This window comes from Gobio gobio, assembly GCF_949357685.1.
Source record: "Gobio gobio genome assembly, chromosome: 8".
Taxonomy (NCBI): Eukaryota; Metazoa; Chordata; class Actinopteri; order Cypriniformes; family Gobionidae; genus Gobio; species Gobio gobio.
The window spans coordinates 50,256,097-50,328,185 of record NC_137114.1 but is presented as its reverse complement, the minus strand read 5'-3'; the positions used below and the strand labels follow the sequence as shown (position 1 = coordinate 50,328,185).

Genomic DNA, 72,089 nt, shown 5'->3' with positions numbered 1-72,089 from the left:
GATATAGGTGTCTTCGTTTCTTCAGTAGAACACAAATGAAGATTTTTAACTCCAACCGTTGCTGTGTCACTCATATAATGCTTGTCAATGGAGACGAATTCTATTAGAGTAAAAAAAACATGGACAGACAACTTCAAATTAAACCCCGCGGCTCATGACGACACATTGATGTCTTAAGACACGAAACGATCGGTTTCTGAGAGAAACCGAACGGTATTTAAGCCAATATATCAATTTGTTTAATTTGAAGTTGTCTGTCCATGTTTTTTTTTACTCTAATAGAATTTGTCTCCATTGACAAGCATTATATGAGTGACACACAGCAACGGTTGGAGTTAAAAATCTTCATTTGTGTTCTACTGAAAAAACAAAGACACCTACATCTTGGATGCCTTAGGGGTAAGCAGCAAAACATCAAATTTTCGTTTTTGGGTGAACTATCCCTTTAAAGCATTTGCAGTACATTCGCAGCAGATAGATACAAGTGCCATTAAGTACTGAAGCTTTAGAAAAAAACCCAACCGGTTCAAAAACAAAAATATAAAAGTGAGGTGAGCAACGCTATGCATTTTGCCGCCTTCACGCTCACTGTCGTTACTAAGCAACCGAGTAAACAGCTGCTGCTTTGATGACGCAAACGCACCCCGGCTCGGACCCAAATGATATAATATGAACACAGTCCAGCGGGCCCTTAAATGAAAAGGTGATTAAACTTACTTGGAGCTACCTGTGCATTAAATTATTTTATTGCACACCTTCCAGCCAATCAGAATAGAGTATTCAGACAGAACATGGCAAAGGTTGTAACCATTTAAATGCATTTCTCTCTATCATTTATCATCCATATACTGCACAATAATTCACATCCACCAAAGCAGTCAACAATGAAGAATCAAGAATGGACACCAACCTGTTTGTTCCTCGGTATCTTCATGTTTTATTCTGGATGGATCTGGATAACTCATGTCTTCAATCTCCTCTTTAATAAACTCCATCTTTAACACTCACACAGATTTCAGCTGCCACACCTGGAGTTTGTCCTTCTCTTGTAGGATGATGTGGATATTCCCAGTATTTATTGGTGAATTGTTGTGGGAGGGGCTTCACTGCAGGTGTGAACTGTGATCACTGTGATTTGATTCAATCTGCATTTAAAAAGTACAGGCCATAATGTTTAACTGAGCTGCTGAAAAGCCAAAAGTTCCCTGTTTTCACCTCATTCATTATGGTGATGTCAGAGATCTGCTGTAAATTGGCACATTAAGCACATTTTATTGGTGTCGACAGGCTGAAACAAACTACAGGATCATCACCTTTGAAATTTCACTCCAGTTCTTGTATTTGCTCTTTCACTTCCATCGGGTCTGAAATAAACATTAAGTAGTTATAATCAGTTCAAGGAGGATAAATATGAAGATTCAAGTGAACCCTGATTTAATAACTGAAAACAAGAGATTGCGTGTCTGCCTTTCAAATATCAGATTTATGATGAGCCAAAGGTTCTGTCATTCTCTCAAAATGTGAATAAGAACTGCTGTACAAGATGATGATCTAACTGCATTTATGTCATATATCCCTAGATGATTTGCTCATTTTCCACAGCTCTTATGATTGGTATCTCACGACTCATTTCATAACCTTTGAAAAAAAAATTTTAACCGTCAACTAAACTACCCGATCCCATGAGACAGTCTGTGTATGCGATCCATTTGATCCACTTAATCTATGAAGAGTCAAATCCCATAATGAACGGCACTAAAAATAGATCACATACATGTGTAGGATTGAAAATAATCAAAGATATTTGAAATTGAACAAAGACATTTGCTTTATTGTTTTTAATTGTGTTTAACGGTTGCTCTGTCTCTTGATTATCTGGCTCTCTCTTCTTGGGGCTTTCTCTTCTTTGCTCTCTTCTTCTCTTTGTCTCTCTCTCTCTCAGGTAACATTCTATTCATGCTGGGTACGATTAACGATATAAGTTTTTATCATCTCATACATCTACTTTGTAACTATTTTAACCATAACCATATTTTGTCATTAAATCCTGTCTATTACAAATACTGTGCTAACTAGTTTTGATTCGGTATTGACTTTGAATTTTTACCTGTTGCAATTCAATATAGTCACATTATAGCAACGCTCTCCCACATATTTTGCTATTGTAAATGCGCTTATTTCCATCTTTGGTATAAGTTGCAGTGGGTGGTAAAGACGAGAAATGTACAGTCTTGCTTATAATGTTTCTTTAGTCATTCGGCAACTCTGCAGCCTGAACCACTGTAGGCGACCCACCCATACAGTGCACATTTGGAAAAAATCAGTTTCTGCGAGAAACCGAGCAGTATTTATGCTATTATTTTACCTCTTAACAGACGAACGCGATCATCTCTGAGCTTCGCCATAACTTCCGGCAAGTGAGGTCAAATTAGATCGTGGTCAGAGATATATCGATAGCAGATGCCTCATTCTACTGATACGTGCAGTCGCTAATGAGGCATCTACGTATACATCTATGACCACGATCTAATTTGACCTCACTTGCCGGAAGTTATGACGGAGTGTTTCGCTAGATAAGACCCGTATTCATCGTCTGGTATCGTTTAAAGCCCTTTGAAGCTGCACTGAAACTGTCATTTGGACCTTGAACCGTTTGGAGCCCCATTTAAGTCCATTATATGGAGAAAAACCCTGGACTGTTTTCATCCAAAACCTTAAAGGGTTAGTTCACCCAAAAATGAAAATTCTGTCATTAATCACTCACCCTCATGTCGTTCGACACCCGTAAGACCTCCGTTCATATGCGGAACACAAATGAAGATATTTAGTTGAAAGCTGATGGCTGAGAAAGGCTTCAGATAGGCCTCCATTGGCATTCAGTACATTTATACTCCCAAGACCCATAAAAGGCACTTAAAACGTCGTTACAAAGTCCATCTCACCACAGTGGCTCTACAATAATTTTACGATGCGACGACAATAGTTTTTGTGTGCAAAAAAAAAATCAAAATAACACCTTTATCCAACTTGTTCTCCTCTTCCGTGTGTGCCTCCACGACGCATGCGCGAGAATATGACGTAGCGCCAGCATTCGGGAATCCATGAAATGCACACTTAAGCCCCATTTTGAGAACTACGCCGAGACCTAAAGCACGATCAATGTAGAATTCAACAGCTTAGATACGCGCGTCTTCCTCTGCTCGTAAACAAATCGCTTCTGGGTCATGTGTCTGAACGCCGGATCTACGTCATATTCTCGCGCATGCGTCGTGGAGGCACACACGGAAGACAAGAACAAGTTGGATAAAGGTGTTATTTTGATTTTTTTTGCGCACAAAAACTATTGTCGTCGCATTGTAAAATTATTGTAGAGTCACTGTGGTGAGATGGACTTTGTAACAACGTTTTAAGTGCCTTTTATGCGTCTTGGGAGTGTAAATGTACTGAATGCTACTGAATGCTGAATGTACTTTGCCGCCAAGCCAAGATGAAATGAGTTGAGTACAAAGTAGGAAATCATTAAAATCCAAGTGATTTTATTCTGGCAGCTGTCTCATCGCACATGCTCGAAATACAGTTCAAATTAAACAAAAAGAAATAATCAAAATAAACAGTACACTATTTATATGCAAACTTTCCGCCAAACATTAGCGGATCATCCGAACAATAGGGGTCGATTAACAACCCATAACAAAGAAAAAACATTTAGTTCAGCACCAGTGCTATAATAATAATCATGATCACAAATATTATCATTGATGAAATGTGAACAATACCCCTCCTAAATAAGACAATTACCATTTCAAGGCATTCATATCAATCTTGGTCCTAGTAAAAGGTATAACCTCTAACAATCAGGGAAATCTGGGAGTTTTACGTCATCAAGACACTCCCTACCAAACACTTGACCAGACAGGTAAGATATAGTATATAATGTCTTAAACAAACATATAAGCAAAATAAAAGAAATATGAAATATTCAAAGTCTCGGTTCCATTCTTTTACTCAGCTACAAAACACAGACATTGTCTCCATACACATTTGAAATAATAATCATGACAAACAATAAATCATTATACACAACTGATGTTCACAGCCAGGAACCTTGGGGTTGTGATTGATGATCAGCTAAAATTCACTGACCACATCACCGCAACAACCCGGTCCTGCAGATTTGCACTATTCAACATTAGGAAGATTAGACCCTTCCTATCAGATCATGCCACACAACTACTGGTACAAGCTCTTGTTCTCTCCAGACTGGACTACTGCAATGCTCTTCTAGCGGGCCTTCCGGCATGCACTACCAAACCCTTGCAAATGATCCAGAATGCAGCGGCGAGGTTGGTCTTTAGTGAGCCGAAGAGAGCACACGTCAAGCCTCTCTTCATCAGTCTGCACTGTCTACCAATAGCCGCTCGCATTAAATTCAAGGCACTGGTGCTCGCATTCAAAACATCCACTAGCTCTGCACCAACATACCTAAACTCGCTCGTTCAGACTTACACACCCTCCACGAACTTGCGTTCTGCCAGTGAACGACGCCTTGTGGTGCCATACCAGAGAGGCATGAAATCGCTGTCACGGACCTTTTCCTGGACCGCCCCCACCTGGTGGAATGACCTGCCTATCTCAATTCGTGCGGCCGAGTCTGTAGCCATTTTCAAAAAACGTCTAAAGACACATCTTTTCCAGCAACACCTGACCGATCGAGAATAGCACTTATCATTCTATTCATTGTCTGTCTGTCTAATTTATTTATAAAATAAAAAAATAAAAAAAAAATAAAAAAAATCTGTTCTCTGCTAGATTAACTGAGAATTGTTACTGCACTTGCATATTGTTGATATTGTTGCCCTTGGACTGCTCTAGCTGCTTCTATTTCCCTCATTTGTAAGTTGCTTTGGATAAAAGCGTCTGCTAAATGACTAAATGTAAAATGTAAATGTAAATGATGATAACCTGTGTGTTCATCATCACAGCTCCATTTTTCGGACTGATAGGGTGCCCTGGTGGCCTGTATGCATTAGCCAGCACACATTTCAAGCAGGATTTACTTACACTAGATAGTGTTACATAAAGCACCATCACTTCAAAAGAGTTATATTTGAAACTAAACTTCTGAGTAAAACTAGAGATATTACTATAAATTACAGCAACCTTTCATACTAGGCTCGTGTTTATAACATCTAGTCGTATCCAAAACAGTATCTAAAGCCCTTACATTAGTACTGTCCTCGATTAAAGTTTGGATGGATTTCTCTAATTCTAAAATCTTCTTCGTCAGTCTGACTATCTCCCTGATTTACATGAACATTTTGGATCTGAAGAAAACATTTGCTCACTGTGACACTGTGAAACAAGTTTTGATATGTTTCACTAGATGACCTGATTGGGTGAAACTCATCCCACACTGAGTACAGTGGTACGGCTTCTCTCCAGTATGAACTCGCTCATGTGATTTCAGGATTCCAGACTGAGTGAAACTCTTATCACAATATGAGCACTTGTAAGGTCTTTCTCCAGTATGAACTCGCTCATGTGATTTCAGGCTTCCAGAATAATAGAAACTCTTGTCACAATATGAGCACTGGTACGGTTTATCTCCAGTATGAATGGTTTGGTGCTGTTTCAGTTGGGCAGGTGTAATAAAGCTCTTCCCACAGTCACAGCACACATGATCGCTCACTTCATTATGTTTTTGCTGGTGCTGTTTAAAACTGTTCGGCCATGAAAAACCCTTTCCACAGTGAGAACACACATAAGGCTTCTCAACTGAATGAACATTCAGGTGTTTTTTTAGCTGTGTTGACGAAAAAAACTCTTTACCACACTGATCACAGTTAAATGGTTTTTCTCCAGAGTGACGGAGCAGATGATGATTGAGCTCAGTTGAATATGTGAAACTCTTTCCACACTGAGTGCATGTATACGGTTTCTCTCCAGTGTGAATTCTTAAGTGTGCTTTTAAGCTTCCTTTTTGTATGAAACTCTTTTCACACTGAGGGCATGTATACGGTTTTTCTCCAGAGTGAATTCTCATGTGTTGGTTAAGGCTTCCTTTTCGTTGGAAACTCTTTCCACACTGAGTGCAGGTGTTAAGATTGGCTTCTGTTCTTTGAGTTGTAAAGGTATGATGTTCCTCCTCCTCTTCATTCAGTTTCACTTCCTCCTGGTCTAAAATACACATCAAGTTAGAATCAGTTCAAGTGAACCCTGATTTAACAGCAGAAAGCAACAGAGATCAGGTATCAGATCTTATATTTAATCTGAAAGGTTTGTTCTGTCATGCACATGTTAATATAGTTAAAATAGGTTTGACAATTGCTATGGGACATTCTACAGAATTGGTGCAAACCGCTAACAATTTGCAAACAACTTTTTTGGGTGTTATTCAAACAAAGTATAGAATATGTCACACGTATGTCTGCTATAAGTGCTGGCTGTGGATAATTTTTCATATTTTTGGTACAAAATGCGTTCAATGACTACATCTTTCAAATTAAATTATTTTCTCACTTTGACACAACAACAGTCAAAACTCTGTGTACCTCCAGGCCATTTTGCACAAACTTTTCAAACTGTTAAACTTAAGTTCAAAACAATAACCTAGTACAAAACTGAATAAGACAGAAATTGGCTACATTTCTACAGTAATATTGTAATGAAATATATTATGAATATATATTATATATTATGATTTGCCACTGTGTATGAAATGTGCTATACAAATAAACTTGCCTTGCCTATAAAAAAATGAAATACTGTCAAAGCAATTAGATGAATTATAAGCTGTGGAGAGTGTCATTCTTGTTGATTCTGTAAGAATTAGTTGATTTGAGACTTGAATTAAGTGTTCTGGGGTCGTATTAACAAAACATCTTAAGCCTAAAAGTAGCTCCTAACTTGCCGATTTAGGCAAAAAAATAATGGGTGTGTCAGTTCTCATTTTAGGACTCCTACATTTTTGCTCTAAGAGTATTTCACAAAGCATTTTAGCACTAAAACTAGCTCCTAAATCCATGAAACGCTAGGAGCAGTCAAGAGGACTCCTAAGACACTAAGACCAAATCACTAAACAATCATAATGCCTGTTGCTGCAATCCGCAAAGACACTGTACACCATTGAGACAATAGTGAAAAAATATAAGCATATGGTGCACTGTCCGGGGGAATCGAGTAGGGCTGAACGATTAATTGCATTTGCGATAATATTGCGATATGATAAAACACGATTTCCTAACCGCAAAGGCTGCGATTACAGTCTGGTCACGTGACACGCGAGAGTAAAGTTTGCAGAAGGAGCAACTTGGCACATTACACATATATGCCTGGCCTAAAAGGGGAAAAAAACTGTTTGTGTTTGATCTATCTAATATTGTGTTGTTCATACTATAGGCTACAATAGAGGTGGGAGAAAAGATTCTTCTCCAATGATTCTGGATCGATTCTAAGCTTAGATTTTAAGTGCAGGTGCGTGGTTGCGCTGCGTGTGTTTTAGAAACACCCGTATTCTGATTGCTTCCATTATCTCCCTCTTTCTCTCTCTCTCTCACACATACACACACACACAAACCATAAAATAATATTTCATAACGTCCGGAACGGTTGACGGCGCGAATCGCAATGACATTCGCGGGCTTCTTTGCACAGGATAAGCGCTGTGAGAAACTTAGCTTTGATGTCACGCTTACAGTGTGTTCTCGCCCGCCGGTATTTTCCTTACAAACGCTCAACGAAGGCTTCATTCATGTCGTTAGGAATGCAGTGTGCTTGTATATTAAAAAATAAGTAACTCACTGACAGAAGGTTTTCCATTTCAAATGCTCACGCGGCGCTTTGTGAAGAGTGCTCGCGAGCACGCGTCTGCGTGTGTGTGAGTCTCAAAATGCTTTTATGACGCAAAATTAATGTAAACACCGTCAGTAATGTCTTAATGAATTAAACAGACAGGGCAAAAACATCTTATATTTCAAAAGAGATCTCTCCCGCTGTCTATGATGATGTCATGATTAATAATCAAACAACAGTAAAGCTGAGAGAGAAAAATCACTCACAGTTCACACTCTTAAATACTGAAAGCACTCTTTGTTCATTGCTTGTAATATGTTTTTTGTTCCTCTTTATGATTTACTAGCTTATGTTTTGCAGCTATATTAGTTTATATATTTAAAATTATTAACATGCAATTGTTTTAACTAAAATGTTCTAATGTCCTAGTTATTTTAAAAAGCTTATAATTACATATATCATAATAAAAAACATTTTAAGTTTTTAATAAATTAATAAGATTAATTAATAAGGAAAAAGTTCAGGAATTGTTTTGGAATCGGATCGTGACTCCCAGAATCGTAATCGGATCGTGAGGTACCAATTCAAGATTTCCACCATTACTATACAATGATGTATTGTTGAATAATACAGAAGATAAAGAGTTTAAAAAATAATCGCATATTAAATCGCAATCGCAATATTGGTTAAAAAAAAAAATCGCAATTCGATTTTTTTCCAAAATCGTTCAGCCCTAGAATCGAGGGCTCTGAGCTTGGAATTTATCCCAAACCCAGAGTTCTGCCCCGCATTGCAGACCATGAGTGAGGAACGGGGTGGCAGAGGATGCAGAAAACTGTGGAGGCAACTTGGTAAGTCGGCTCTCAGATGTGTATATACCTCTTCTCACGCTGATTAGATAGGCAGTTTGAACATGCTCCTCGCGAACTTTGTTATAAAACTTAATTTTCACTTGAATTCTGCAATCTCTCGAGATGAAGACGTGTAAGAGGCTGACAATTAGATGAACATATACTAGTAGTTTAATTAGTGACACTTGGCCTAAAATCTTTATTTAAATATGGAAACATTTTTATTTTAAAGATTTTATTTGACTATAGCAACATGAAACCTCGTTCAACAAAATATTTCTATAATTAAATCACTGGCAGAGACCCCTCCCCGATCAACCAATCACTGTGGTCATAGTTAGTGAGCCTGATGACATCCTCCATAGCAACAAGGTCAACCCCGCCCTTACTCCTAGCTTAAGACTTCTTTTTATTCCTTAGTAAAAGTTGGTTTGGTTGGTAACTAAGAACTATTACTGCCATTTAGAAGAACTTTTAGTGGTAAGATACAATGTTTTGTGAATCTGGACCCAGATATTTTGGGCTGCTTTGCAAATGAGGGTCAGTAAAACACAGGATTTGCGCAAAAGTTGCTTCTCAAAGATGGATCAATACCAATTGCCCAACTTCATATCCAAAACATGCAAGTACTGCATGTTATATTTTATGAATGTACACAAATCTGCTGATTCAGTTCTACTCGGCTGTCATTGAGTCTGTCTTATGCACTTCCATCACTGTCTGGTTTGGTTCAGCTACCAAATCTGACATCAAGAGACTACAACGCACAATCCGGACTGCAGAAAGGATTATTGGTGCCTCCCTGCCAACCCTCCAGGACCCCTGTACTCTTCCAGAGTGAGGAAGAGAGCAGGGAAAATCATCACAGACTCCGCTCACCCTGGACACCGCCTGTTTGAACTGTTACCATCAGGACGGCGACTCCGATCACTGGCCACTAGAACATCTAGGCACAGGAACAGTTTCTTCCCACAGGCCATTTCCCTCTTAGTGCAATCTTCTAAACTCAGGAGATTATTTATATTTATAAGTGTACAGTTACTAGAAATGTTGTGTACCATGGATATTTTACAATTTAAATTGTAAAAATACTTTTTTTCCCCTAAGATGTTTCCAACTCTGCCTTTGAACCAATTCTGTAGACAGGCCCATATACACGGTAATTTATAATTTATCATCCATATACTGCTTATTAATCCACATATACCAAAGCAGTCAACAATGAGGAATCAAGAATGGACACCAACCTGTTTGTTCCTCACTATCTTCATGTTTTATTCTGGATGGTTCTGGATCACTCATGTCTTCAATCTCCTCTTTAATAAACTCCATCTTTAACAGTCACACAGATTTCAGCTGCTACACCTGGAGTTTGTCCTTCTCTTGTAGGATGATGTGGATATTCCCAGTATTTATTGGTGAATTGTTGTGGGAGGGGCTTCACTGCAGGTGTGAACTTTGATCACTGTGATTTGATTCAATCTGCATTTAAAAAGTACAGGCCATAATGTTTAACTGAGCTGCTGAAAAGCCAAAAGTTCCCTGTTTTCACCTCATTCATTATGGTGATGTCAGAGATCTTCTGTAAATTGGCACATTAAGCACATTTTATTGGTGTCGAAAGGCTGAAACAAACTACAGGATCATCACCTTTGACATTTCATTAAAACATATTAAGTAGTTAGAATCAGTTCAAGGAGGTGAACGCTGTAGGGTTGTAACCGTATGAGATTTTCATGCTATGATCGTCTACAACACGACATCACAGTAAACAATATTAATCAATTATTAAATAAATAAACAGTTTTACATTATGGTTATTTTTTGCTTCAGTTAAAATGAATGAAAACAGTTTTTTTGGTTAAACAAATGCTTTATTATAACAAACTTGATTTGTTTGTTTTGTTCTGTTTATTAAAATGTCAATAAAACATGTCTCATCAACTAAATTCAATAATTGATTATAAATTAGATTAACAACTTTTTATTATTAATTTATTAAAATGTTTAAGAGTAATAAGTCCTATGAAATGTATTTTACTCTGAAAATTCATTTTTCTTTTTATGATTTAATACAAATATAAAAAACGGTGGTAATTATATACACACATTATATATATATATATATATATATATATATATATATATATATATATATATATATATATATATATATATATATATATATATATATATATATATATATATATATATATATATATATATATATAGTAGGCCTACAATGGTAATATAATATATTTCTATCAAACCAATCTTTTATTTTGATGGGTTGTAGTGAAGAATCTTTTTCAGAATATCTGTTTTTGTATTTGACAATGTTTTTTTCTCAAATAAAATGATGAAAATGCTCATTATGTGTTCTCTCAGAGCAGCTCTGGAAATGTTTATGTATTCATGTCCTCATACAGTTGTGGTCAGAATTATTGGCTACCCTGGCAAATATGATCAAAGATGGCTGTAAAAATAAATATGCATCGTGCATCGAGTTGACACTAGAGGCTGCTGTCTTTAGCCTCCTTGTTAACGTGTCCTAGATGTGTAAAGTTTGTAAACAAACTTTGAAGTTGGCTTGAGAAGTGAGTGAGTAGACAGACAGACAGACACACACTAAATTACATAAACCCCAGTTTACCCCGCTCTAGTATGATCCCAGTTTACCCCGCGCTAGTATGATTTACCCCAGTTTACCCCGCTCTAGTATGATTTGCCCCAGTTTACACCGCTCTAGTATGATTTACCCCAGTTTACCCCGTGCTAGTATGATTTACCCCAGTTTACCCCGCTCTAGTATGATTTGCCCCAGTTTACCCCACGCTAGTATGATTTGCCCCAGTTTACCCCGCTCTAGTATGATTTGCCCCAGTTTACCCCGCTCTAGCATGATTTACCCCAGTTTACCCCGCTCTAGTATGATTTGCCCCAGTTTACCCCGCTCTAGTATGATTTACCCCAGTTTACCCCGCTCTAGTATGATTTGCCCCAGTTTACCCCGCTCTAGTATGATTTGCCCCAGTTTACCCCGCTCTAGTATGATTTGCCCCAGTTTACCCCGCTCTAGTATGATTTACCCCAGTTTACCCCGCTCTAGTATGATTTGCCCCAGTTTACCCCGCTCTTGTATGATTTGCCCCAGTTTACCCCGCTCTAGTATGATTTGCCCCAGTTTACCCCGCTCTAGTATGATTTACCCCAGTTTACCCCACTCTAGTATGATTTGCCCCAGTTTACCCCGCTCTAGTATGATTTACCCCAGTTTACCCCGTGCTAGTATGATTTACCCCAGTTTACCCCGCTCTAGTATGATTTGCCCCAGTTTACCCCACGCTAGTATGATTTGCCCCAGTTTACCCCGCTCTAGTATGATTTGCCCCAGTTTACCCCGCTCTAGTATGATTTACCCCAGTTTACCCCGCTCTAGTATGATTTGCCCCAGTTTACCCCGCTCTAGTATGATTTGCCCCAGTTTACCCCGCTCTAGTATGATTTACCCCAGTTTACCCCGCTCTAGTATGATTTGCCCCAGTTTACCCCGCTCTTGTATGATTTGCCCCAGTTTACCCCGCTCTAGTATGATTTGCCCCAGTTTACCCCGCTCTAGTATGATTTACCCCAGTTTACCCCACTCTAGTATGATTTGCCCCAGTTTACCCCGCTCTAGTATGATTTACCCCAGTTTACCCCGCGCTAGTATGATTTACCCCGCGCTAGTATGATTTGCCCCAGTTTACCCCACGCTAGTATTATTTACCCCAGTTTACCCCGCTCTAGTATGATTTACCCCGTGCTAGTATGATTTACCTCAGTTTACCCCCTTCTAGTATGATTGATAGATAGATAGATAAATAGATAGAGTGATAGAGTGATAGATAGAGTTATAGATGAGTTTAATGAGTCTCTATGGTTTAGATGTATTTCACAGAATGTCAGTTGGAGTGAGTCTGGGCTTCAGTGTTTAGATTTGAATTTTTGACAGTTGGACAGTTTGAAAATCTGAACATTCCGTCAATGAAAGTCTATGGGAGTTTTTCCGAGTTTTGATCATCGTTTTTAGGAAAACTGAGTCCGATCAGTTAGAAAAGATATAGAAACGCGAGTCAGACTAGTTTGAAGGTCTGAGCCGAGTTTTGAGTATGTGGAGTTAACGCTCTATGAGGAGTAGCGTTTGGAAATTTAGCGCTCATAAGAAGAATAATAATACGTTTAATAGCAATATCAGTAAGTTGGCTCGGAAATTTCAAAAATATTAAAATTTAAATCTCAATTCAAGTCCTGCATGGAGTGGGGCGGATCAGTGTGGCTACATATGCACACATATTTAATCACTTCTTCTTCTAATTAAATATATGTGCAAATAAGGACACTGATACAGTTGTTTGTCAAGTCACCTTTATTTATAAAACGCTTTTTACAATACAGACGTTTCAAAGCAGCTTTACAGTGATAACAGGAAAATAATGCAACAAGTTTGTTTCGGAAGTACAGCAGATCTAGAAGAAAATAGTTTTATTGTCCATCTTAAGTAAGTTCAGTGATGGTTCAATTCTGTTGTAAAAAAATTATTAAGTTAATTTATCTATACAGCCGCTCTGGAGAAAAGAGTGATGTCATCATTCAGCTCAATTCAATTGTGTCAATGCAGGCAGATCAATAAAGTTGCCCAACTAAGAAAGCTGTGTTTTGGATCAGCTGGAGCTTGTTTATTAAGACTACAGGGCAACCACCCAGTAGAACATTACAATAATCTAGCCTTGAGGTCATGAATTCATGAATTAACAGTACCACATTAGCAGAAGTGGAAAGTAATTAGTTACAAATGCTTTTGTTACAGTACTTGACTACATTTTTCAATGGTTCTACTTTCTTGAGTATAATTAAATTGTGGTACTTGTATTCTTACTTGAGTTACTCTTATATCATCATTTACTTCTACAAACTGATAATGGTCAGGCAAATATGATTTAAAACTATGCCAATGCAATTCCACTAATGCCAACATAATTTTCAAGTCTATTCAGAAGATTGTTGTGAACAATAGAATCAAATGCAGCACTAAGATCGAGTAACACTAATAGAGAGATACAACAACGATCAGATGATAAGAGTAAATCATTTGTAACTCTAATGAGAGCAGTCTCAGAACTATGATACGGTCTAAATCCTGAATGGAAATCCTAGCAGATAGCATATCTTTCTAAAGAGAGCATAGTTGTGAGGACACTGCCTTTTCTAATATTTTTGACAGAAGCCTATAATTGACTAATTCTCTAGGATCAAGTTGCATTTTTTTTTTAATAGCCAACTTTAAAGTTTTTGGTATGTATCCTAATGACAAAAGATGCATTAATAGCCTGGATGCCAGCCAAATTTAGCCCCGCCAACAACATTTTAACTCGGCAGTTCGGTATGGTCTTGATCCATAGATAAGTAATTAAGCCCGAACAGAAACTGTTCGGACCAATGAAATTGTCAGGGCGGGCTTTAGACAATGATGGACAGATGATGAACAGTAATGTAATCATCCACGTCATCAAAGGCGCTTGGGTTGAATTTGTTCTAATCCTAAACGGAGAACATGTTCTCCGAAAAAAAAAAGGCATTTGGGGGGTAAAATATGTGTTATTTTGGCAGGGCTGCTTGCTAAAATTCACATTCCTGAGTCTGTATATCACATAATTGGGGTCGCTTCAACCCGCGGACTTGGCAACACAGTGCAGTTGAGTTCTGTTGACATTTGACAACTAACGTTATGCGTCGCTCCGTTGCTCTGATTGGTTGTAGGTCTATCCAATTCAGGTCTTTCCTTGTTCGGTTGAAACACGCCCCATAATCACAGCCCAACGGAGCAGATCAGACTCAAATTCTGACTAGAATTGAGTATGACGTCGTCAGCAAATTAATTTATGCTATTAAGAAGAAAATATATGATGTCTGGAAGCATCTCTTTCAGTAGATTAGTTGGTATAGGTATATAACATACATGTTGTGGGTTTAGACAAGTCTCCCTCTCCTATAGCAATGAATGAAAGGATTGTTTCCTCAGGAACACTAAAATGCACTGTCTGATGTGATACTGTAGACGGTTACATGGTCAAAATGTTCTCTCTAATATTATTGCATGTAAAGAAGTTCATTAAGTCATTAATGCTGTGCTGTTTGGAATCATCAGAAGTTGAAGCTTTATTTCTCAATAAATTTAGCCACTGTATCAAATAAATAATCTAGGGTTGTGTTTGTTTTCTTATAAGAGAGTCAAAAAATAAGCAGATCAAGCCATTTTTTAGGCCTTTCTGTATGCAATAATTTGCATTTTTCTAAAATAATCTCTTGAGGGCCATCTAATGTGCTGGAAAAGAGAGAGTCAATAGGTTCTGTTGCAATATTGAGTTTTTCTAAGCTATCTGGGATGCTGAGGAGATGAAACTGATAAGGAAGTTTATTTATGAAACAATCTTTACTGGTAGAAGTGATAGTTCTACCATATCTGTAACAGGGAGTCGGTTCTGCAGCCTTGGCTAAATGAGACTAGATAATGATCTGAGATGTCCATGCGACAATATTAGATCTAAAGTATGATTACAACAATGAGTGGGTCCTGATAACTGTTAAATGTTTTCATTATCTGTTAAATGTTTACATGAATATTAAAATCACCAACAATTAGGATTTATTGTAGCCAGTACTAACTCTGATAGAAAATCAGCAAATTATTTTAAAAAGTAGTTTGATGGCCTCATAGAAAAAGAGAGATTCAAAACAACATGCACCATAGATTCACCTTGTAATGTGAGGGGCATATTGTAACATGAACAAATGACAGCTTAAAATGTTATCTGATACAATAAAAAAAAAATTCAAGACAAACTAAAATACAGGTGCTGGTCATATAATTAGAATATCATCAAAACGTTTATTTATTTAGTTATTCAAAAAGTGAAACTTGTATATTATATTCAGTCATTACACATAGACTGATATATTTCAAATGTTTATTTCTTTTAATTTTGATGATTATAACTGACAACTAATGCCAAGTTCACACTGCCCGACAGGTTTTGGGAAATCGCTGACAAATGCCTGAAATCATAGGCAAATTGGTGCTCGTGAACGTGAGTGACAATCACGCTGAGTGAATGATCAAAGACACGATCAGAGAGAATCGCAGATGAGTCGCCAACGCCCCGAGATATTTGGCATGCTAAATATCTGGGCCTGTCTGCGATTTAAACTCCTGCTGTGTGAAATGAGTTCTGACTGAAAAATACATCTGCGATGACTCACAGCCAATGAGAGAGCAAGATACAGGGCAGCCGGAGGTTCAGGGAGGAGTTATAGACCAGAATATACATATTTTTAATATATATATTTACAGTTATATCAAGCACAAACAAAGCACAAACATTTGCTTTACCAGCCGCAGCAGCACACTGCAAAATTATTTATTTACCTCAAACTCTCTTTGCAAAACACAATCCTTGCTCCCTGTGTCTCCCCAACCATTTCCTCCACCATAATCTTTTTTCTTTTTCTCCTTTTTGCTGCAAATCAGCGCACAGACAATTTGGATAGCAAGTTTCTGAACAGCAGTCTATATTTTTAATAACAATTCCAGTCTTGCGCGAGAACGCCGGTCTGACACACACGTGATCTTGCGTTGTGTCCTTCTCACTTCTTGCATGTGTTTGCTTGTGAAACGTAGTTTGCGGACGGGACAGAGCTGTTGGCGATTTTTCCTCTTGTACAGTCATGCAGTGTTTATTTGTTTATTTATTTGAAAATCGTGCAGTCTGAACTAGGCTTTAGGAAAATCCCAAATTCAGTATGTCAGAAAATTAGAATATTGTGAAAAGGTTCAATATTGGAGACACCTGGTGCCACACTCTAATCAGCTAATTAACTCAAAAAAACCTGCAAAGACCTTTAAATTGTCTCTCAGTCTAGTTCTGTAGGCTACACAATCATAGGGAAGACTGCGTCACACTGGGGTTTATTCTGCGATAACAACCGGATAGATGTACATTATCCCTTACTTGTCTCTTGCAATTTTGGTATTTCTTTGAGTAAGCTTCAATCAAATAATAAACAAATAAAAATAACATATAAAATACAACTCTTGTGGTAATTCACAGAAATGCATTAGTTAACTACCTTCACATTTACTTTATGTGAATCTCACATGATTTACTTGAATTTTTTTGATCTGAAGAAAATATTTGCTCACTGTGACACAGAACAACACTTTTTAATATGAGTCACTAGATGACTTGATTGGCTGAAACTCTTCTCACACTGAGTACAGCGGTACGGCTTCTCTCCAGTATGAACTCGCTCATGTTCTTTCAGAGATCCAGACTGAGTGAAACTCTTTTCACAATATGAGCACTTGTAAGGTCTTTCTCCAGTATGAATTCTTTGGTGCCGTTTCAGACCTATAGCTGTAGTAAAGCTCTTCCCACAGTCACAGCACACATAATCTCTCACTCCATCATGTGTTTTCTGGTGCAGTTTAAGACTGTCCAGCCTTGAAAATCTCTTTCCACAGAGAGAACACACATGAGGCTTCTCACCTGAATGAACTGTCAGGTGTTTTTTTAGATTTGATGATGAAATAAAATCTTTACCACACTGATCACAGTTAAATGTTTTTTCTCCAGAGTGAATGCGCAGATGACAATTGAGATCAGTTAAATATGTGAAACTCTTTCCACACTGAGTGCATGTATACGGTTTCTCTCCAGTGTGAACTCTCATGTGTGCGTTAAGGTTTCCCTTTTGGGTGAAACTCTTTCCACACTGAGTGCATGTATACGGTTTTTCTCCAGTGTGAATTTTCATGTGTTTGTTAAGGTTTTCTTTATGTGTGAAACTCTTTCCACACTGAGTGCAGGTGTGCGGTTTCTCTCCAGTGTGAATTCTCATGTGTGTGTTAAGGTGTCCTTTTTGTGTGAAACTCTTTCCACACTGAGTGCAGGTGTGCAGCTTTTTGGCTTTTGTTCTTTGAGTTTTAAAGATATGATGTTCCTCCTTCACTTCATTCAGTTCTTGTCTTTGCCGTTTCACTTCCACCTGGTCTAAAATACACATCAAGTTAGAATCAGTTCAAGTGAACCCTGATTTAATAGCAGAAAGCAACAGAGATCAGGTATCAGACCTTTCATGAGGCTTTTTTTTCCTGTTAGTCGCTAGTTAATATAGTTAAAATATGTTTTACCCATTCTACAGAATTGGTACAACCTGCTGTCAACTACTAACAATTTTTTTTTCCTGCAATTAGCAGACAAAGATTTAGTTTTTTAGTGTACAACTATTTAGAACTGTGTTAGCTAACCATGTGCTGATTAGCATCTTAAAACAAGGCTCAAAAGTATCTAAAATTGTCACTACCAAAACAGTCATGACCGAAACGTGGTTAATGGTAAATGGACTGCATTTATATAGCGCTTTCAACAGACCCATGGCCATCCAAAGCGCTTTACACATTGCCTCACATTCACCCATTCATACACCGACGACGGGGAGCAGCTGGGGTTGGGTGTCTTGCTCATGGAAACCTCGACACTTGGTCAGGTGGAACTGGGGATTGAACCACCAATCTTCCAGTTTGTAGACAACCTACATGAACCACTGCCACCTCCAAGTTAAGTTTCACATACAAAAATCAGAGACTTTACTCGTTCAGATCATGACTCCAACATGCATCTGTTGCATTATTTTCACCCTCTAATGAGTCGGCACAAAAAAGTTTACAGCACATGCGGTAACTGAAAACAAATGTATATTTCACGTGGCATTTTTTGTTCATAACTTTATGACAATTGCACAGATCATAGATCATGGCACATCACCATTTACAGCAGATTCTTACGATTTAAAAAGTAACATAATCCATGGCATCGATCATAAGATATTACTCACGGAATGATGTAACATATTTGGCAAAAAATATTCCTCTCGTCTTACCGAGATGCAAGGTGAGATCCAATGTTCCCAGAACCATCCAGGTATGTTTTCCAACGTGGGATAACATAAAATGGGTATTATTTTTAAGTTTAGAAAAATCTGTTTTCAATCCATCTAACCATTTTGATTAACTCTTAAAGGTCCCATGGCATGAAATTTTCATTTTATGAGGTTTTTCAACATTAATATGAGTTCCCCTAGCCTGAATATTGTCCCCAAGTGGATAGAAATGTTGATCGGTGTAAAACCGAGTTGTGGCTGTCTTTCTCTGCCTTTGAGAAAATGACAGGCCAGACGAGCCAATCCTGAAGTCTCCTGGTTTGACGTCCAAGCAGGAACGGTTTCCTCCCTTTCCTCCAACCAGAGAATCTGGCACGCCCATGTGAGCGCCATATTATTGTCCTTGGCTTGTGAACGAGTGAATGCTGGCAGTTTCTCAGTGTTTGGATGTACAAATGAAAACAGAAGTCTTTTTTCAGTTCCTTCTGATCTGTGATCAGTGATTTCTTATCTGTAGCTCATTATTTATTATTCGTGCACACGCTGCGGCTTCTCTCTCTCCCGACAGAACGGTGTTTTCGTGTTTTCTATCTTGTGAGTCAGTGTTTTTGTACGTCCTCGTCGCGTCTATCTGTTCTACAATGTGCATACAGTCGTTTCTGCTCAACATCAGCAGAGTCACATCTTTAGAGATAAACCTTACACACGCCGAGGCTCGGGCTGCACTGATCGGTCGGCCTCCAACATCCCCGACCCCCAGTACTGCATCTGGCCCACAGCGGAGGCGCCTTACGCGGCGCAAGATTAACCCTCAGAGCCCGACGGCGTCGCCCACGACGTCACACAGCACCTCCGATAAATATCTATATTATTTCATGAAACTTTTATCGATTTTCTTACCGTATTTTCCAGCAGAAAGCTAACGAGCTAGCCATCATGGGGGTGTCTTTGGTGTCTTTGTAGCCTTTACAGAAGGTTTTCTATCCAGCCTGGAACATGTGCATCTTTTTGGAGTTGTTCAGCAATAAATCAAAACGCTTACATCCAAGATATATCCACTTGATGTCCATAATTTATAAATTTTCCGTAATTTTTGCCGCTAGCGCGATGCTAGCTGCCATTTTGGATGAGGGTTTGACCAATGACAGGCTGATCCGTCATCCACGTTGGTGTGCGTCATTACGCATGAACCACAGCTCTGTTATTGTGGATAGAGAGAGACGCACGGCTAGTGTTGAGGAGAGAGAGAGACGCGCTGCAGTTTTGTGGAGAAAGTTTGAGGAGAAAGTTTGAGGAGAAGTTCCTGATAGGAACTGTTTTGAGGCTTGGCACCAGTAAATATCCAAAATCCAAAGAGGCCAAAAGCGCCTGGACTTTTTTTTGGAAAAATGTAAATAGTTTTGGTTCTGTATAAGTTTTCATGTTTATTCCTGAGTTCCAGGACTCCAAAGACTTGAACAAACTGTTTTCCAGAGGAAATATGCTTAGCTTTTATTTATTTGTGTGTGTTTTCAATAAATATTTGAGTGATTCAATTTCCGTTTTATGTTTTCATTTGTCTTTATGGTCCCATAACTTATTTTACATTCAGGTGACATCAATGCAACACAAATATACTGACAGTGCAACTTGTCTTGAAAAAAAAGAGGTGTGTCAATTGTCTGTGCACAACAGGGTTGATGTTTTACAAGCTTTTTTAGTAAATAACACCAGGCGGAAAATTAATTGTAAAAATACCCTTAGGTCTTAAAGGGTTAAGCAGAAGGGGGTAAGCGTGAGGGTATCTGGGCCAGCCTAGCCAGCTATTCCCACAATAAACTGGATTACATTCGATTACTGCTGTTGTGTCTTTGTTTGCGCTGTGTACTCAATGCGCGTCACTGACGCTTTCCATATGATAGGAACATATCTAAAAATAATGGTATTATCAACACTTACTCATAACTCGTTCATCTCGACAGCTGTAATGGTACTTTGCATGTGTTACAAAGTTGGTAATAATGATGAAGACGGACTCGGCGTGACTGGGACTCGTGTTTATTCAGAACTCTCAAATACAAACACAATAAACTCGCGCTGACTGACAGCGCTCTCATAACTCAATAGTTACTATAAATAACTTTGTTAGCAATCGCTGAGCTCAGTCTCTGGTACATTAGTGATGTCCGGTTCGCGAATGATCTTTCTTTTGAACCGTTTTTTTTTTAGTGAACTGAATCAGTTCACCAAATCGGACTGAATCGTTCTAAACGGTTCGCGTCTCCAGTCAGCGCTGATCCATAATTTACTAAAGTTACTAACTTTCTGACATGAGTGACAGCCCCTCCAACTAGAAATAGACTAATAACCTGAAGTATATGCTGTAACTAAAACAGTTCACTGAACTGAGACTGACAGAACCGATGTGAAGTGAACTCTGGTCCATCCGTCTCTCTGGCAGCAGCTCGTGCGTCGTAGACCTCGTTAAACCACGCCCCCTCCGCTCATATCAAATGCAAAGATGTCAGCCAATCACAACAGTGGGCGTTTTTACTGAAGTCTCACAGCAGACACGCCTCTTGTAACAGGGCCTACAGCCACAGGGCAAACAGCAGTATAGAAAAAAATGCCTTTTATTTCTAAATTATGACATTTTATGATGTAAAAATCATACTAACAATATAAGTACACCTCAGGAAACATTATAAAATGCCATGCCAAGGGACCTTTAAGAAATTCTGAGTAGTCCCTATGAACCTGAGTGTAGGAATTTTAGAGTCTTTTTCTTCACAAATAAGACCACAGAACAAGCACTGTTTTGAATACTCAAAGGCAGTGAGTTGAGAGCGAATGATTCGCTTTCCAGCCTGACTCACGAGTCTGACTTGCGTTTGCTCACTGTAGTAAACGTTGTTTGTACGGGAAGAAGGAGGCGGGAACCGGCGAACAATCAAAGTATTTAATCAAAAATAAAGACAAAATAAATATGGCGGCGGCAGCCCCTCACGGCCGACTGCCGCCTACACACAAACACAAATAAACACAAAGTGAAAATAAAAGCTGCAGCCCCTCACGGACGACTGCAGCGAACACAAAATAAAACATAACACAAAATCCAGGCCTGGTCCTCTCTCGTCCCTCACTGTCGTCGCTCCTCCTTTATACTCCCTCACTCCTCCGCAAGGGCCGAGATCGCTGCGGCTCGCAGCTGGCGCTCATCCTCTCTGATGAGCGCCGCCTCGTCCCGCCCTCACGGTCCCTCGGCCCCGCTGCTCGCCACATAACCCCAACGCCCTTCGCAGGCCGGGGGGCACTCCCGACTCTGCGCTCTACTCGGCCTCGCTGCTCGCCACACTCACATTTCTAGAGTGAGAAGTATATGAGCTGTAGCAAGATTTATGACATAGCACAGAAGCTGATGAAGCACCGTCAGTAGCAATAATGTTTGACAAAGTCTCATGTATGGCTGTGTCTCCGAGCTCCTCACTCTCAGTGTTTCCCCTACCATTGTTCAGGGGGGGCGCCCCGCCCTCCCAAAACGACCCCCCGCCCCCCCTGAATGAGTGGCATAAAATATTTGTCATTACGGAATTGCCCGATGGTTCAGTGCCAGCGTGAAAGACACTCCCAGAGCTGCATCTTCACGGAAACTGATTATTTGCGCATTTTTAAGCCTTGCCAATTTAAATATTCAAGCCAAGCGCTCATAGACGAGAAAGTGTCTCTCAGTTTGATACTCGCGAAGGGCAGCAACACAACACAACACACACACACACGCAAGGCCACGCGTCTCACAGCGCGCGAATATTCACACAAAATTATATCAAAATGCCTGTCTTGTTGAGTATCATCGTAAACATAGTCGGTTAGGTCTTTTAAATCACCGTAAACATGAAATTTGCCAGTCACCGCCAGCATTTATGGTCAAGTTTGTAAGTTTTAATGGTCCACCGAATATCTAAACATGCAATATTTCAAAAGAAAGAACAGACCCACTGTTTTATTCCAGCTTCATATATTATTTTTTTAATAAACACTTGACTGTTGCAAGTTTCATGAAAAAGCAACATTTTGAGCATAAAGCTGAAAAAATCATCGTTTTTTTAAAAGACTAACGTTACGTCTGAACGATGAACAAAACACAGATGTTGTAGATCGAGTCCATCAACACCCCAAAGCTTGACAGTCCTAGAACTCGTCCTGGGTTGACAGTTCATTCAATAACATTGGGCAGTTGTGATGTATATGCTGTTTAATGGTGATGATCGCGTTATTTTGCATATGCATCTGCTTATGATATCGCACGTTGCTTCTTCGGCAGTGTTTTGATCAGGAGATTCTGTTCTCGTGCAGGAAATGCGCTACAGCGCCCCCTACCGTATAACAGTGAACACACGGAAAGCCGGAAAATATCGTCATTGGTTATATAAATATTGAGATAACAAAAGACAAAAAAAAAATCACTCACTGCTCTTGACTGAATAACTTTTAATAAGGATTAATCTGTATTTTTATGCTGTGACATATCATTTTATGCAGACTATGCAGTGATATTTTACATTTGATTACTATTTTTGTACCTGACAATCTAGTTTAGACCTACATGAAAATAACTGTTTATTTCATTTGTATATGTTTGTTCTGCTGTATTTATTTGTGCTTTTGCTCATAATTTGATTATTTGTTCTTATTTTATTACTGACGGTCTTTAACAATATAAAAAAAATATATGAGTTAGGATATTAGTTTTTAGAGTCATAACCTTATTTATTATGCTTATATGGCTCAAAAACAATACTAAGCCTATTTTACCAACCTCTGTTGTGTTGTAAATAGTTGTGTGATGTATAAAAAAAATTTGTTTATATTTATTTACCAAATTAATTAATTTATTGTCTATGGCAACACCGAGTATCCGTAACACTCCCGCTCCGCGACACTAGTAGTGCACTATGTATTGAACAGTACTGTCATTATAACTCTGTCCACCTTTTATCTGAATGTGAAAACATTAGTAATGTCAACATTAAAATGTCAAAATTAAATCCCTTGACTGACTTTTCTATGAATATTAAGGGCAATATAAGAAAAGGTGAATTTTCACTTTAAAACTAGACTATGCTCCCAAACATACTTAACTATTACAACAGCTAGCTGCAACAGCTTATTTGCATAAAAACATGACCGGACCTCAAGAAATGTAAACAAATTTAGGTTATCAACATTCACATCAAAGATCAAGAGCTCTTGTGATGCTGAAATGTGAGATTATGTTAACCATGAAAATAACCAAAAAATGTGTTAAATGTATCTAAATTTGTTATAGAATTACAATTTTGAAGTCTGAAAGTGCCAGAAATGAAATCAGCATCCAATAAAACCTCTAAAACCACTCACATATTGTAGAAATTGGCCATACAGTGCAAAATATGTGGTCAAAATGGACGATTAAGCTAATAATGCAAATTGCTCAATATATGCAAATTAGCATCTGACAGTTTCTGTATGCTGGGGACCCATACTTCACATTTCTGCAATAAAACTTTGGTGTACTCAACATTTCCGGGTTCACAATGGGGCTCTATGGGCTGGCTACTAGACTATAAAATGGGTATTATTTTTAAGCTTAGAAAATCTATTTTCAATCCATCTAACCATCTAATTCTTAAGGTCAGCCGGAACCAGGAACACTTCCCACAACACCTGATGTTACATGACTCGTTACATTATAAAAATAATGGCATCTACGCTAATGTTAGTCTCTCTGTTTATCCCGAGGTTTACTGCAGTATCCAGATCAGATGGTGGACCTAGACATGACCAACGCATGCCTGAAGTGTTCTGCAGAGACCGTGTCAACTAGACTCTCCCCTGTGAAGGCATCATCGGCACGACATCCTCAACAAATCCATCTCCGGCGTGATGAATCTGATCTTCAATCAAATGGAACTGGACAAATATTCTGATCTAATATGACTTCTGACCTGTAAAGTTGCAAGAATCATAATCATACACTGTTTGTTTGTTGGCCAGAGGAGAACTGGCACCCCAACTGAGCCTGGTTTCTCCCAAGGTTTACTTCTACATTTTGTCAGCTGGGGGTTTTGGTTCCTTGTCACCATCAACTCTTTAGCCTTTGGCTTGCCTAGTTGGGGACACTAAATATTCAACTGTAGGAATTGTGGGGGCAGACACAAATAAATCTTCCAGATGATTCGTTCAAACATAATTCCACACAAAACCCAACTCAACACTCCAGACCCCAAAATCTTCTGTCCATCACCAGAAAGACGTAGGCTCCATTCTGTCTGGAGGAGACACCACTAAGTACTTTATTGCCCCGCAAACTCTGAGCAACCCCAAAGATAACAACAGATTTAGTTTCATCACAAGAGAAACAAACAAACCAGAGCTCCATTCTCTCAATGACCTTTAAATGAACTCTGCGTGAAACAGCTAAAACCTACAAGGAAACTCACAGAAACTGTGTTGCATATAAACTGCATCAAATCATTGATCATTGGACTTGCATTCAAATAGCCTTCGACGGCAGTTTTATTGTGTCTACAACCTATACACGTGACCAGTATACATGTATATCACTCCCAATTCATGTAATCATGTAACTATTGAATAAGTGAATGAAAGTGCACAGTGCGATAGGGCTGTGACGGTATGGGATTTTTTCTTACCGTGGTGAAGAAGCAAATAATCTCGCGGTTTGGTGGTTAACCGCACACCCCGACCCCCAAACAACTAAAGACACGATCAAGAACGCATGTAGTTTGTAAATAACAATATAAATTAATAATTATAAAGCAGTTTTCTTTATTATTGACACATTAAAATTAACATTAATATTAAATTGTAAATTTTAATAATTAACTATTAATTAGGCTAAACTTAATCAACCTTTTTTAAAATGCAATTTAAAAGAGCTAGCCTAGTAAGTGTTTGGCTGTTGGGCCGCTTAAGTTAATCGGCAAGTCCTGCTGCTTTATTTTTCGGTGTTCATGTTTCGTGACAGGAAAACCAACATGTTCACTTTGTCTGGTTTTAGCGAGGATCTTAACGGAGTGACAATGTTGCTTGCAGCACTGAATACACTCTCCGAGGGAGTGCTCGTACCGCATATTATAGTCATATAGCCTATTTTCTGGCAACTTTTGTTATGCAAAATGTATTTATTTCTACAACGCGCCGCCACTACCTCCTTTTCGCGACCAGTGCAATGTTCACACCAATTTGTATTTTGTAGCCTATATTATGCTCTTATTTTCAATTTCTTTATTTTTTTATTTCATGTGTATTTTGCTATCTGTTGTGTTGTATCTGGAGCTATAACAAGCGAATTTCTCCAGCTCGGGATCAATAAAGTCTTATCTTAACTAGGGCTGGGCACCGAATGGCGATACTTTTATGGTATTGAATGAAAAAGTCAGATACTATGAGTACAAAAATTGATTTATCTTTCGGTGCCAAATTTCCGTTCCAAAAGCCAAGCGGCTGTGTCTGTGTGAGTCTGTAGCATACTTGCATGTAAGGCCCTAAAGCACCGGCGATTGGCTGTCCACCACCATGTGACAAAGAGGATTTCTGAAGATACTCGCAGTCACACAACACAAGTGTAGTTGTTTTTTCTCATGTGTTCTACCGCGTCGTTTTAAAATGCCAAAGAGGTCTAAAGTGTGGCTACACTTCATAAAAGTGGATGCCGAGTCAGCAAAGTGCAACATATGCGATAAGAGTATTGCAACCAAAGGCGGCAATACCACCAATTTAATGAAGCACTTGACCATGCACGGGATCAATATTAAGGCAGAAAGTTGCACAGTATTTGACTGTAAAAAGATGGAACCAGAGGAGCCTTTCACCTCATCGCAGTCAAACCTGCCCCCGTCAACATCATCTGGCATTTCTGGGATTGTAGCAGGTAAGAAAGATCACCTTTTTTAGCGAACAGAAGTTAAAGTAATTGTTTAACGCTAACGCGTTTGAATGTGTGGATACAACTCTGCGTTGCTATGTAACGTTACCTAGGAGCTATAACGTTATTCTTTGACCAGGCCGGCAACAACTTTGTTTTTTCCAACGTAACGTTAAGGTTACACATTTTAGAAATACTTGACAGATAAGTGTAATTTCACTACTTAAACTGAATGCATCCCCATAACGTTGACTACTACTTGATGTATGTTAGCTTGTGCTGCTAGTCAATCCCTTCACACTGTCAGCAAGAGGGAAATGTCATAGCAAAGACGAGATTAGTGCCACAGAGCAGTCACAGAGTTTATTGTTAAAGGTTTGCTACCTTTTTCGACAGTGGAGGCCCCTGTTAGCTTGTGCTGCTAGTCAGTTGCTGTAGCGTTAGCGCTGTCTATTTCCCCCTTCACATTAGCCTCTGCACCGGTCCACCCTGATTTTAGGAATAGGAAGACAATACCAGAAAGTGTCAATCCCTTCACACTGTCAGCAATAGGGAAATGTCTGAGCAAAGACGAGATTAGTGCCACAGAGCAGTCACAGAGTTTATTGTTAAAGGTTTGCTACCTTTTTCGACAGTGGAGGCCCCATGGTGCAGGTGAGCAAGCTATCAATATAAAGGGAGTTTTTAAAAAAAGGTAGTTTGCCAATATAGCCTCTTTTAGCCTGGATGACATATTTTACTGTTATTGTCAGTAAAAAAAATGAAACCATTATATTGTTATTGTTTTGTGCTCTAATGTCAATAATAGGGAGATGATAAGCACCTTAACCCCCCAGAATCAGTCCCCCAGCAGTGACCTGCTGTCAAATACACTTATTCCGGCATGGTATGCAGTAGAAATAGGAAATCTGAAGAGAAAGTTGCAAGTTGCGGCTGATGTGGCGGTGACTGCTGATGGGTGGACCAGTGTGGCTCAAGACCACTATTTGACCGTTACAGTCCACTATGTGAAGGAAGGTTCCATAAAGGAGAACGTACTCCATAAAAGGGCAGTCTACACGTCCCAGACAGGGGAAGTCACAGCAGAGGAAATAGGAGACATTCTGTTCTGGATGAATTTGAAATAAAGCACAAAGTTGTAGCCATCACTGTAGACAATGCAGCAAACATGTATGTGGCAGTGAAAAAGATGAGCATAATAAAGATTGGCTGCTTTGCTCACACACTAAACATTGCTGCTCAAAAACTGTACAATGTGCCCTCTGTTTCAAGGTGGGCAGGAAGGATCCATGCAATGGTGGTCTGGTTGAAGAGGTCTAGCCTGGCTAAACCTGTCTTAAAGGAAAAGCAGAAACTTCTCGGTAAGTAGAAATCAAAATACGCTAAACTTAACTTGTCTTGGTTAAATTGTTTATTAAACTGTTTCCCCAAATGGATAACCAGTTTGACTCTAAACCATCTGTCTCTCTCTGTAGGCCTTCCAGAACATGCAGTCATCTTGGATGTTAAGAACAGGTGAAAAAGCCTCTTTCTAATGGTGGAGAGGTTTCTCGAGCAGTTTCCTGCCATCCAGGCAGCTGCCATGGACGCTCGGTTAAAGAGGACAATGGAGAAGGACATGTATTTGAATTGTCTTATTCTAGTATCAGTGCTAAATATCTTTTGTTAAGAAGTTTAATCTTGTTAATAAAACTATGTGGACATTTTTCAGACTGGAGCTAGTTACTGATGATGACTTCAGAAAAGCAGAGGAGTTTGTTAAAGTCATGAAGCTACTGTATACTTCAACACTTTGCATACCCGCTGAAAGGATTCCAACATTGGGTCAGATTCTGCCCATCTTGGGGAAACTTGAGCACCACTTCACTATATGTGCAGAGGACTCCACATTTACTCAGTGCATCAAAGAAAAAATCTGGGGTCAGGGTTTTTCCTACATTGAAATTTTTTTGGCGGCCGCCAAAACAAATTGTTGTCCCGCCAAAGCCTTATTTGATAAGTTATTGTGATTTATGAGTGATGTAGAATAGATGACCGCTGCACTTGCGTTAACTGAGTGTCAGAGAGAACGATCAGAGCTCCTCCCCCGCTCGCACGCTCTCTGTCTTCAAAATAAGCATTCTTAGCTTTCTAATATTTCGCATATTACGTTAATCAAAATCAAAAGGTCGGAAGACCGAATCCATGTTGCACGTGGCGCTATCAGACGATGTTTTCCTTTAATTACCGCTGGGTGTGAAATGCGCTCAAAAAACATTGACTGATTCTCTGACCAGCTGACATAAACCATACTTTCAATAAACGTGAAACAAATCCTATCCGGTTATGAAGTGTTTTCTGTGTGTTGACAAATCTTTCGCGATGTTCTAACAGACGGGATTCACACACAGCGCGTCAGCCAATGTCCGATTCGCCACATTATGACTCCTTTGAACCGAATCATTTTAACGACTGGTTAGAACGGATCAGTCCAACACTGAACTCATGAATCAGTTAAATCATTTACTCAGAACACTTGAAATGAGAACACAAGTGTGCTTACACAATTTAGCAAGAGTGGATAGTAAGAATTAGCTTTAATCATCCACAGTCTTTCAGCTTATTTATTTGGACAATGTGTAGTAAAATAAATAGCCTAAAATCATTTAGTTTAGACTGGAGTGAACCCAGAACAAAGTTGTGGTTAGCTAGCTGATAATTTTATGAAATTGTATATAGCAGAAAATTAGGCTATTTGTTCATTTTTTAATACTACTTTTTAATATTGATATGATTATATACCAAAACAATTATCAGTAAATAGTGTAAAAATGAGGAACACAAACAAACATCAAGGTATCAAAATAAGATAAGCAAAAATTACAAATTTTCTTTGAATTTATTTAAAATGTTTTGTCAGTATTGCACTTGCAGATCACGTGGGTAGGGAACTTTTTTACTGTGCGTGCGTGTGTGTGTGTGTGTATGGATGACCATGTCTGTCAGCCACCACCGAAGACCATTTTTGACCCAGGAAAAACCCTGGGGGTGATCTTTCAAAAAGATACCAAGTGAGTATCATAATCCTATTGATTTGTCAATTGTTTTCATAAGGTATACTCAGAAACCTAACTTCTATACCATGTTCTTGTCTTGCAGGAGGAGTGCATTCAGCAGTTTTTGGAGGAAAGCATGGCCTTAGACCCAAGATTTAAGTCAAGAGTGGCAGCCGCAGATGCAGTGTGGGACAGAGTAGAGAAGGAGCTGATTAGTAGGGAAACCACACATCTGGTGTGTTTAATATTCTTATTACTGGTAATCATTATTCTCTTCCATTGTAAATCAAATCAATGTACATGATACCTGTGTTTCCATCAAATATAGAATAAAGGTGAAAGGACCCAGGCCCAGCAGCCCGAAGAAGTCAATGAAGAGGCAGCAAGTGAAGATGACTTATCTGATGAAGCTTGTGCAGCGCCAGTAGCAACACGGGTAAATATATACGGACATCCTGTTTCTTCCAATTCATTTTCAGAAGAAAATGAATATGCATGTATGTATGTTTGAGTCTGGCTACCCAGTATTGTTGCCTTATTTTGTTTTTATCTTTTCTGTTTGTAGAAGTGGGCAAAGCTTTCTGCCCGTGAGGAGATTTTTGCAGAGGAAGGCATGGCGATAGAAGTAAGAGCCAAGAGCATGACCAGCACCTCAGAGAAGATTCAGGAGGAGATACAGCTCTACAGAGGTTTGCCGTGTACACTCTCCAAAGTGAATCCAGCGACTTGGTGGTGGAGTATGAAGGACACACTGCCAATGCTATCCAGCTTGGAAGGCAGGTACCTCTGTGTACAAGCCTCATCGATGCCCTCAGAGCGTACATTTTCCACTACTGGGGACACCATTAGCCAGGAGCGGGCCTGTCTGTTACCAGAAAAAGCCGACATGTTGATCTTTCTGAAGAAAAACTGCTGAGTGGTTAATCACAAATGCAATTTGATTTTGCACTAAAAAGTTTTTTTTTTACATTCCTTTGAATTTTAGTTGGTGCAATATTATTTATTATTTATAATTTGTTCATGTTGTGGCAAAAAGGTTTCTCTTTTTGTGTTAATTTTGGCCAAGATAGGATTGATACCAATCCTGAGTGTCTGCTGGCGCACCCCTATCCAAAAAGCACAAGCTGTTTTATTAATAATGTTACCCTGAGTGAAAAATGTTACCAGAATTTGTTGTAATTAAGGTGAAAAATAAAAGTTTTGTGTTTAATATATTTTTGTTGATGTTGAAATGGATTTTAAAACATATGGTATCGAAAAAAGTATCATTAGGAACCGGTATCGAAACTGAGGTATCGAAATTGGCACCGGATCGAAAGATTTTGAACAATACCCAGCCCTAATTTTAACTTGCTCATGTAAATGGGCAGCAGAAATTCAGAGCATTGATTGGCGTTTCCATATAAGTTTTGCCCAGTTATTCACAGGATTTTCAATTACGTTATTTTGTTTCGTATTCGCCTTTAAAAAAATCATCATAATCATCATCATCATCCGCTTATCCGGGGCCAGGTCGCGAGGGCAACAGTCTAAGCAGAGACGCCCAGACCTCCCTCTCCCTAGCCACTTCCTTCAGCTCCTCCGGGGGAACCCCGACGCGTTCCCAGGCCAGCCGGGAGACATAATCCCTCCAGCTTGTCCTAGGTCTTCCCCGGGGCCTCCTCCCAGTGGGACATGCCTGGAACACCTCCCTGGGAAGGCGTCCAGGAGGCATCCGAAATAGATGCCCGAGCCACCTCAGCAGGCTCCTTTCGATGTGGAGGAGCAACGGCTCTACTCTGAGTTCCTCCCGAGTGACCGAGCTCCTCACCCGATCTCTAAGGGAGCGCCCAGCCACCCTGCGGAGAAAGCTCATTTCAGTCGCCTGTATCCGGGATCTTGTCCTTTCGGTCATGACCCACAGCTCATGACCACAGGTGAGAGCAGGAACGTAGATCGACCGGTAAATCGAGAGCTTCGCCTTACAGCTCAGCTCCTTCTTTACCACGACAGACCGGTACATCGACCGCATTACTGCAGAAGCTGCACCGATCCGTCTGTCGATCTCCCGTTCCATCCTTCCCTCACTCGTGAACAAGACCCCAAGATACCTGAACTCCTCCACTTGAGACAGGAACTCTCCACCAACCTGAAGTGGGCAATCCACCCTTTTCCGACTGAGAACCATGGCTTCGGACTTGGAGGTGCTGATTCTCATCCCAGCCGCTTCACACTTGGCTGCAAACCGCCCCAGTGCACGCTGAAGGTCCTGGTCTGAGGAGAACAACACGACAACATCATCTGCAAAAAGCAGCGACGAAATCGTAAGGCCCCAAACCGGACACTCTCCGGCCCTTGGCTGCGCCTAGAAATTCTGTCCATAAAAATTATGAACAGAACCGGTGACAAAGGGCAGCCCTGCCTGAGTCCAACATGCACTGGGAACCGGTCTGACTTACTACTGGCAATGCGAACCAAGCTCCTGCGCCGGTCGTACAGGGACCGAACAGCCCTAAGCAGGGGGCCACCTTTAAAAAAATCTAATTATTAATAGGCCAAATAGACATATTAACAACAATAATATGAAATAAAATGTATATATATATATATATATATATATAACTTTGTTGTTTTTTCGATATCTTTTGAGTTAAATAGGAATTATGGAACAGTTTGTCATCGTTTGGACGAGTGCGTTTATATCCACGAACTGTTACCTGAAAAACAATGTCTAAAGAAATAAGAATCGAAGTTTATCACAACTCATCAGAACTAAGCAATGTTAGGCCAGGTTGAGCTCGACTTGTTCTTTCTGCAGCTTTCTCTTCTTTTCTCAACGGTACGGAATGGCGCAATTTCTTAAACCAAATAGCGAGTCATGAATAATGTCATCTGGCTCTAGCGCCGTCAACTATTGCCTAAACCAAATAAGAGAAGGATCGCTACTTGCAATTCAAATCTAACTCCAAATCTTTATGTTATGCTTTTTTTTTTTTATGCCTGTGTTTGTGTGTATTTACTTGAACATTATCTGTAAACATCACACATGACAAAACGAAAATACACTGAATCCGTTTAAAGCTTTGAAGAACCGGAATAGTTTTTTTCCGTCAAATAAAAATAGCAGGCCTACCTCAATCCACACCTTGTATGTTTTTTATTTTTTTTAAAGTAACATGTCAAAGTAATGTGGGTTAGTCTGGAGCGCAGCCTGTTGACAGTTAGACCAGCGGCAGAAAACACCCTCTCAAGCCTTGCTTTCGTCTGGCTCCGCAGCGTGAGCCTCCGCTGACTGCGCGGCGCGCGCACCTTCTCCAAAAATTTACTTTCGGCTAACGGTTAAACGGTCAATATGAGCATCCCTAATCACAAATACTGAAACCTAGCAGTTAATTAATAATAGGCTAATCAGACACAAAAACAAAATAAATCCCCCATATGTTTAATGGTCCCTCCCTTGCTCAGAAAGGTTTTTTTCTCCAGAAGCCCTTGAACAGAGGCCTATATAGGACTCACGGAAGACAGTACATTATAAGCAATGATTATTGTGTTTAATGTTCATATCGAACACCATATATGCACACCAGTAACTTTCACCACAGCAAAAAAAAAACATTTGCGGTGATGACCTCACACCGCGGTAGGTATCTCATTACTGCAATATTGCGGTGATGCGGTTATCGTCACACCCCTACCTTGCATGGTATTTTTTGTTTGTTTGTGTATAATCCAACAGATGAGTTGAATGAAATCTTTGTAGAACGTACCATGTTCTTATAATAAGAAATCAGGTCTAAATGTACTCTCTGCTTAGGGCAGGGAAGTAAGAGACCCCAGAGATAACAAATAATTTATGGGAGGGGTGAACCAAGATGATCCCTAATTGGCTAGAACCCATCCAGGAAGATAGGCAAATATTTAATTACTACCAAAGCTTCGAAGCTCAAAAAATGGTATTCGGACCAGCCCTAATCCCTTTCCAGAACATTTTCATTCAAATTTCCCGGCTGGTGGAACGATCTTCCCACCGCCATCCGAAACGCAGAATCAATGACAACATTCAAAAGACAACTAAAAACTCATCTCTTCTGTGAGCACTTAAAAAAACTTAACCTCATTAAAAAAAAAAAAAATCTTTTTTCTCTTTCTTCCCCTTTTCCCTCCCTACTCTAGCCTGTGCTACACTGAGCAATGTACACAGACTAAGTATTTCAGGTACTTTTTGCGTTTACTCGTCTCTTCATGAAAGATCGCTACCTGTACTCAGTTGTAAGTCGCTTTGGATAAAAGCGTCCGCTAAATGCATAAATGTAAATGAACTGAGCTGTATGACATCACTGTTTTCTGATGTCACTGTTATCACTGTAAAGCTGCTTTGAAACAATTGCCATTGTATAAAGCGCTATATAAATAAAGGCAACTTGACTTGACTGAATACCATCATGATTGAAAATATGACATTTATTTCATATGACAGTTCAATAAACAAGTAATCCATAATAAGTCACTTACATTTTAGACGCAACATTGACCGTTTTTGTTCTATTTTAACAGCATAAATAGTTCCAAACAAAGATCACAGCAGAACAGCACAGCTCACCGAAGCACTCAACAGTGTTTTCATTACTGAATGAGTCAGCATTTTGAAGTCAAAGATTCAATAGGTGTGTTCGACATCGGCTGCGACCGGATGTAACCGATCGGCGAGAGTAGCCGCGTGCAGGCGGGCAGGAGCTGCAAACGGAGACGTGAAGTCGGACACTTTCTGCTTCCCGCAGTGACGCTCGCGCTGTTTGCATACTTTATCAGCTGAAGTGAAATAAATGCAATATTTGGCAATACACAGATGTTTCAGAGACATTATTGTGACCCGTCACGGAAACCAGTGACAAGTCAGCAGCACAACTTTCGCGCAAAATGAGAAGGAAGCATTTTTCAATGACTCGCCCATTATGACAGTCACCTGGTGCCACCTACTGTTACATGTTTAAAGTGTCATTATTTCCAAAATGTCTTATTTGTATATTCAACGAACTCATAATATTGTTTCATGTTAAATTATTTAGTGTAAATGATTTAATTTGATTGGTAACAGCCCTATAGTGTCTTATTATACTAATCTAATTTATTGATAAAATGTAACAATTTAAAATGAATATATTTAATAAGATTAGGGGAAATGCCCTTTATAAAGGTAAATATATAAAATATGCAAATAGTCTGCATCGTTTACTAAACGTCTGGTTGGGCTAGACAAAATTACAAAAGTCACCAAATCATTTACAGTAACAATAGTGTAGAGGTAAGGCGCATGGCAGAAAGTTTTGATGCAAATCGACCCACGGTTCGAATCCACCTTTAGCCGAACTCGCTCTACTCCCTTTTCCCATCACATATCAGATGGGATAGGCATTTATTTTCAATAAAGACAAACATTCGATAAGTGGAAATAAAGCATCTAACGTGTGTTTAATAATAAAGTGTTTATTGGTTAGGGGTAGGTGAACAGAATTATATTTGGTAAAAGTGAGTGGGTCCAATATCATTGGTCTTAAAAAGTGGGTGGGTTTGTCAGTTGTCCAACAAACAATGGTTCTGACGCCCATGTATTCATTAATTGTAATTATCAAATTATTTTATTAAAAATTGTGTGTTTGTGATTTTCATTTGTCAAGTAGCCAGATCCTGCCTATGAAATCGTGATTTTATGCCATTAATTTTATTTATTCAGATACAGAAGTAACATGTTGTGTATTTTATCTTTCTTTTTGTCAGTATTGGAAAGAAACTCCAACAGCCTTCCTTTGATTCACAGACGCCACATTTTAATTTTTGATAAGCCGCCGAGATTTTCAAGACGCTTTATTTTCCTCATCTATTTTGAAACAAAACTTTATTATATATATTAAATTGTAGCCCCTTTACATAAATACTTTTTATTAACAAGTGTCATTTTATACTTCATCAAACAATATTCAGAAACGGTGCAGTTAGCTATTATTTTTATTATTTATAAGTTTTTTATTCTGAAGTTTCGTTAGATTGTAAAAAACACAAAATTACAAATATACGGATGAATGATGTTTGAGAAGTAACACGTCTTATTCTTACCATTTAATTATATGAATATAATGGATTTAGTGCGCCCTTGAACTATAGATAAACGGTGCTTTACGGGAGTAATGCGGACACTAATTCTGTCATGTGACACCACATTTATTTGCTTTAAAGCCTTTTTTCTCGACAAAAAGTGTTTCCAAACTAGTTTTCGTGACATTTAAAGTATTGACATAGAATTTATGCACTAAAGTGAAAAAGATTGTGTCGACATTGGCAAAAAATTATTGATAATTGTCATTTCCATCAGAATATTGGTAAACATTTGAATGCTCTTAACCTTTTTTTTTGCACGAAAAAAAAAAAAAATCCTTGGATGGAAACCTGGCTTTAGTCCGTTATTGGTATTAATATAAATTGTTTACTGTCTGACTCAGCCATGACAAACTAATTGTAGTCACTACTAAAACAGTACTACTGTCACTATCGAAAATGTGCTGTCCTGACTGAAACATGGGATATTTTGTCAAAAATAAAGTATACTGAATTATCAACTAAGATGTTATGATAGAGTTTGGTTCAATGCATGTTCAAACTAATGAATCCTTAACTTTGACATCAGTATGATCAACTTTATGCTTTTTTACAAAGAAATATTCAAAATACAGCAAATCTTATAAATTACACTTCATATTGTAATTAAATATATTATGAATTTAAAAAATCAAATATTATCAAAGCAAGTAGATGAATTATAAGCTGTGGAGAGTTTCATTCTTGTTTTGTAAGGAAATGCTTGACAAATTGTGTTTGTCAGCTGAAAATCATTGTTAGTGTTCTGGAAGAAAGAGTTGATTTGAGACATGAATTAAGTGTTTTGGTAGATTTAATGCACTTTGAATGTGCCAAGATGAAAGTTGGTTAGGAGAACTGTGTGAAGAGGTTTGAAAAAATCGTATTGAGAAATGTGTCCTAGCGATTGTGCAAAAAAAAAAAAAACTATATTGTGTTTTGGTAGTGACAATCCGCTTGTTAAGTCGTGACCTACGGAATGCCGTTTCTGGGTCCAAGCCACAATTCGTTTCACTTGATAATGCCATCAACAGCCATTTATGAGCGCCATTTATTCATATTAAACATCAAACATTTTAAAAAGTTAAACATTTTAAATACTTACAGTCTACTCAACAGTATCCGTGCTCACAGCGTCACAGACATTAATATTTTAACGATTTATAAAAGATGAATCACTGGCCATCTGGAATTTTGGTATGATTGAAATGATATGAAAAAGGTTATGATTATTACAACCCCAAATCAGAAAAAGTTGGTACAGTATAGAAAACGCAAATAAAAAAAAGAAAAGTGATTTCTAAATTTACTTTGACTTGTATTTCATTGCAGACAATATGAACACAAAATATTTCATGTTTTGTCTGGTCAACTTCATGTCATTTGTAAATATGCATCCTTTCCTGTCATTCAGACCTGCAACACATTTCAAATAAAGTTGGGACAGTAAAGCATTTACCACTTTGTAATGTTGCCATTCCTTTTCACAACACTTAAAAGACATTTAGGGACTGAAGACACCAAGTGATGAAGTGTTTCAGGTGTAATTTTGTCCCATTCTTCCTGCAAACAAGTCTTAAGGTGGGCAACAGTACGGAGTCTTCGCTTCAAAATGAGCCACACATTCTCTATTGGAGACAGGTCGGGACTGCAGGCAGGCCAGTCAAGTACCCGTACCCTCTTCCTCCGCAGCCAGGACTTTGTAATGTGTGCAGAATGTGGTTTTGCATTGTCTTGTTGAAATATGCATGGACGTCCCTGGAAAAGATGTCTTCTTGAAGGCAGCATATTATGCTCCAAAATCTCTATGTACTTTTCAGCATTAATGGTGCCTTCACAGAAGTGCAAGATACCTTTGCCAAGGGCACTGACAAAACCCCATACCATGACAGACCCTGGCTTTTGGACTTGTTGCTGGTAACAGTCTGGATGATCCTTTTCTTCTTTGGTCCGGAGCACACGGCGTCCATTCCTCCCAAAAAATACCTGAAATACTGATTCATCTGACCACAGTACACGTTTCCACTGTGTGATGGTCCATCCCAGATGCCTCCGAGCCCAGAGAAGTCGACGGCGCTTCTGGACACTGTTAACATAGGGTTTCCTTTTGGCACAGTACAGTTTTAACTGGCATTTGTGGATGTAACTACGTATTGTGGTACTTGACAAAGGTTTGCCAAAGTAGTCCTGAGCCCATGTGGTGATATCGCTTATAGATGAATGACGATTCTTGATGCAGTGCCGCCTGAGGGATCGGAGATCACGGTTGTTCAGCTTAGGCTTGCGCCCTTGTCCTTTACGCACTGAAATTCCTCCAGATTCCTTGAATCTTTTAATTATGTTATGCACTGTTGAATGTGAAATATCCAAATCTCTTCCTATCTTTCTTTGAGGAACATTGTTTTTAAACATTTCAATAATTTTCACACGTATTTGTTGGCAAACTGGCGATCCTCTGCCCATCTTTACTCCTAAAGGATTAGACCTTTCTTGGATGCTGCTTTTGTACCAAATCATAATTACAATCACCTGTTTAAAAATCACATCATTATTTAACCATTTTACCTCATTACTAGCCCTAAATTGCTCCTGTCCCAACTTTTTTTGAAATGTGTTGCAGGTCTGAATGACAGGAAAGGATGCATATTTATAAATGACATGAAGTTGACCAGACAAAATATGAAATATTTTGTGTTCATATTGTCTGCAATGAAATACAAGTCAAAGTAAATTTAGAAATCACTTCTTTGTTTTCTTTTTTTTGCGTTTTCCATACTGTCCCAACTTTTTCTGATTTGGGGTTGCATTTTTTTGTAGTATTACACCGCCTTGTGTGTGTATATTAGCACTGTTTGTTATTTTTCTTGTGGTATGAGACCCAGAAGCGCTGCAGCGTGACGTCAGACTTAAAAGGTTAGTTCACCCAAAAATGAAAATCATGTCATTAATTACTCACCCTCATGTCGTTAATTACTCACCCTCATGTCGTTAATTACTCACCCTCATGTCGTTCGACACCCGTCAGACCTCCGTTCATCTTCGGAACACAAATGAAGATATTTTTGTTGAAAGCTGATGGCTGAGAAAGGCTTCAGATAGGCCTCCATTTGCATTCAGTACATTCACACTCACAAGACCCATAAAAGGCACTTAAAACGTCGTTACAAAGTCCATCTCACCATCTCACAATAATTTTACGATGCGACAACAATAGTTTTTGTGCGCAAAAAAAGATCAAAATAACGCCTTTATCCAACTTGTTCTCGTCTTCCGTTTGTGCCTCCACGACGCATGCGCGAGAATATGACGCAGATCCGGCGCGAGAATATGACGCAGATCCGCCGTTCAGACACATGACCCAGAATCGATTTGTTTACAAGCAGAGGAAGACGTGCGTATCTAAGCTGTTGAATTCTACATTGGTCGTGCTTTAGGTCTCGGCGTAGTGCTCAAATGGGGCTAAAGTGTGCATTTCTTGGATTCCTGAACCCCGGCGCTACGTCATATTCTTGCGCATGCGTCGTGGAGGCACACACGGAAGACAAGAAGAGGTTGAATAAAGTCGTTATTTTGATTTTTTTTGCGCACAAAAAAAATAGTCGTCGCTTCGTAAAATTATTGTAGAGCCACCGTGGTGAGATGGACTTTGTAACAACGTTTTAAGTGCCTTTTATGGGTCTTGTGAGTGTGAATGTACTGAATGCCAATGGAGGCCTATCTGAAGCCTTTCTCAACTAGGGATGGGCATTTTTGTCAATTTCTCATTTCGATCATCGATAGGTCTCAAAAACGAGTACTCGAGTACTCGGGGGCGGGGTATGTGCAGGGGGCGGGGCATGTCCGTCATTGAAATAATGAAAACTGTTATGAAAATGGTTGTTGACAAATACAAACGTGACATGAAAACAGGTATATGAAAACATGAACATATAAAACAAAAAATAACTGCTAGATTATGATGCATAAATGTCTTTGAAAAAGAAACATCTTTATAAAATGACTGTCTCAAATAACCAAGTCAGTAATATCGAGCATTGCCTTTGAGCTGAAACTGAAATAACACCACCATGCAGAGCTTGCTAGCTGGTTAATAAACTCAACCAAACGGACCCTATATCAATATTAATATGAAGATTATTATGAACCTATTACGACATAAATCAACACAAAAGGACGTGAATGCGCACGTGAACTTCAGCGTGCTAGATTTTACAGGCGAAGGGTTTGAAACGGAACATTTTGAATGCGCTCTTCCCAACAACGCTGATACACGGACAACGAAAGCACACAGAAACAACATTTTATTAAAATCGTGTTCTCATTATAATGCTATGACAGATTGACTCTGCACATCATGCACTTCATTTTATTATTCATGATCGAAGCGTTTACAGACATCACTGCGCGTTTTCGAACTCATAACGAAAAACAACTTTAAATAAACTAGTCTACTGTTAAAAAATACGAGAACAGTATAGCACTGCTGCATTACTAATATCAATGATTCTGAGAAAGAAATAGCCTATCTAAAAAGAATATGACTGTCTCTAAACCATCATGTCGAGCATGAAATATGCGTTTGAGCTGAAACTGAAGAGAATGAACAACAGCCGGTATAACTGCAGCGCTTTGCTAGCTTATTAAGCTCAACCAAAGGCTTCTTATATTAGATGAATCAGATATAGACAACATAAAAGTAATCTTATAACGTGCATCTGCAGAAAAGGACGCGAATGCGCACATTAGGGATGTGACGGTGAGGAAATTTTCCCACCGGTTAATTGATGTGTGACAACACCGGTAATACCGGTATCACCGGCGGAGGCTTTTAAATCACTAATTCTATCTAACCGAAAGTAACATGCACACGACCGCTCTGAACTGAAAACGCGCCAGTGTTGCGTATTCACCCACGTGAATGACAGCTCGTCTGTAAATGCGCGCTCTGTGAGGCCATGGGTGCGTCTCAATCAGTTCCCTAGTTCAGTAGTCAGGGCACTGATCAAGCATTGATCAGTCTATGATTGAGATGCACGCCATGAATGAATAACAGTTCGTCCGTAAAGCCTCGTTTATACTCGACGCGCCCGCACGAGCGCGAGGGTGCGCGCGGCAAAAAGAAATGCGCGCAGTCAGCGTAGCGGAGGCTCGCACTGCGAAGCCAGGCGAAAGTAAACAATGCGCGCTCTGTGCGGCCGTGCACATTCAACTTTCGGTTTTGAATTAGCGCCAATTCGGCTGCGGGTAGCTTGAATTGTGGGTTCATTAGTCTATTATTTTTAATGAAAAACACAACAACATAACAAATGACAAACTCCCTTAAATAGGCGCTTTTACGTTTCGCTTTGAAACCAAACCTTCCGCGATCATCTCAGTCAGCTCCTCACTCTTAAATCTGATGAATGACTCCTGCCGCTGCCGAGACTCACGGTCGGATCCTGCTTTATTAAGCAGATACGTTCAGTTTTTATTTGTATTGTCTGTTCTCTAACTGAACTAAATTATTTTATTGCTATAAAAAAATCAAAAAGACGGTGGGCGGTGCCACGGTGGGCAAGTGATGTAACCGGTGTTGAGTCTGGACACCGGTAACACCGGCAACACCGACTATCGTAGCAAGCCTAGCTCACATGAACTTCCCGCGCTAGTCTGAGTGTTCTCGCTAGTTTCTCTGTGGATTTCCTTTAACAGCTGATACACGGGGAACTAAGCACAGATCATTTACAGCATTCTATTTCCTATACAGTGTTCTCTTTATAATGCTATGTAGGCTATGACAGATTGGCGCTGCACATCTTGCAATAACCATTTAATGATCAGTGATTCCAGACATCACTGCAGTGCACGCCTCAGTTTCACTTTATTTCGCCGTGGTCTGGAGGCGTGCTGTATAACACTAACCAATCAGACCTCCGGTCCCGCGCAAAACCACGCAATAACCAATTAAAAAAAAGACAAATATTTTTTTTTCAGGGCGATCATCGTTCTCATGATCGTTGAACGCTGTCACGTTCGAGTACTCGATTACTCGACCACTGTTGCCCATCCCTATTCTCAATCATCAGCTTTCAACAAAAATATCTTCATTTGTGTTCCGAATATGAACGGAGGTCTTACGGGTGTCGAACGACATGAGGGTGAGCAATTAATGACATAATTTTAATTTTTGGGTGAACTAACCCTTTAACAACCGAATAGGTTTCAAGATGTTTCCAACTCTGACTTTGAACCAATTCTGTAGAATTGCCCATACACAAGGTAATTATTGTTTTTCATCCATATACTGCTCATCAATCCACTTTTATCAAAGCAGTCAACAATGTAAAATCAAGAATTGACACCAACCTGTTTGTTCCTCAGTATCTTCTTCATGTTTTATTCTGGATGGTTCTGGATAACTCATGTCTTCAATCTCCTCTTTAATAAACTCCATCTTTAACAGTCACACAGATTTCAGCTGCTACACCTGGAGTTTGTCCTTCTCTTGTAGGATGATGTGGATATTCCCAGTATTTATTGGTGAATTGTTGTGGGAGGGGCTTCACTGCAGGTGTGAACTGTGATCACTGTGTTTTAATTCAATCTGCATTTAAAAAGTACAGACCATAATGTTTAACTGAGCTGCTGAAAAGCCAAACGTTCCCTGTTTTCACCTCATTCATTATGGTGATGTCTGAGATCTTCTGTAAATTGGCACATTAAGCACATTTTTTTGGTGTCGACAGTCTGAAGCAAACTACAGGATCATCACCTTTGAATTTTCACTCCAGTTCTTGTATTTGCTCTTTCACTTACATCGGGTCTGAAATAAACATATTAAGTTGTTAGAATCAGTTCAAGGAGGATAAATGGGAAGATTCAAGTGAACCCTGATTTAATAACAGAAAACAAGAGATCATGTCTATCAAATATCAGATTTTTGATGAGCCAAAGTTCTGTAATTCTCTTGTTACAGTTTTTCACAAAATTGCTAACACACTAAAACAATTTCACCGGTTTTCACACACATACCAATTTTTCCAATGTTTTCGGAAAAACTCTAGAAAAATGCCCTCATTTTGCACAGGTTTAATCATGTTCTCATTCAGAAAACACAAACACAATATAATTAACTCAAGTATCACACTTTAAAAACAAATAGCACACATTTATCCATGTGTAAACATTAAGTAGCAAAACCGATGACACACCAATCAGAATTTGAGGATGTGTGTATGTGTGTGTTTTTCAGCAAGATTGAATTGGTTTCATTTTGACCAAAAAATAGGAAGAATGGGGAATTGGGTGAGAAGTTATGGATTTGGGTTTAGTGTTTTGAGTTTCATGGAGGCATACGAAATGTGTTTAAGCAATCGAGAAATACTGTAATACATTCAAAATGTGGATGACAACTGCTGTAAAAGATTATGATCTAAGTGCATTTATGTCATATATTTTTAGTCTATTTGGTTATTTTTCACAGCTCTTATTCTAAACTAAGCAAAACAGTCTGTGATCATCATGCATTCACGCAAGGCATTTAAACCACTTGAAAAAAACTCATAAATATGTCGATAACACAAATAACAGTTGAACGCGAATGTTTGTGAACCTTACACATCTGTTCAAGAAAAAAAACCCCGGACTAAATCCATTATAACGTTAGATACGTGTTTGTTTACCTTTTGTGGTGCGTCCTTTCTCTCATCCATCTTCACTTTTTCAGGTTCGCGCTTTCCAGCTGCCGCAAACGCGCTCTCAGCTGTCGTGAACCCCTGCCGCACGCATTGAGCAGCAAACGTTACTCGCTTGTTTCCTCCAGGGGGCGCTCTGTGACTCGAAATAACCGAGAGAAATAACAGCAGCACCACATTAACCCGAGCTGCTGAAAACATCTCTGTCTCAGTCCAGTTTAGATCCAGTTTCATTTAATTCATCAAGCTGAGACAAACATTTTAAATCTATTTAAAAATCTTCCTAATCACCCAAGTAAAATAACATGTGGTGAAAATATAGACATAAATGCAGTCCATAAAAGCAACAAGGACCATCAAGAGTTAACACTTAATAACATTCAGTTATGTCACAAAACAAACTTAGTGAATTTATTTATCTGACAAAATTATTTGGCAAAAAGGCATACATTGCAATATAATCAGTTATTATTATATTATATTAATGTTTCATTGGTCCTCTCTTGTTTTTGCGTATGTTCATAATTTCTTTGTATGACAGCCTGGCCAAAATTATGTATTATTCTTGGCAGATTTCATTGTGTTATCACAAATAAAACAATTGACTCCATCAACCATGCAACATTCTTACAAAATATTTAACACATTTTTTATAATATTTGACTAAAGATTACTTTTGGCCACTACTGTATGGCAGTTCATTGACTTCCCAACTAACATTCAAACTATGCGGCAAAGGCATGAGGATTTTAGGGTTCCCGGGAGTTGAAGACTTTGATGTTCACATCATTGCTTCGACTGTAAATGAGGAGACATGTATCAATAGAAAAAGATCCCACAGCATCCATACTAATTCATGATGATTTTGCACAATGCAAAGCTAATTATATTTTATTATAAATTACATTAAATTATTGGTGTCATGTTGCCGCCACTTCACCCTTGCAGGCTCACTATTGGCTGATTCAGAGGTTGAGGGCGGCCATTTTGGGTTGACATCATTGCAGTCCTTTGTTTGCAACACTTAAACGATTAGTTCACTTCAAAATTTACATTTCCTGATAATTTACTCACCCATCCATGATGTTCATGTCTTTCTTACTTCAGTTGAAAAGAATTTCAGTTTTTTGAGGAAAACATTCCAGGATTTTTCTCCATATAATGGACTTCAATTGCAACAAACGGGTTGAAGGTCCAAATCAATGCAGTTTCAAAGGGCTTAGAAGTAGTAGTAGGCTACTCTTTATTAATATTGTCCCATATAACAATTATTTAAACTGTAAACTGTACTAACAAAGATCAAAAGCATCCTTAGAGGTGGTATTCAAAAGAATAAGTAGCTGGATTCATCCTCATACTAGACGAACATATACTGATATCCAAATTTGAGCCCTTTTTATCAACCCAATGCACACAGCTATTGCACCATCAGCCCATTTTACGGCACCGTCACAGAGAATGCGTTAAAGTGGGCCGTGATATTAGAGATAGCCTATACTACTGCCCTAAAAGCCACATTTTGAGCAAATACAGCTTTATTAATTCATGTGCATTCACATTTCTTACTTTCTTCATGATGCACAACTGAAATTGGTTATGGTATACATAAACCGGAAAATGTAACGCGTGAGCACGCAAAAAAAAAAAAGACATCCTGTTAAAATCCCGCGATACTTTCTCGTGCATACACCAAAGTCTGTATTTTTTTTTGCAAAGGTCCCATTTTGTGACCATTTTTCCTAGCCTGGGGCCAGTTGCAACAGTTGTGTGTAAGTTACAACTTAGCCTAGTTTTGACGTAAATGGGGACTAAGTTATAACTTACGCACTACTAAATATTTTTGCGTTGCACCATTAAACTTAGTTGAAGCGTAATTCTACATATAAACTAAATATTTACAGAAGCCTCAGATGTGGGGCCTGTACCATGATGGTAGTTTAACAAACTCAGGGTTACAGGATTAGTTTAAAGTTGACAAAACCAAACCAGTCTATTCAGGCTTTGTTGGTCCCATGATGCTGATCATAAGCTTTGATCCTGAGTTTAGGAGTTTAGCTGTGACATCAGTAGTGAACAGCCAATCACATGCTGTAGATCAGTAAAACTGAGATTCATTTCTCTCTTCTGCAGAATATTACATGATTGAAAAATATTAAGAATTTAAACAAATTTACACAGCAAGAAGAAAAGTGCTGTCTATGAAAGAGGACAACTTAAAGAAAACATTCACCACATCAATGCAAGTAAAAGTTATGAAGTTAGTTTTGTTGATATGTAGAGAATTGAACATTTAAGCTCACATGTAGTAATTTTTATAGCTTTATTTATTGATTTTAAAGCTTATTTGTATGACCTTTGTATAAGCTATTTATATTAATTTCAACTAAATGATTGATTAAATAAAATTATACATGTGTAATTGATTACGGGTATAATAATTACATAAATGGTATCTAAATCATTCAAAATTATTATTATTATAAATAAGCATTGTTAAAAGCCAGACACTTTAGTCTTTAATAGCCATTTGCTATGTAGTGACCTTTAATTTGGAGTAGAAACAGGGGGAGTGGCTTTATTGCATCAGAGGTGTGTCACTTTGCTCACAGCTGATTGGTCCAATTTCAGTTTGACGTCTTATCCAGAACATAACCTGCCCTGGAGCAGGTTAGCCATGGAGTGTAAGTTACTATGGAGATGAACACTGCTAAAAGCCAAACCATTTTTATGGTAACCAAAACCCAGGATTAGCACAAACTAAGCTTAAACATATCTGGCTAGCCAGCTAAACCGGCTTCATGGTACTTATCATTCTATTAATTTTCTGTCTATCTAATTTATATATAAAAAAAAATAAAAAAAATTCTGTCCTGTGTGTTCTGTGCTAGATTAACTGAGACTTGTTACAGCACTTGCCCTTGACTGTTCTAGTTGCTTCTTTTGCTCTCTGTCGCTTTGGATAGACAGGTTTATTGAGGATGACATATCGATTTAACAATTATTAAATAGGAATATTCGAACAATCGGAGTCATCACGCCGGAGACGGGTTTATTGAGGATGCCGTGTCGATGAGGCAATTTCAGGGGGAGTCTAATTGACACTTCAGGGTCATGCGTTGGTCTTGTCTGGGCACAGGTCCACTATCTGGTCTGGATACGGCCCGGATCCGGCTGACTGCAGTAAACCTCGGGATAAAACTAACATTAGCGTAGATGCCATTCTTCTGATGATGTAACGAGTACCTCAGGTATTATGGGAAGTGTTCCCAGTTCCGGGTGACCTAGTTAATGCAGCCTAACAATCATTTAATTGAAAAAGTGTTTTATGTGTATGCCATAGTAAAGAGTTTTTAGTCTAGATTTAAACTGACAGAGTGTGTCTGCTTCCCGAACAATGCTAGGAAGACTGTTCCAGAGTTTAGGTGCTAAATAGGAAAAGGATCGACCGCCTGCAGTTGATTTGGATATTCTCGGTATGATCAACTGGCCAGAATTTTGAGACCGCAGTAGACGTGATGGAGTATAATGTGTTAAGAGCTCGCTCAAGTACTGGGGAGCTAAGCCATTTAGTGCTTTGTATGTAACAAGCAAGATTTTAAAATGTATGCAATGTTTAATATGAAGCCAGTGCAGTGTTGACAGAACTGGGCTAATATGGTCATATTTCCTGGTTCTAGTAAGAACTCGAGCTTCTGCGTTTTGGACCAGCTGGAGTTTGTTTATTAAGCGAGCAGGGCAACCACCCAGTAGAGCATTACAATAATCTAACCTTGAGGTCATGAACTGTTCAGCATTTTGCATTGAGAGCATGTGCCGTAATTTAGATATATTTTTAAGATGGTAGAATGCAATTTTACAGATGCTAGAAACGTGGCTTTCAAATGAAAGATTGGTATCAAAGAGCACACCCAGGTTCCTCACTGACGACGAGGACTTGACAGAGCAGCCATCAAGTGTTAGACAGTATTCTAGGTTACTACTTGTGGAGCTTTTTTGTCCAATAATTAAAAAAATTTTTTTTTCCTGAATTGAGTTGCAGGAAATTACTAGTCATCCAATTTTTTATATCAGCTATGCATTCCGTTAATCTTATGAATTGGTAAGTTTCTTCAGGGCGTGAAGAAATATAGAGCTGAGTATGGTCAGCATAACAATGAAAACTGACGCCATGCTTCCTAATGATATCTCCCAGTGGCAGCATGTACAGGGTGAAGAGCAGCGGTCCTAGCACTGAGCCTATCGATACTCCACACTGAACTTGTGATCGGTGTGACATCTCCTCATTTACTGCTACAAACTGATAACTGTCAGATAGGTATGATTTAAACCATGCCAATGCAATTCCACTAATGCCTACATAATTTTCGAGTCTATTCAGAAGAATGTTGTGGTCGATAGTATCGAATGCAGCGCTAAGATTGAGTAACACTAATAGAGAGATACACCCACAATCGGATGATAAGAGTAAATCATTTGTAACTCTGATGAGAGCAGTCTCAGTGCTATGATACGGTCTAAATCCTGACTGGAAATCCTCACAGATACCATTTCTTTCTAAAAAAGGAACATAATTGTGAAGACACTGCCTTTTCAAGTATTTTTGACAGAAAGGGTAAATTTGAGTTTGGTCTGTAATTTACTAATTCTGTAGGATCAAGCACTTTAATAAGTGGTTTAATAATATAGCAGTGAATGAGTGTAATTTTTCCTCAGTGATACTACAATACTCTGTCTGATGTGATACTGTGGTAGACGGCTGCATGGTTAACATTTTCTTCCTAATATTATCAATCTTACATGTAAAGAAGTTCAGAAAGTCATTACTGCTGTGCTGTTTACAAACATCAGAAGTTGAAGCTTTATTTTTGGTTAATTTAGCCACTGTATTAAACAAATACCTAGGGTTGTGTCTGTTTTGTGCGAGCAAAATTTTGTTAGCAGTCACGCTGGCGTGAACACAACTTTGCCCAACATAGAAATGACAAACGTAATGAAAGCGGAACAAAACTGTGCTGCTCATTTCTTGAGCTCCACGGAGAGTTTATCAATTTGGACCAATGTCAGTGCAGCTGCACCACGAACCGCTGATGTCGAAACCAGTCATAGGGCTTTCAGTCCACAAATTAATGGATTTAATGTAGTAACAATAACTGTAACCATGGAACTTTGGCAGCAATAGTGAAACTTACTTCAACAATTTTCCAGCATATTATCATATTTATATTGTTATTTAATTTCATCCTTCAAATATTTCCCCCTTTATAAAACGAAAAGTTTCAAGGGGTAGGAAAATTCAGACTTACTTAAAAATAAAAGACATTAAATGACCATTGTAATCAGTATGTGGCTGCAAAGTTCCACTTCCTAATATATATTTTCAATCGTTTTGCTTTCGCATGATTATTTAGACATTATGAATGATAATGCTGCCCTCAAATGTTAGTCTGGAATAATTGATTTAAGTTAAGTCTATTTATTACCAAGGCATTTGTCAGTAATACAGTCAAAATGAGGTAAAATGTGATTAACTGCACTGCAGCTAGATTTAAGGGTGTGCTCCTAAATGTTCTGCTTGTGCTCCTAAAATTTTCAGTAAGGGGCTACAGTGCTCCTAGTAAAAAAAAGGCTAGTTGGCAGCCCTTTGCAATTGATTTTTTTTTTTTTTTTTTTTACAAAAGTCTGGAAGAACCTAGTCCGGAGTGACCACAGGGCATAAGGATGTAGAAAGTATCCTACTCTGAAACTTTATTTGTAAAATGAAGACACATTTCAGATACAGGTTATCGCAGACCAACCAGCGCTCAAAACCTACAATTGTGGACAGTTTTGTGATTCAAGCTAAATCATGAGTTTGGGGGTGCAAAATAACCATTTTCAGAAATTAAATGGACTTCCCATCACTTTTAGTGAGCGAGAGAAACTTTTCAAAGTTTAAAAAAAAAATTTTTTTATAAAAAAAATAATGCGCATTAGGTGCATTTCCATCAAGTTGTTCGAGCGGACGACAGTGGTATTGGTAAGTGGTGATATGTCGTTTGCGAAGGAGTCGGCTCAAAAATCTAGCAAATGTAGCAAAAATTTGACATCTAAAAAAAATTCTCTTTTCATCTCCCATCTCCGCATGCACTCTTTTTAAGTCAAAAACCACCTCAAACGAGCGTAAAAACTTTTTTTGTTTCCATCTGTTGTTTCTGATGCGATACTTCAAAATGTACATAAACACCGGATGATGGAAACATATCTAATGATTATCTCTGTTGAACTGAAAAGGGCTTTTAAAGAGGAGTCGATTCCCCTTGATAGAATCGATTCCCAGCCAAATCTATAAATGACTAACAGTTTCTTTACAGATATGGGGCCTCATTCATGAAACACGAGCAGAAAGAATTTGTTGAGTGTAAATCGTTCGTAAAGCAATTCTGACGTAAATTTTCGGATTCACGAAAATGTTTGAATTTTCCAAATGTTATTTGGTACAAAAGAAATTTACACCGGCTCCCTACCACATGTAAATTGTGCGTAAAATATTTGAACGTTCTGTGTTCTAATTTAGGCAAACTGATGACATTGCATTTTGGGTAATAGGCAGCGCTCCTCATGGTCACTTTTTACCCAGTTGTCCAATCACAGTGGAGGAAGGGCGGGACAAATACTACACCGACAAATCATCCTACTTGTACAATGACTGAACAACAACAGAGAGGTAAATATTGCTAGTAGTAGTTATATTCAGTAATATACTTAAAAATGAGATACTAGTAACACATAACTGCCATGGATATTCTGTATCAGCAACCAAAGTATCTTAGCTGGAAAAACACTGCACTTGCAAAGCGATTTCAAGCGGCACAGCTGACCGTTTTCAGAAGAGCACCAGACATTATTTAGCTGGCTAAAAATGCTTTGGTGGACACACACTTTAGCATTTATGCAATATAATGGAAGCGAACCAGAAGGAAGTCCAGGAGATTCAACAGTGTTCCTGGACACGTCATTTCGTAGTTGTAACTAATGGGCGGGGATTATGCTAATTATGAATGAGCGTGCACGCGCATCCTATTTACGAATGTTTGGAATTCATTAATATACACACGTTTAACTACCAAATCCGTGGTATACGAAGCGTTCGTAAAGGTCCATTTTACGCACAAATTACTCAGAATTTGATCTTATATTTGCGTATTACTCCGAATTTGATCTTATATTTGCATATGTTTCATGAATGAGGCCCATCGAGTAAACATCCCTAAACTACAGAGAAATTTTTTTTACCGTTGGTACCGGCAATGAATTCCAGGTTAAACTGTAACATTTGGGTTAAAATATAAACGGTATCCAACCCTACTGTGTAGACGTTCAGGGAATGGCTTTAAACAATCTTTTTGTATCAGCGAGTGTTCTTTTTCATTTACTGAACTTACAGGTGTCAAACAAAACTGGTTTCTATGCAGTGCAGTCCTCCTACAGTGAAGAGTTCCACTGTCCCAGGTGCCCTTTTTCACATTCCCACTGCACTAGGACGAGCCCCCCTGAGGATATTTTTTTGGTTTCGGTGATCAGTGCTCCACAATCCTGACATCTCTTAAACAACCCCATCAGATTGGACTCATTCACAATCCATCTTCTTTCTTTCCACATGCCATCTTCTCTCTCTTCCTCTGGAGTTGGAGTTGAAGTCGATGTTGAGCTTGTAGGAACAAAGCTGTCCCTCAGACATGGAGGACACAAGTCTAATGAAAGCGTGCTGATTTCCACATCGTTTTCTTCAGTCTTTGGTTGAGTCTGCGTAGGCTTATCCTACATGACACAGACAGGAGGATGCAGTTTATTTAGAAAAATTGTGTGAAGTAATGCACTCATTTTAAGAATGTAATTAAAGGGTTAGTTCACCCAAAAATGAAAATTCTGTCATTAATTACTTACCCTCATGTCGTTGGACACCCGTCAGACCTCCGTTCATCTTCGGAATAGAAATGAAGATATTTTAGTTGAAATCTGATGGCTCTGAAAGGCCTCCATTGGCTCAATGGCACGGTTCACTCTCAAGACCCTTAAAAGGTACTAAAGACGTCGTTACAAAGTCCATCTCACTACAGTGTTTCTACAATAACTTTATGAATGAATGAATCAGCAAGTCGAATCAGCAGTTTGAATCGCCAAATTTCAGCAGTTTGGCGGTTTGACACGCGATCCGAATCATGAATCGGCTTGCTGATTCATAACGCTTCGAAGCTTCATGATGCCTTGTTTTGAAATCGTCATCACTATGTAAGTCGTTATTTAGGGTTTTTTTGCGCACAAAAACTATTATCGCCGATTCATAAAGTTATTTTAGAACTACTGTAGTGAGATGGACTTTGTAACGACGTCTTTAGTACCTTTTAAGGGTCTTGAGAGTAAACCGTGCCATTGTGCCAATGGAGGCCTTTCAGAGCCATCAGATTTCAACTAAAATATCTTCATTTCTGTTCATTCTGTTCACCTCTTACGGGTGTCGAACGACATGAGGGTAAGTAATTAATGACAGAATTTTCATTTTTGGGTGAACTAACCCTTTAACAATTTTTACATCTTTTTCCCCATGAAAATGTCATTCTTGGCTAAATTGTTGGCATATACAAATGCACTGATGTCCATAATTGAACAAACAAACAATTAATGCTCGGAAAACTACATTCTAATCACAATTAATATGATCAACTTGGGATTTCATATAGACATGGGCTCATTTTTGGTTGGCGATAACTCAAAATTCAGAACCAAATCGGGGAAAAAAGCTGGAAAATGTGTTGTAACAATGTTTTCCAATAAAGCAAATAAGTCTGGTTTTATCCTTAACAAAAAACAGAATTGTGTAATCCAACACAAAATATGGGTTAAATTAATTGCCTGTGTCATTGTTAAAATGTAGCCTTTGTAAAAAATATAAAGCAAAACATTAAATGTACAAAATGACTAGTATTTTCCAAGTCGACTAGCAGCAGCGCTATCATTTAATCGACTAGTCTCGCACATCCCTCATAATAACTTTGCCTAAAAATTTACAAATATTAATCAAAAACTAGATTGTTATACACGTCATTCTTGATAACTTAACCACCTATGGAAAACTACAACTTAGCTATCATCACTTTAAGGCAATCTTTTAGATAAAATAGACAGTTTTTTTTTATATAAATGCATTATAAATGTTTTACTAGTGTTATCCAAAAGGACACGTGATATTATTACAAAGTGCACTAGTGACTGAAAAGATCAAAATATCAGCATTTGGCATGTTGTGGGGTCCTTCAGGGTCTTGTTTTTGATACAATATTATGTCACATGACATACCAAAATGCATTATGTTCCAAAATGGTCATTGATGTCTGTTATCCAGGAATGACATTAGAGAAATCACAATTTGGAGACAAAAGTGTTTCTGTCATAAAAATGTAAATTAGCTTAGAATTATCACTATATTTGTAGGCATCATTGAAAACATCAATACAATTTTGCCCCAAGTAAATACATTTATTCATATTTTAGTTTTTTTGTAAATTTTGGCTGTATTTTTGTATTCAGATTTTAAGACGGGACTTGGGCTGTGCAATATATCGAAATTATCAAAATATCGCAAATGTACATATTGCAACGGCACTCAATATCTGAATGATTTTAATAGGCTACTTCAACATTGTGACAAGTGTACGTTTTAGGTCGATTCATATAGCAGAGAATTGACTGGGCACACGACTGTTACTTATGTGACTTGCTTGACGTTAAAAAGAGTTATTAAACACAATAACTTGCGAAAAACAACAACTTGCAGTCTCGCACTGTCTGCTGTCAGACACACACACCGAAACGTGCGCACAAGCCACCTCTCTGAAAATGTGTGAGCCCTTCAGTTCTGTTTTGTGTTTTGATACACAGTCAAACTGTCATATACACACACAGTTATGGCAAAATGTCTGTCTTGATTAGTATTCATGTAAACACAATCGGTTATGTTTTAAGTGAACGATATCAGTTGGGGAAAGAAACCTAATGCGTGTCAATAGGATCCATGCATTCAGTCTTAAAGTGAAAGCCTGATAATCTGTAAACCTGCTAATACAGTAAACCTGCCGCTGTCTGTCAAACAACAAAAGAAAAAGAGAAAATCACTCAGTGCTCTTGGCTGAATAACCTTTGTAGCTTTATTATGTATTAAGTGTATATTTAATCAATGTAAAGACTAGGCTAATGTTTTTAGTTCTAATTTTTAATATAGATAAATTCAAATAACACAATCGTCCACCCCTAGTTCAGGTGTCTTTGTTTACCTGGATGTTCTTGATGTTAAGTTTTAGGTTGATATAACTATAATATATTAGCAAGCAGTGTTGGGGGTAACGAGTTACAAAATAACGGATTACAGTAACGATATTACTTTTTTGGGTAACGAAGTAAAGTAACGCATTACACTAAAAATATTGGTAACTACACTACTTTACTAGACTATAGGAACGCGCTTTCCTGCGTTACTCAAGCCGTGTTTGCCTGTGTGCACCGTTGCCATAGAGCAGTGTTTCCCAACCGAGGTGCCGTCTGACAAGAGCAGGGGTGCCGTGTAAAAGTCCTTCAAATTCTCTCTTTGTAAACTTTGTTCAATTCATGCGAGTGCTGCAGTATGTTCGAATATGAACAGTCATTTTCGCCGTCATCACAAAATGAGAAGTCGCGCGCGCTGTGAGAAGATTTTGTCTCTGTGCACTCATCCGAAAGCGCGAACACGTCTCACAGTGCGCAAATATTGAGTTCTCTTTCAAGTTTTGCTCTTGAACGGACAAACTCACACAAAAGCTATGTCAACATGCCCATCTTGATGAGTATCCTAGCAGACATAGTCTGTATATGCCTTAAAACGACGCATATCCGAGCATTAGGTCTTAAAGGGGCAGTGGCATTAGGTCTTAAAGGGGCAGTAGCCTTTACTGCTGTCTGTATAATGTCAAACAACAAAAGACAAGGGCATCACTCACTGCTCTTGATTGAATAGATTTTGTAAAGTTAATAGGATTAATGTTTAATTTATACAGTCAAATATGCAATGTTATTTTACATTTGATTTCTGTACCTGAAAACTAATGTTAGACGTACCTGAAAAACCTAAAAAGCATTGTTTATTTTATTAGTGTCTTTGCTCAATAGTATTTATTTGTGCTGCTGCTTGTATTTAAATTATTTGTTCTTATTATTTTCTTTATCTTTATTTGACAGTAGTCCTTTTTGTTTGTTTGGGGAAACACTGCCATAGAGCCATGATGTTTGTCCATATCTACACGGTAAATTAAGAAATGGGAAAGTAAAGTAATAAGTAGTGTAGTTACTTTTCAAATACAGTAACTAGTAAAGTAATCTCATTACAATTTACAGATGTAACTAGTAACTAATTACTTTTTTTGAGTAACAACCCCAACACTGTTACCAAGGCAAGTCAAAGAGTTTTTGGTATTTAAATATTGACATCACATTTTTTGTTTGTTTACATTGATGTTAAAATTATATTGTCAGATTTTTTTGCTAAAACACTGCTGATCACTTTAAGAAGTTGTAGCGATGCTTTTTTCCCCCAGAAAGAATGTGAAACACATAAACGGTATCATTCTCAGTTTTTAAATATTTATTTTTAATATAATTTAAATAGATTTTACACACTTAAAGCAATATTGTATTGCATTTCGAATATCGGATGATGGTATTGCATATTGCATTTTTCTTCAATATCGCACAGCCCTAGTCGGGACAGTTACCTGGAATTACATTTTTTTATTATTTACAATGAATACTCACGTGAGTAATTAAGAGGGGGAAGTCAAGTCATTTACTGTATTTTGTATTTAAAAATGTATATATTTTTAATATTATGAATATACTTCGGACACCAGAATTGACACGCCATGCCATTGACCCACACGCATATATGAGTACTTACTGATTGGTAGGAATGTACGGGGGGGAAGGCAATACATGTCCCAGATGTAGATGAACGTGTCTTACTGGCAAGGGCTTCAGGACTCGTTAGCGTCCAAATGAGTCTTGTCACGATTCCCTCACTTTGTTCAACGTTGCTTTGTTTGATTAGAGTTGATCGTGGAACACCTTCAAAAAATGCTGATGCACCCTGGACATCCGTCTCCTCCTCCTCATCCTCGCCTGTTGCTGGGCCATACAGACTCGACTGAGCTGGAACAGGATGTCTTGTTGTGCCCTACAACAATCCACCAAATGTTAAATTGCATGTAGAGATTAAAACTAATAATACTTTTTAAAACTATACAACAGTTACATGAGCAATTACTTAAAGGTGCCCTGCCACACAAAACTTTTAAATATGTTAGGCCCAAAATGAACTGCTACCTCCTCTGTCAACTCTAGCCACTGAAAAGAAATAAGCGGAGAAATCAGGCCATTTACAAAAGCTGGTCCGTCTGACGCATAGACCGTAAAAAAATATGGACGACGCGACTTCATTGACTTCCGTTGACCATAGTTGAAGCTTTCATAGGCCCGCTCACGGCGCTGACATCTTGGGACCGAGTCTGCGCAGTAGCGAGCTCGGGACCGGAGTTGCGCAGTAGAGAACAGGAAGTAGAGGCGCGATTATCAAAAGCCCGCCCACACTCTCGCAGATGCAGAACAATTCATTATGTTGGTGTGAAATAAACAGTTATGGAAGTGTAGAAATTAAAGCTAAAGCTCCAATCTCCTCCCAAAAATCCAGAAAAAAGTCTGTTAGTGCCTCAGTGACAAGTTCATTCAGAGAAGCCGTCAATCTCAGCTGTCAATCATGACGTCACACCCCTCGTTTTTATAGCATCAAATAACTCACTAAAACTAAACTTATTTAAAAAACGAACACTTGAAATGAAATTATTGTAATAAAAACTGCCTAAAATGACAGAAACCATCTTTAGGAAACAATTATTTGAAGTGTAATTAAATTGTTTAGTGTGTCTCGCGCCCATTCTAATACATGGAGAGGCGGGGTTTAGGAGCTATACTGGGACCGGCCACCGGGGGGCGATCGAGGCGCGAAAGCTTCAATTTCTGACTGAAGCACTACAGGCTTGGTCTGACATGGTGTTGCCTGAGCTCATTACTATTCATGAGCTCGCCCAGTTGAGACCGCGCCCACAGAATTTGTCTAGCTCAGTGACAGTTTTCATCAGGGCTTAAAAACTGAACAAAATATCAATCGGTTCACTCCGAGCAGAATCGATATTATAGTGTTTCCGTTGTTGCGTTCCCCAATAAACATTACTGTTCCGAAAATGTTTTGATTTGAAAAAATACCGGTTAATAACGTTATTTTAATTTAGCCTATACTTTAAACAAATATGTATAAATAGACTTATTTTCACTCAATAATAATATAACGCATGGTAATTAAACTTGAATATTTATTTCATAACATTTTTAAAACCACAGCAGAAATACATGCATTAATTACAAAGCATAAACAGCGGACCTGTTTTGGAGCGTTAGACAATCGAAAGTGGCCCTTATGCCTAATTCTTTTCAGAAGAGTGATAACATTCTTTGTAACGTTACATAACTTTTTTTCAACACGACTTGTTTTAATAAATGCATGAATAAAGAATAAATAAACTGGATGACCATTAATGCACCGTCAACTGCTAATTTCAAAGCAAACACTGCGCAACACGTCCTTGCATCACATAATCAAATTCAGTCAGCTAATAAAGCTTGATCATTTAATGCAATATAACATACCATTTAATACGAAGCATCAACCGTCTATATAGAAAACATTGACCTGTCCTGTATTGGCAATCTGAAAGACTATAGGAAAAATTTTTGATAGATGCTATAGCCTACTTGGATAGGCTTAAACGGAATCCATAAACTAGCCTAAATCAGTCTATTTGAGCTTAAAGTCCGACTCCGTACTGCTTATTTAAACGTTCAAAAAGAATGTCCTCCAATACCTGCGCTTTCATTGTAGTCCTCAGCGGGGAAAGAAATGTAGGCTACTTGAGGCATGAAAATGCGCGCTCTGCACTGACGGTAGTGTGCGGGCATTTCACTCACGTTTGATCCGTCAATGTCACATGCTGTACTACTCAATTCATGATTGGTCACTGCCAAATTAAAATATTAAAGAGAACGATAAAATAACGTTATTAACCGGTTAATGGTCATTTCAAATTAACGTTTCTGTTCAGAACAATTCAAATTGATTTTGATTTAGTTTTTGTTCCTCTTAAAATTTCGTTCGTTTCCGGTTTTCGTTTTCGTTCCTTGAACCGGTTCGGAGCCCTGGTTTTCATATACAGTAAGGATGGCTGAACGTCATACATACATGGCAATTTACCTGAAGAAGTCATTTCTGCAGCGATTCCAGACAATAGTAAACAAAAGTTCCTCTACTTGTTGCACTGGGTAAAGGATATTGATAGCCAGGCTCTCATTTGCTAGCTGTTAGCCAATCAGAGTCAAGCAGCTTATTGAACATTAATGAGAACTGCCGCAAATCTTCCGGCAGGCTTTCTATAGCACGCTAGAATGGCTTGAGGTAAACAAGGCCTTTTTTTCTGCATAAAATGTTACAGAGTGCATGGTAGAACTTCAGACATTACCACAAAAGTAATGAAATATGTGGCAGGGCACCTTAAAAAAAACTTCAAAGAACAAACATATTACAGTACAGTTGAATACAGTGGAGTCACTGTCCACGTACATAATGTAGATGGACATTATATTTTAGTGAATTTCTCTGACACCATGTCACAGTGTTAGTCCGGATGTCCTGTAAAGAGCACATTCAGGGCTTTTAAGAGATGCCATGAGGTTTCACCAGGACAATAACTTCTCCTTGGTCTTTAAGAATGACTGAATGATCAAATTTAGCGATAATGTTTAGTATTTATCATTTAAATCTGACTCATTTTCAAATTGTTTGTTATAAATCAACATCTCAGGAACATGGTATGGGGTTTCTAATCAAAATATAACAGGGCATTGATTTCATACATGTCCTCAATAGAGGACACCGGGACTTAAATTGTGTTTATCAGGCATTTTGGGAGACACAACACGTGATCAGGGAAAGAAATTACATATCAATGTTCCTATGAAATTTTAGATGTCATTATGAAAATATTGCCAACTATAACTCCCATTATCACACTTCTTTTTTCATTACATGTTGCTCCAAGAACACATTAATATACAAATTAGAGACAGTGTATAGATACATTGCATCGAATGGGAAAACCCATGCATGGGCATTTTACCCACATATTGCATAAAGCAAAATTATTTATCAATTCATTCCGTTATATATCTTTCATAATGTAGTTGAGAATCATCTTTAAACAAAGTTTGGTTTAAAAAATCCTGAAAACTTAATTACAAAATAAATGTAACTGTAATCAGTTACAGTTACTGAGAAAAAAAGTAATTACAGTTACTTATGAAAATGTTAAAGATTACAACGGGGGTTACATCTGAATATTTTCTGTAAAAAAGCTAGGATATGTTGAATAATATTATTTTTCCCTTCATACACACATAGTGGTAAAAACAATAGTATGCATTTTTTTTTTACAATTTTTTTTTTATATCAGTAAGAAGAAAGACATCATGTTTTTTTTATACGACATTATAATCTAGAATTTTAGTTTTTAAATAAAACTTAAATTAGGGCTGTCAAATGATTAATCGCATCCAAAATAAAAGTTTGTTGTTACATAATATGTGTATGTGCTGATACACACACATCCATGTATATTTTAAGAAATATTTGTGCATATATACACACATACATGTATTATGCGAACAAAAACGTTTATTTTGGATGTGATTAATCGTTTGATAGCCTTAACTTAAATATAACTAAATATAACTATCACTATATAACTATATCCGTGTTTGAAAATGATGAACAGTGGAAACATTAGTTAGAAATTTAGAAAAGTAATCTGTTACATTACTTTAATATACCGTAGTAATTGAAATAGTTGCACTACTTGTTACGCTTTAAATAGGGTAACTTGTAATCTGTATCCCGTTAGGTTTCCAAAGCAACCTTCCCAACACTGGTTGGATGGATGTGTACCTCCTTTGGCTGAAACCACAGCGCAGGCACAGGCACAGCTGAAGATTTCAGAAGTCGTCTTGAACTTCCGCTCTTCCCTTCCTTGTAATCCTCGGACCTGAAGTGTTCACTGCACAGCATGCGTTTATAGACCCTTTCCACGGGTGTGTTCACATCCCAACGGATAGCGAGCAGCCACAGCCGCAGTCGCTCGGGATCATTTACAGGGAATTTGTGAAATGTTAATCTTCCTTCTCCCGTTGATGTTGGAGCACGTAATCTTAAGACTTTGGCTATGTTGAAGCAACCCGGATATTCACACGAAAACACCATTTTAAGACTCAAACTCTTCACTTCTTCACGTGGATTTCCTTCACTGTAAACAAAACGTCTTCTTTGGATTTCATTGGCGGTTGATAAACAACGAAACGGTGTTTTACCGCCACTGACTGGCATGGAGTGTGGATGAAAATTAATTTTTTCCTCCCTTTTTATTTCCTCTCCCACAAATGAGTTACTATAAGATACTGAAAAATAAAACGATAACATTAATTTCCTGAGTTATTTTGTCAAATATATCCTAGTATAAACTAAGGTGACTAGATTTCTGAAATGGCCACCGGGGACATTTCCTATTTGAGTGGGTTTTATATTAGAGATTCTGTGTTAGGCTATTATTAACATTAATAATTATTCAAAACTAGTTTGTTTATTAGTATTTTGGTTTGGTTTTAATACAAATCACCAAAAAAAAAAGTTAATAACACGGTAAATAGCAGTTTAAACAATATTATATGATTTTTTTTAAATGTATTTACATAAACATGATGGGATAACTATTTAAAAATATAATTTTAGCATTTTATAATTGTATTAAATATTTTAATTTTCACAAACTGTTAGCAACAAACATTTTACATTTTTCAAATGCTTTATGTTTGTCCTTGGAAATGACTAACTATCCTTATTTAGGCTTAACATTTTGCATTTTAGGCTCATTTTAAGCATGTTTTCTGCTAATATAAATGTTTTTGTTTTTCATATTTGAGTTAACCTTCACCACGCGATATATTTAAGATGTGTGTTTGCACTGCAAAAAAAAATAAAAAATGCTTTTCTTATTTAGTATTTATGTCGTTTCCAGTCTAAATATCTAAACAAATTCTTAAATCAAGATTAATTTACTAGATAAGTGAAAGGACATAAGATATTTGTTCTTGTTTTCTGGAAAATAACATCAAAATGAAGTCTGAAATTAAATTATCTGCCAATGGGGTAAAAAAAATAATCTTGTTTCTGTTTGGGACAGAAACATGAATCAAGATTTCAATCAGAAACAAGATTATTTTTCTTATCCCATTGGCAGATAATTGTGCTTGTTTTAAGCAAAAACTCAACAAAACAAAACAAAAAAAACTCAAAAAAAGAAAGAAAAACAGACCATTATAAAACTCATATTTGATAGACAGACACATGATCTCACTTGTTTTCTGTTATTAAATCAGGTTTCTCTTGAATCTTCACATTTATCCTCCTTGAACTCATTTTATTTCAGACCCGATGGAAATGAAATAGCAAAGACAAGAACTGAAGTGACAATTCAATGGTGATGATCCTGTAGTTTTTTTCAGCCTGTTAACACCAATAAAATGTGCTTAAAGCTACACTATGTAACTTTTCCGTCCACTAGAGGTCGCCTGTTAAAAACAAAGGCGTAGTTTGATGACGCCACGTTTGAGCGCAGAATCTTGGGACATGTGGTCTTCACCTCACAGCCGGTGGAAAAGAGTCAGGATAGGACTCGGGCAGAAATCATGTTTATGGATGCGATTATTAACATTACTGTAGTGAAGCAGAGCAGGACCGAGTGTTGTGGAGCTGAGCAAGGCCGCAGGAGCGATTGAAGAGCGGGACTGTTATTATGGCATAGTCGCTGGCGGGACTTTTATTATGACACGGTTGCCGGCGCCACTTCCTCTTTTCCAGTCATGAGTATCAGGTAACGCAACTCTGTTTATCGTATTAGATATATCTGAGTGTGTTGAAAAGGAAGTTATGACGTTCGCTCGGCGGCTGCTATGACACTTGTTCACACTGCAGTGAGAGTAAAGTGTTTCACTGAATAAAACCGGAAACCGAGGGTGACGCAGATATGACGCAATCGACAGGCGACTCCCTCACACGCATAGCTCACACGTCCCGGTTCCTTGGTTAAAATAGCAATTTCTCACGATTTACAAATAGTTGGAAACATTTGGGATATTCTAAGTACTCAACTGAACAAAATATATAACACTGGCCTAGTGGTTTCTGGATATTTTACTGCAAAAATCCTACATAGTTCACCTTTAATGTGCCAATTTACAGCAGATCTCAGACATCACCATAATGAATGAGGTGAAAACAGGGAACGTTTGGTTTTTCAGCAGCTCAGTTAAACATTATGGTCTGTACTTTTTAAATGCAGATTGAATCAAAACACAGTGATCACAGTTCACACCTGCAGTGAAGCCCCTCCCACAACAATTCACCAATAAATACTGGGAATATCCACATCATCCTACAAGAGAAGGACAAACTCCAGGTGTAGCAGCTGAAATCTGTGTGACTGTTAAAGATGGAGTTTATTAAAGAGGAGATTGAAGACATGAGGGATCCAGAACCATCCAGAATAAAACATGAAGATACTGAGGAACAAACAGGTTGGTGTCCATTCTTGATTCTTCATTGTTGACTGCTTTCGTAGATGCTTTGGTATGTATCAGTTAGATACATGAATCTAAATGATCATAACCTTGTATATAGCAGTTATCAAACATATTTTAACTATACCGAAAGTAAATTATATAGAACAAAAATACCACATGAAAGATCTGATACCTGATCTCTGTTGCTTTCTGCTATTAAATCAGGGTTCACTTTAACTGATTCTAACTTGATGTGTATTTTAGACCAGGTGGACGTGAAACGGCAAAGACAAGAACTGAATGAAGAGGAGGAGGAACATCATAACTTTACAGCTCAAAGAACAAAAGCCAAAAAGCTGCATACCTGCACTCAGTGTGGAAAGAGTTTCACACGTAAAGGAGACCTTAACAAACACATGAGAGTTCACACTGGAGAAAAACCATTTAACTGTGATCAGTGTGGTAAAGATTTTATTTCGTCATCAAATCTAAAACAACACATGGCAGTTCATTCAGATGAGAAGCCTCATGTGTGTTCTCTCTGTGAAAAAAGTTTTTCAAGGCTGGATAATTGTAAACTGCACCAGAAAACACATGATGAAGTGAGAGAGTATATGTGCTTTGACTGTGGGAAGAGCTTTACTGCAGCTAGCCATCTGAAACTGCACCAGAAAACACATGATGAAGTGAGAGAGTATATGTGCTTTGACTGTGGGAAGAGCTTTACTACAGCTATAGGTCTGAAACGGCACCAAAGAATTCATACTGGAGAAAAACCTTACAAGTGCTCATATTGTGACAAGAGTTTCACTCAGTCTGGAACCCTGAAATCACACGAGCGAGTTCATACTGGAGAGAAGCCGTACCGCTGTACTCAGTGTGAGAAGAGTTTCAGCCAATCAAGTAATCTACTGGCTCATATTAAAAAGTGTTGTTCTTTGTCACAGTGAGCAAATGTTTTCTTCAGATTGAAAACATTCAAGTAAATCTGAAGTTAACAAATAAACTAGTGTTGCTGTGAAATGCCACAGGATTGGTGCTTTATTGAATTATTTGTGTGAAAATCATTGAAATATTCTTTGATTTGAATTTGATTTACTGAAAGAGACTGGAAACCAATTGATTTAATTTTGAATTCATTTAATCATATTTTAGTAACCTGGATTTTTTGTTTTAGTCGACTCAAATTTAATGAATGTAGTTAAATTGTAATGCATTAATTGAGCATTTAAGCGTTACATAACCGACTGTTACTTGAATACATGTCAAAACTGACATTGACATCTTTGTTTTTGACATTAAAAATAAAGAGAACTCAATTCACTTTTTTGTTTGTTTTTTTAAATGCATCTATATAGTTTTTATAATTTTGTATTTCTGTTTAAGTTATTATAGTATATCAAGTTTAAGTTATTTTTATTTCAGTTAACATTTATTTTATTTCAAGTAATTAATAATTGTAATGGTTTTAGTGAACTATCATAACCCTGATACTGAATAATATGCGTCAATCACTGTTCTTAGTCTTTCCTCTTGACTATGAATTAAATGGGAATTCAATTAAAAACTTCTTCATCACCCTAACGTTTCAATAATTTGAAGCAACTCACCCAAAAGCAGAGCATCCATTATTTAATGATATTAAGAAGGAAAGCTCTAAAACATTAATCTGTTAACTTCTTTTGTTGGGGCAATACAGATTTGGTTGAGCTGGAACAGGATCCCTTGTTTTGTCCTACAACAATCCACCAAATTGTCACGATTCTATGAGAGAGGACTCAAATGCAGGAATGAGTGATCAGGGGTTTATTGACAAACAGCAGACAGGGGCGGGTGGGTTACGAACCTGGCAAAATGTTCATGGCAGCATTGAAAGGTGCTAGCTTAGGGAAACCATAACCAGAAAACATGGATGGTGGGAAGGGAGGGGTGGGAACTTGACTGGGGAGATCCTTAGATACAGGGAACGGCCTAACTGGTCTGGACTTCCAACTGGGCTTGGTAGACTTGGGGGAAATGACAGAATGGGAGAAGACTCTTGAAACAGTCTCTGGGACTTCAGGGACAGACACAGGACTTGACTCGGAAGCGCCCTCCTGGGCTGCACTGACAGGCCCTGAAATGGGAGACCAAGTCCTCTCAGGATTGGGGACAGAAGAAGCCATCACTGTGACTGCGCTCTCCGGAGCGGGAACGAGCTCTGTGACTGCGCTCTCCGGAGCGGGAACGAGCTCTGTGACTGCGCTCTCCGGAGCGGGAACGAGCTCTGTGACTGCGCTCTCCGGAGCGGGAACGAGCTCTGTGACTGCGCTCTCCGGAGCGGGAACGAGCTCTGTGACTGCGCTCTCCGGAGCGGGAACGAGCTCGGGGACTGCGCTCTCCGGAGCGGGAACGAGCTCGGGGACTGCCCTCTCCGGAGCGGGAACGGGCTCGGGGACTGCCCTCTCCGGAGCGGGAACGGGCTCGGGGACTGCCCTCTCCGGAGCGGGAACGGGCTCGGGGACTGCCCTCTCCGGAGCGGGAACGGGCTCGGGGACTGCCCTCTCCGGAGCGGGAACGGGCTCGGGGACTGCCCTCTCCGGAGCGGGAACGGGCTCGGGGACTGCCCTCTCCGGAGCGGGAACGGGCTCGGGGACTGCCCTCTCCGGAGCGGGAACGGGCTCGGGGACTGCCCTCTCCGGAGCGGGAACGGGCTCGGGGACTGCCCTCTCCGGAGCGGGAACGGGCTCGGGGACTGCCCTCTCGGCAGCGGGCTCGGGGACTGCCCTCTCGGCAGCGGGCTCGGGGACTGCCCTCTCGGCAGCGGGCTCGGGGACTGCCCTCTCGGCAGCGGGCTCGGGGACTGCCCTCTCGGCAGCGGGCTCGGGGACTGCCCTCTCGGCAGCGGGCTCGGGGACTGCCCTCTCGGGAAAATTCCACTCTGTAGCCATGACAGGTTTGACTGAAATCTCTGTGGACTTGAGACTTAAGACATTTAGAGAAAGCCTCCGCAGCACTGATAATGGGCAGCTTAGGGACGGCCTCTGTGACCGTGACTGGACTGGCATAAACTGTCTCTGAGGGCATGACATGACTAGTAAAAGGCTTAAATGACTTCACAGGACTTGATACCTCAGTATCCACTGGACTTGGAGCTTGAGGATGGAGGATAGTAGACTGCTTTGCACGGGCCCTCTTCTTGCGCTTTCGACGGGTTGACCCGGTGTGCTTAACTGCCTCTGTAGTATCTGCAGCTAACTCGGCCCACCCAGGCAGAATAGCAGTGACTTTCGTCGCCTCAGCAGTGACTGAAACAGATCTGGCAGACTCTGAAGTAAAGTGAACAGACTTGATTGACTGAGGGACAACAATTTACTTGCCTGGCTCAGGAATGATCTTGGCAGACACCGGAAAACCAGAAGTTGATCTTGGGGACTCTGAAGTGGCTGGAACTGACTTAATTGTCTGACACATGACTGCGGTTGACTTGACTGGTGTTTGAATAACAGAGGTGGACAGGTCTGGTTCAAGAATGGCAGAAATTGACTTGGATTTAGTGATTGCAACTGACCTGGTAGCCTAGGAGAAGATAGCTGTTGGCGTGACTGGCTCTGGGGTAGCCTGAGCAGTCTCAGCTGACTCTGGGGTAGGTGTGATGGACTGGACCACCCTTCGCTCTCTGGACCTTAGTTTCTTGGTAGAAGCCAGGTGAGGATCATGAACATGACGTGACAGGTGATGACGGGCTGGGTGTTTTCTGCAAGCAGATTCTGGTCGACTAGGCATACCTCCATGACTGCGATGACTAAGGTACCTGGAAAAACCCCAGAAATCCAGACTCCTGAGAGAATCCATCTCCCATGCTGGCAGGGGATCATCTAAGCAGGTGTTAAAGATGTCCTTGAGAGCAGCATCATTATAATCTAGCCCCACGGCCATGGTCCAGAAAAACTGGGCAAAGCCCCCCACATCCAAATCCTCCTGGCGAAGAGCAGTCAAACCTCAATGACGGGCCACTATCTGCTGGATGTTAGCAGGTGGTAGGATTCTGATACTCATTCTGCTGAGTCCAATGTTGGCTGGTTCGTTCTGTCACGATTCTATGAGAGAGGACTCAAATGCAGGAATGAGTGATCAGGGGTTTATTGACAAACAGCAGACAAGACAAGAAATGGTGAGGAGGTGAACAGTCCAAACAGTAGGCGGGTTAGGAGCACAATCACAGGCAGGAAGAGCAGCCACAATAACTAGCTCCAGAAGGTGGTAGACAGGAGAGCAGTTCTGACAGAGCAGCATGAGACCAGAGGATACCAGCGATGGCCAGGCAGGATTCCTAGGGTAATGCAGTCAGGTCATATCAGGAAACTCACCAAGCTTTCAGCTAGGCAAGGAGAGCAAGCTGCCAGGGAAGCTCTACTTGCAGGACAGGAACTAGAGACAGAAAACAAGAGGATACAAGACCAAAAGGCAGCACAAACACTTAGCACTACTAGTATAACACACGTAGGTATAACAAACCAGCAACCACATGAGGGAAAGAACACACCTTATAAAGGGAGCAGAGAACAAGAGGAACAGGTGAACACACTCAGACAAACAAGGAGCAGAGAACATGAGGAACAGGTGAAAACACTCAGACAAACAAGGAGCAGAAAACATGAGGAAAGGGTGAGCACACTCAGACAAGGAACAGGTGAGCACACAATCAGTTAATCAATGAGGACGAGACAAGGACTAAACAAGGGGGCGTGGTAACAGGAAACAAGGAGGCAGGACACAGGGAGCACATGGCAAACACAAACCAAGACAAAGCCATGTGTTCATGCACAACACAAACAAAGACACATTAAACAAAGACAAAACATACAGAGATGTCAGAGGAGAACCCTGACACCAAATAGTTTTAATGTTAAACAGCTTAATCCTTCAATACTTTTTAAAACGTTATGTTACAGGTCCAGTACAGAGGGTTGTGTTGGCAGATTAGAAAGTCCCTGTGAAAACAGGAAAATAAATGAGGAGACCGGAGTGAACGTGTGTGTGTCGTTTCCAGTCTAAATATCTAAACAAAAAAAATCTTAAATCAAGATGAATTTACTCTAAGTGAAATGACATAAGATATTGTTCTTGTTTTCTGGAAAATAACATCAAAATTAAATCTGAAATTAAATTATCTGCAAATTGGGTAAGAAAATAATCTAGTTTCTGTTTGGGACAGAAACATGAATCAAGATTTCAAGCAGAAACAAGATTATTTTTATTTTTTATTAAAGAGGAGATTGAAGACATGAGTGATCCAGAACCATCCAGAATAAAACATGAAGATGCTGTCCATTCTTGACCTCGACGATAAATTGCTTAGTGACATCAGGAGTAGAGAGAATAGGGGCAGACGTAAAAAGAGACTTTAGTTGATCAAACGCCGTCTGAGCGGCCCGGGACCAAACAAAACGGGTCTTGATAGACGTGAGAGCAGTTATAAAGCGGCGATAAAAATTTGCGAATCCTAGAAAATGTTGGAGCGCGACGCGGGACTCCAGAATGGGCCACTCGGTGACAGCGCGGATCTTGGAAGAATCCATGCTGATCCCCTCAGCCAAAACGACCGAACCCAAGAATGTGACCGACTGAGCGTGGAAAGTACACTTCTCAGCCTTCACAAACAGGCGATTCTCCAACAGGCGTTGTAAGTCGCGCCGAATGTGCTGAGTATGCACCTGGAGAGAGGGAAAGAAGATCAAGATGTCATCGAGGTACACGAAAACGAAGATATTAAGCATGTCTTGTAATACGTCATTGACCAACGCCTGAAAAACAGCAGGAGCGTTGACCAATCCGAACGGAAGCACGCAACACTCAAAGTGCCCTAGGGGTGTGTTAAACGCCGTCTTCCACTCGTCCCCCTCTCTGATACGAATCAAATGATAAGCGTTGCGAAGATCTAATTTTGTGAAGACCTTAGCTCCCTGCAAGATCTCAAAAGCTGACGACATAAGTGGAAGAGGATAGCGATTCTTCACAGTTATGTCGTTCAACCCTCTATAATCTATGCAAGGACGCAAGGACCCATCCTTCTTATTCACAAAGAAGAACCCAGCACTGGCCGGAGAGGAGGACGGAACTATAGTGCCCGTGTGCAATGCCTCGGAAAGGTAATCCTCAAGCGCCTTGCGCTCCAGCGCCGACAGGGAGTAAAGTCTCCCGTGAGGGGGCGTGGTCTCGGGAAGGAGATCAATACCGCAGTCATAAGGTCGATGAGGAGGAAGAGAAGAGGCCCGGGAACGACTGAAAACCGCCCGCAAATCGTGATGCTCCTCAGGCACCCCTGACAAATCACCCGGCTCCTCCTGAAACACAGAAACAGAAGACACAGGGGGAACAGCAGATACTAGACACTTAACATGACACGACAAATTCCAAGAGAGGATAGTTCCTCTGCACCAGTCTATTTGAGGGTTGTGGTCAACAAGCCAAGGATGGCCCAAAACCACAGGGGTAAAGGGAGATTGAAAAATTAAAAAGGAAATAGTCTCTCGATGATTGCCAGAGACGGTGAAACTCACCGGAATGGTGACACGGTGAACATTGGCAAGAGTGCTACCATCAAGGGCAAAAACAGGAGTGGCGTCTTTGAGGTCGATGAGGGGGGATGCCCTGGTCGAGAGCCCAGGACTCGTCAATGAAATTCCCCTCCGCCCCCGAGTCGATCAAAGCCTGACAAGAGACAGCCAAACCCGGCCAGCGGAGGTGGACAGGGAAAGTAGTGCGGGAACGTGACGAAGGGGTCTGAACTGAAGCGCTCCCCAGTATCCCTCCCTCTACTGGTGAGCTCTGGCTTTTACTTGACACGCAGAAACGAAGTGACCCACCGCACCACAGTACAAGCAGAGGCGGTTCGTGATTCGCCGATGACGTTCAGTGGCATCGATGCGAATACCTCCCAGCTGCATAGGTTCAGGATGAGCGCACACCGGCAGAGTGGTGGAGAGTGGGGGAGCGGAAAGGAGTGATCTCTCCAGCTTGCGAGCGCGACGGCGCAGGTCGAAGCGCTTCTCCACCCGGATAGCCAGGTCGATCAGGGAGTCGAGATGAGTGGGTGTCTCCCGAGCGAGCACCTCATCCTTGATGTCTGCACCTAACCCCTCCAGGAACCGAGCGACGAGTGCAGACTCGTTCCAATCACATGAAGCGGCCAGTGTGCGAAACTCAATTGAGAAATCCGCGACAGACCGGTCCTCCTGGCGGAGAGTAGAAAGAAGGAGCGAGGCTTCATCACCGTAGGCGGAGTGGTCTAACACTCGGAGCATCTCCTCGTCTCCTCGGAGCATCTCCTCACCTTGGGAGAACACTGTTGATTTTATACTCTTAAAATGTAAGTTATTACTATTCAAAATTAAGATTACCCCAGAATGAATTGCATTGCTAGCCCACTAAAACACTTACAATAATAATAATAACAAATGCTGACCAATTCTTAATTATATTACTTTTTTTTTTACTGAAAATTATATTGTTTTAGTAAAACAAGCAAAATGCAACTTGTTGTCATATGACATAGCGATGCATGAAAATACACTAGAACAAATGCAGCCGATGTGAATACCAATTTTCAGTCAAGCACTGAATAAATGCATGAGTTAATAAAATCTTTTATTTACTGACAACAATAGGAAACATGAATTAATGAGTAAAAGAATGAATAAAAGTAAACATCACAAATGAATAAGTCACCATGAAACAAAGCTTTATTCAAACGTATTGTTCTAACAAACCATCACACATTTACAGACGGTGAACCCCACATCTGCTGCCATCTCAACACAGCTGTGCTTCTGTGGCTTTATATTGATGAAGCAGTTGACCACCGTGAACACCTTCGCCTGTCCCAGCCGTCCCTCCTGTCCCTTCTGAACCCCACAACCTTGAAGCAAGAGTGGGAGAACATGTGCGGGACAATCTGACTGCTGATGTCTGCTCCAAACATCCGTCTGCCTGCTCTCCATCAGCATGACTACTTAAAACGTTTTACAATTCATGCTGTCAGCATCCCATTTCTTGCCATATTTGATTTAATATTTTTTACAATAACATGCTACTTGTATTGTAGCTTTATGACTTTTGTGGTGTAGTGGGCTAAAGCACTGAACTGATAAGCAGAAGGTTTCTGCTTGGATCTCCGCAGCCGTCTCCAGCAGTTTGTCCTTGAGCAAGGCTCAACCACAGAAGCTCTGCAGCAAATGCACAGACATCAGTAGTATACTCAAAGCCTTTGATAACAGGCTTCCTTCATCAGCCTCTCTCCAGTCTCCACCAGATAAACACACACACACACACACACACACACACACACACACACACACACACACACACACACACACACACACACACACACACACACACACACACACACACACACACACACACACACACACACACACACGCTCTTCTACCCCTGTAACATCAGACAACTTTCATGTTACCTGTATCTTAAACAACACCTTGATAAAAGCATAAAAGTTTATGTGCTCAATAGCCTTAAATGTTAAGGTAGTTGCTGATGTGTTAATGTTCCTCAATTCATCAACAGTACTAATGGACAAATAAAAAAAGATAACTTATGTTTAGTTACTTTATGTAGATCTATTAACATTACTGACGTTCATGTAAAGCAGTGTTGACCACAGTGAACTCTACATTATAGCACACACACATCACTCTGATCAGATGTCTATTTCATGCTGTGATGTCATCTGCAATACTTATCGAAAATGTTCCTGTCAGATGTTAAATAAACATTTAGTAAGCATCTTTATCTTTAAGTATATCGTTTATGTAAATCCACTTTGGAGACACGTGTGTGTGTGTGTGTGTGTGTGTGTGTTACTGGAGCTCATACATAATAAAACGTGTTTTTACAGCCCAATCACAACTACACTATACTGTCTGTCGTCTTTACACTTTTAACAATTCAACAGTTTAACGTTACTCTACAGTAGTCCAACAAATGCGATTTTAACACAAGGAACGGTGATTTTGGTTTGTAATACTCACATTTGATTGGCTTTTCTCCACCTGACGTATCCTTTCCTGTGGCCTCATGGGAAGGCAGGGATAGAAAAGTATCCGACGATGGGTACTTCACAATCTGGGCGGAATCAGTAAGCCATCCGGGAACTTCTCGCCTACTCTTTTATGATTACTGAGGTTTCGAACATACTTCTCCTTTCACGTACTGTTTTCGCCTACTATATAGTAGGTAAGTAGGCATATTCGAACGCAACATCAGTATACGCACGTCCGAATCTCGCGAGAAATACTCCAAAACCCTGGTAGTTCTCGCCTACTCTTTTATGAATACAAAGGATTCGAGCATACTCTTCGCTCGCCTACTGCTTTTTACATACTATATAGTAGGGAAGTATGCGGTTTCGAACGCAGCCTGAGTGTGAGAATGACCAGCAGAGGTGGAAAGAGAGGGAGTGACAGGATCATGACATAATGAGACACAGGTGTAAACAGTGAGTGCTAAGGATTATGGGTAATTTAGTTAGTGTTGGAGTGACAGTCCTGGGTGTAGCGCCCTCAGGTGGTAATCAGGGGGACTCTCACTAGTCTAAAAATGTGCAAAATAACTCAATTCACTTTTTTGTTTGTTTTTTAGAAACATCTATATAGTTTTTGTAACTTTGTATTTCTGTTTTAGATAGTAGGCTATATCAGGTTAAGCTAAAGTTTGTTTATTTTTTAATTTCAGTTTATTTCAGTTAACATTTATTTAATTTCAAGTAATAAAAAGTAAATAAATGTAATCATTTTTTAGGATTGTTCGGCATCAGTTAAGCTAGACCCTTTAAAAAAGTAAAATATAGGTTACACAAATAAAAACGTTCAGGTTACAGCTGCATCTGTCTCTGGGGGGAAAAAGAATCAGCGATTTGATGTTTTTGATCGATTTGATGTGAACTCTGAAACCAGAACGAATATCTTTTTTGGG

General features: G+C 39.2%; 3 protein-coding genes across 3 annotated transcripts; all 3 read right to left on the bottom strand.

Annotated features, from left to right (window-relative positions):
• Window positions 1-3,520: 3,520 nt before the first annotated feature.
• On the bottom strand, window positions 3,521-10,124 carry LOC307129990 (uncharacterized protein). Its single transcript, XM_079822820.1, has 2 exons — window positions 9,890-10,124; window positions 3,521-6,177 (listed from the first exon to the last, which is right to left on the bottom strand). The coding sequence occupies exons 1-2, from the start codon at window positions 9,972-9,974 to the stop codon at window positions 5,342-5,344; spliced, it is 921 nt and encodes a 306-aa protein (XP_079678946.1). The 5' UTR covers window positions 9,975-10,124; the 3' UTR covers window positions 3,521-5,341.
• A 5,428-nt stretch (window positions 10,125-15,552) lies between these two features.
• Window positions 15,553-43,396, bottom strand: LOC307129987 (uncharacterized protein). The gene is made up of 4 exons (XM_079822817.1): window positions 43,331-43,396; window positions 42,421-42,471; window positions 42,015-42,252; window positions 15,553-17,731 (listed from the first exon to the last, which is right to left on the bottom strand). Exons 3-4 carry the CDS (start codon window positions 42,100-42,102, stop codon window positions 16,878-16,880), a joined length of 942 nt encoding a protein of 313 aa, XP_079678943.1. The 5' UTR covers window positions 42,103-42,252; window positions 42,421-42,471; window positions 43,331-43,396; the 3' UTR covers window positions 15,553-16,877.
• Window positions 43,397-49,013: 5,617 nt separating this feature from the next.
• LOC307129989 (uncharacterized protein) lies at window positions 49,014-59,834 on the bottom strand. Its single transcript, XM_079822819.1, has 3 exons — window positions 59,451-59,834; window positions 55,302-55,577; window positions 49,014-51,139 (listed from the first exon to the last, which is right to left on the bottom strand). The coding sequence occupies exons 1-3, from the start codon at window positions 59,760-59,762 to the stop codon at window positions 50,804-50,806; spliced, it is 924 nt and encodes a 307-aa protein (XP_079678945.1). The 5' UTR covers window positions 59,763-59,834; the 3' UTR covers window positions 49,014-50,803.
• Between the last annotated feature and the right edge of the window lie 12,255 nt (window positions 59,835-72,089).

Excerpts from the sequence above, each read along its gene's own strand:
- LOC307129987 (XM_079822817.1), bottom strand. The coding sequence starts at position 42,102 with ATGGAGTTTATTAAAGAGGAGATTGAAGACATGAGTTATCCAGAACCA. Across the intron at positions 17,732-42,014 it reads AGATACTGAGGAACAAACAG|ACCAGGTGGAAGTGAAACGG; the intron begins GTTGGTGTCAAT and ends TGTGTATTTTAG.
- LOC307129989 (XM_079822819.1), bottom strand. The coding sequence starts at position 59,762 with ATGGTGTTTTCGTGTGAATATCCGGGTTGCTTCAACATAGCCAAAGTC. Across the intron at positions 55,578-59,450 it reads TGTGGTTTCAGCCAAAGGAG|GGCACAACAAGACATCCTGT; the intron begins GTACACATCCAT and ends GGATTGTTGTAG. Across the intron at positions 51,140-55,301 it reads CCGTACATTCCTACCAATCA|GATAAGCCTACGCAGACTCA; the intron begins GTAAGTACTCAT and ends TGTGTCATGTAG.
- LOC307129990 (XM_079822820.1), bottom strand. The coding sequence starts at position 9,974 with ATGGAGTTTATTAAAGAGGAGATTGAAGACATGAGTGATCCAGAACCA. Across the intron at positions 6,178-9,889 it reads AGATAGTGAGGAACAAACAG|ACCAGGAGGAAGTGAAACTG; the intron begins GTTGGTGTCCAT and ends TGTGTATTTTAG.